Below are 71,486 nucleotides of genomic sequence, written 5' to 3'. Positions count from 1 at the left end.
TTGATTCTGGAATGGAAGCACCAGGATCTGAAGAGGAAAGGGAAAAGCAAGCAGCAGAATCCAGACAGGAACAGCCTCCTCCACTCCCATAGCCCCCAACAAGAGCCACCCTCTCCTCCCACAACCCCGGACTCACAGCCTGGTTCCTTTCCAGGGTAGGCAGGGTCTAATGGTCTCTCAGTTTCCTTTTTCTCTTTTCCTGTTTCACTTTTCCAGCTCCATGAGCCCTGGAAGAGGCCTGGCCTCTAGAGCTCTGAGGACATAAACTTCTGTTGTTTTAAATCACCAAGTGTGTGTTGCTTTGTTTTCAGAGCCCCAAAATGCTCACACATCAAGAGGGAATTAACAGTTCCTGACCCACACTCTACCTACCTTCCCAGCAAATAAGAGGAAAACTGGAATCCATGAAAGGAGGGACATTGAGGAGAAGGCAGTGCTTGGCCAAGGGGATGCTGTGCATTGGGGAGGGGAGGGATAGAGGGAAGAGGAGTCAGGGAAGACTTAGGAAGTTTCTGCAGGAAGTGTAACCTCCCTCACTAATTCAATCCCGATGAGCTACAGAAATGCAGCTTCCAATAGGAAAAAGAAGGCCCTGCTATTTGTTCTAAAGTAGCTCCCTGGTTGGTGGCTGTAACTCACACATGATCATGATTCTGTTAACCGCACAGGAATGTAATGCTGGGTGCCTCTCCTTCGTGGCTGTTTCAATCTCTCTCTAACCACAGCACAATTTCCTCTTTTCGACAGAAGCAGCGTCAGGATAAAGGCCTAGTTCACATGTTACGGCACCAAACACATAATACAAGTGAATGAATGATTAAGAAAGCCCATGGGATGATCACTGAGAGGAACAGTACTAGTTATGAAATCAAAGTTTATAAAACAATTTTATTTGCTCAAATTAAACAAAGGAGAATCTGTAAACAAGCACACTGGAGGTTCAAATGTTGATGAGTTGTGATTGTTCATGTCCATGGTGAGGCAACCTCAGATGCTGCAGAACCTCCGGATCCTGCCAAAGGCAGTTTCAAAATCCAAATATCCATGGCAGAATCTGGCTGTAGGACACTGGAAGGTTTTCACTTGAGACTATGTTTTCTATCCATCATAGCCCTTTTGTGATGACTATATAATATCTCTGTGAATGTCTTTATAATAAACTTCCATATTAATTTGAAGAAATCATATGATGTGGTGTTTGCCGATTATCACATAATTCTGTAATACAAATTAGACCAGCCTTCAATGTCTTTGAAACATAGTGTGTTAAAATGGTACGTACAGGTTAAAAGATACAGATTCAGAACACCAGCGTTTACAAGAATTATCACACAGACTTTGATAGAGGCCTGGACTAATTCAAAAGAGCAAGTTTCATATGAAGCTGTCTCATTCCCTTTGAAAGTGCCTTGATCTCCGCACAGTCATCTATTAATTATATTACAGATAAGGTAAATAAAAGTGTTGCAATATGGAGATCACAGCCTTCTTTTTTCTTGTGGAGACGAAAGGTATGGCTCCTGTGAAGTCTGTGGGCAATGAGGGATGATAAAGGTATACTAGAACCAAAAGGCTGTATTTATTTTGACACATGATGGAAAGATCTGAAGTTCAAGAGCTGAAAGGGAGCAGCACAGATGCGGCCTGAGGAAGGAGATCCAGGGAGGATCCAGATCTCAGACCACAGCACGAAGTTGGGGAAATCTTAGTTTTAGGGATGTTTTGATTGTTTCTGATGTTGTTTATATTTTAATAAATTTTATTTTTTTAGAGTAATTCTCATTTCACAGCAACATTGAATGGAAGTGTAGCAAGTTCCCATATGCCCTGCCTCACACATGCACAGCCTTCCCCTCCGTCCACATCCCACACCAGAGTGGTGTCTTATTACTATCAATGAACTTACATGGATGAGTCATTATCACCCAAATCCATAATTTACATCAGGTCTTTTTAAATTACTTTAATTATACAAATCATAGTATATGCCCTAAACAGTGATAGAGTATCCTCCACATCTGTGCCTGCACTAGGCAGACATGAGATATTCCCCAGGGGCCCCATCACTCACAACCACATGTTCAGTGGGTCAATGGGTGTGCTGCTGATGTTTTCCCATGGTTAAGAAGATTGGGAATATCTGTTCTAAAATTTTAAGGGGGAAAATACCTTCCCTGATGTATGAGTTAGAATTTTAGAATCTCCACAGTAACTGATCAATGTGATTAGTCAGATTTGTCTTTTGGGAAAACGGGGAGAGTCAAGGATGAGGCTTAGGTTTGGGCCCAAGTCCCTTGATCTTTACACCCTCAGCACCTGGCCCAGAGGCTGATACATAACAGTTTAAACACATATTTGTTGATTGAATGGGTCCTATGTCATGTTTCTTTTTATGCCCCTGATTTTGGATTCAGTCATCTCACCTATATTAAATCTTGGTGTTGGTGCATTTGCTTCTACTTCTGACATTCTTAATTTTATATGTATAATTTATCAACCTTTTGGTAGGTGTGTCTTTACTGTAAGCAACTGAGGCCATTTTTAGAGATAGATGGAGAACAGGAAATAAACAAGCAAATGTATGCTTCGGGTATCGACATTAGGCAGAACATACTGCATTTAAGTAGAAGCCAAGTTCACAACCTTGTGTTTAACTGTAAGTGATTATGGTTTTTGATTGCTTCAGCTTGATGTGCCTTACAGAGCTATTCAGAAACCCCACTCCTTTGGGCTCTAGGGGGCTCTGAATGAATTATCTCCTCACACAAGGTTTCCCGTGACTCATGCACTCATTCATTCTGCATGTGCATGTCAGGTGCCTGCACAGTCCAGATGCAAGAGGAAAACTCTAAACCAGAGAGCCCTGCCCCCAACCCAGAGGGTGGGTCCTCAGTCTCCCCGGAAACAGATAGTGAGTTAAAAGGATTGTGAAGCTGGGGGTTGTGAATCTGTGCAAATGAGTTAGTAGAGTCAGGATGAAAATGTTTTCAGAAAGTAAGTTTTTACCAAAAAAAAGCAACTCAGGGCCAATTTTGGACAATGTTAATGCATATTTCAGGTTTAAAAAAAAGAATTATTTAGAGGGTTGAGAAAGAAATGATTACTTCTAGACAAAGACTTTTCTACCACTGTCTTAGAAATCGTGAAAGTGAAGACAGTCATGGGAACAATGGAAGGGTAAGAAGTGGCTACAAAGCCAAACCCTGGTCTTTGGAGAATGAAGTCAAGTGATGAAGAATCTAAAGGAGGCTGGCTGACATCTGTGATGGCCACATCGAGTTTTGTGTTAAAATGTTGAGGAAATCTGGGGAGGGAGGGGGTGCCCACTCGAGGCTTCCCTCTTTCAGCCAACTGGCTCACATCTGTAAGGAAAACCTCTGGAGTTTGGAGATGTCCATCTCTACACAAAGAGAAGTGAGAGGAAAGTCATAGTCCATTGAATCTCCATCACCTTCCAAAAAAATCCCAAATAAGTGAAATAATGTTCTTTCCATGGAAACACAGCTTCAGGACCTGACTTCGGTGCTGCTTCTACCCATAATGCCACTGAGCTCCAGCCTGGACATTCCAGAACAATCTGAGACTGATCACCCCATTTACACTAATAAAAGAGAAACATGCAACTTAACCATCACTCTGCTACACCCACAAGCCACGCACACCAGCTAATCAGGAGAGAGTATGCAAATTAACCCAACCAAGATGGTGGTCCGCCATGGAGCTCGAGCAAGCAGGAGGCTTGGGTTGTCCCGGCAGCCAGCCCTGGCCTCTGCTAAAGGCTACAAAGTTTCAATTATAGAAGATAAATAAATCCCAACAAAAATGGCGGCAGCCACAGAGCTGGAGCTGAGCAGGAGGCTTGGGCTGCCCCTGGCGATGGAGGAAGCCAAGCTTCCTGCCCTCACTGGCCCTGGCCTCCGCTCAAGGCTACAAAGTTTCAGTTATAGAAGATAAATAAATCCTAGATACTTGCTTCCAACTGGCCCTGGCCTCTGCTCAAGGAGGCGCTGAAAATAAAAAGAAAGAAGAAAAAGAAAAAAAGGAGAGGCTGGGACCTTGGGTCACCGGGGAGTGGTCAGGCCAGGGGGATGATCAGGCCAGGGGCCGTTGGGGGTAAGCAGACCAGCAGGGGCCATTTGGGAGTGAGCGGGCCATCAGTGGGGGTCAGTTGGAGGTGATCAGGACAGCAGGGGGGGCAGTTTGGAGTGAGCAGGCCAGCAGGGGGGCAGTTGGGGGTGAGCAGGCCAGTGGGGAGGGAAGGTGGGGGTGAGCAGGCAGTAGGGGGGGCAGTTGGGAGTGAGCAGGCTGGCACGGGGGGCAGTTGGGGGTGATCTGGCTGGCGGGGGGGCATTTGGGGGCAAGCAGGCCAGTAGCAAGGGCCAGTTGGGGGCGAGCAGGCCAGCAGGCAGAGTGGTTAGGGGCAATCAGGCAGGCAGGCAGGCAGGTGAGCGGCTGGAGTGAGCAGTCCTGGATTGTGAGAGGGATGTCCGACTGCCAGTTTAGGCCCAATCCCTGTAAACCGGCAGTAGGACATCCTTTGAGGGATCCCAGATTGGAGAGGGTGCAGGCCGAGCTGAGGAACAACCCCCTCCCCATGCACAAATTTCGTGCACCAGGCCACTAGTTGCTTCATAAAAGTGGAAAGCCGGAGACACCAGGAAGATGTGGAAAAATCTTTGATCACCTCTGTATTACATACCATCACCATACAGGCGATGAGGTGCCTATTAACTCACTGATTAAATAGGTGTCTACTCACCATGCAAAACTGCTTTGTCGTTATGGCTTTTTGTTTTATTTATGTTTTGTTTATGCCAAGCCATAATGATAAACTGCAACAATTATCCATTTGTAGATACAGAGAACCCAATTTCATAAAGATTTGTTTAGCTAGCTAATTAATCTTGATCTTTTCATTAGAAGGGGAGAAAAAAGCTAAGTGAATTCCAGTTGACTGCAGTGGACACAGCCTAGGAAGCTTTATAATCTCACAGGCGTCTGTTATCAATGCAATGATGACATTTTGGATGAAAAAATCAATTTTTCCCTTCACTCCTTTTAACCTATTGAGCCATCTCCTTCCTTTCCCGGACTCAGATAACATAACTCACCATGAAAGCCAGACAGAAACGGCCTTGGGCATGTCCACAGGAAACTCAAATCCATGCCATCAGCACCAGGGCTATGTCCTCCTGCAAAGCCTGTGTTATCCCAGTGACCCAATCACACTTTTCAATTCTCCTCATTAATTCTTAAAACTCCCCAGGTAAAGAATCGAGTTGTTCCTGTTAATAATGCAATAAGGAATGAGTGTCAGGTGGGCAGTTCTGGGGAAAGGGGTTACGACTCTATTAAATGGATGCCCAGGCCTGCTTGGGCACAAACTGCTGAGGGCAATGTGACGTGTGTGATGCCCTCTCTGCTTGTCAACTGAGCATGTATCAGCCACAAGTGCTTTTCCAAGCTCCAGGCCCCCTCCCGCTCCCAACACTGACATAAAAGGAGCCTGTGCACTCAACGTAGGGATTACGTGAAGGCTCTGGAGCAAACAGCAGGGATGTGTGGTGGACATGGTGATGCCGTTCAGATGCCCTATGAGTACCAGAGGAACACTCCTGGTTATTGAGTCCTGCCCAGATAGCCTCAGCCTTTGGTTCTCCATGTGCCTGAGAGAGCACTTCATCCACAGTAAGCCCTCCTGTGACTCCATCATAGAATGTGTTGATAGGACAAAAACCAGGCCCTTGGCCCCATCCCTGTGAGCACCCTTCTGAGCCCCCCTGAGGCTGGCTGCCTGCCCCTGCTCAGATGTTCATCCACAGGGCACATCCATCTTCACCTCAGTATAAGCTGTCCTGCATGAGGTTCAAAGCATAATTCCACCATCTATAAACTGTGTCCCCTGGGCAAGTTGCTTAGCCTCTTCTCACTGCAGTTTCCTCATCTGTAGAGTTGGAATAACAATGGTGCCTACTTCTTAAGGTGGCCATGATGATGCATGACAGTGCTTGTTACTCCTCCCACCATCCAGGAATTGAACTGCTAAAAATATATTAGTTACCACTGCATACAAGATTGTGTGGGGGGCCTGAGCGGGTTATTGCTGTAAAGGGCAGTCTTTCCTCCCATTTCTGACATGGACACTTCATGCCCTTTCTTATAAAGCACAGTGAAAAGTGTGTGGTATGTTTGTGTGTGCGTGTTGTTGTTGATGTTGTTTTATTTTTGTCAAGTGACACCATTGGGAGCTCATAATGATAGGAATAGGGTAGTATGAGTTACATTTTTAAAAATCCCTCCCAGGCTACCAGTACCACTCAGTAGAGAGACCTGGGGCGTAGGGGGAGGTTTTCACAGTGATCTGAGTAAGAGATGGTGGATGGGACCAGGGCCAGGGCGGTAGATGGGGTGGGGAAAAGGTCAGAAGTGGTGGGATTTGGGGGTGATGTTGGATGTAGAGACAACAGGGCTTACTGACCTACAGGCTGTGGGGTGAAGGAAAGAGAAAGGTTGAAGATAGCCCCTAGGTTCCTGCACACCTGGGGGAGCAGCAGTCTGGTTTCTTTCACAGGGGACAGGTATGGGGCAGCTCTGAGGTGGAGGGGATCAAGGACTCTCTATGGACACTTTAGCTAGACACCCCACCTAGAGCCCTGCAGAGGACAGTGAGTGAGGCCCAGGCGACAAGGGCACATATCTGGGGTCATCTGCACATCGATGCTATTTAAAGTCATTAAGTGGATGAGGTCACCTAGGGAGAGTAGAACTAGAGACAGGAGATGAACCATGAAATGCCCCAGAATCAGTGGCCAGGAAGGCCTATAGAAATGCCTGGAAGGAGATGGCGAGTGTGTGGGAAAGAGTAGGGGAAGTAAGCCATTCTGGGAGCCAAGTTGGAAAGCGCTTTCCAGCTCCCAGGACTCGGGAGGTCAGCTCTGCCAAATGTGCAGAGAGGCAGAAGGAAACGGAAGCAAAGGGACAATGAACTATCCTGTTTGCACAATGGAGGTGTTGGTGAGCTCGGTGGGAGCTGGGTAGGTGCAAGATGATGAATACAGCCTCAGTGGAGGGAATTTGGATGGTGGCAAAGTAGACACCAAGTTAGAGAAGTTTTTGAATGTGTTTTGAATGAAGACACAGTTAAATGGGGACATGAAATCAAGACAGCAGGGCATTTGTTTATTCATTTTAGAAGGGAGATATTAGAGTATTATGTATGTATGCAGATGAAAATGACACAGGAGAGAGAAAAAATAAACATAATGTAGAAAAGAAAGGCTGTACATGGCAAAGCCAGTTGAGTCTTTAAAGGAAGGAAGGACACAGGGTCCCCAGCAGTTTGGGGATCTGGTCTCAGGCAGGGACACTTCCTCCCCTTCCCCCCATAACAGGAGAGGGTAGATCAGTAGTAACCAATGAAGAGGTCCCAGGCTCAGACAGGAAGTTCTTGTCTGATTAGGGGAGAGTGAGGGTTTGAGGCCTTAAGAGAAAGACGTGTGAAGTTGCTGCATTCATGAGAGAGCAAATCCATGAGGTATAAAGACTGGAAACTGTACTTCCATTTCAACAATGGCTCACCATGGCCAACCAAGGGCTTTAAAGGGTTCCCCATAGGAGCACTGTTCTTCAGTGTAACCTTTCTTGCCCCACACCCTTCAGTAGGTAGGATGGCTAGGAGGAAAAAGTGGATGGACACTATGAATAACACCTCAGCTCCTCTGCCCACCTGCTCCAGAGACACTTACTCCCTCCGAAAGACAGAGTTCTCTGGCCACCCCAGAACCTTAAAGAACAAGATGCTTGCCTTTGTGGTCTCCAAGACAAACTGCACATGGCATGGGTCAGTGTGACCCCAACATAGTAATTTCCCTGCATTCTCATGAGGGTTGTTATCTATCCTTGATGCACACCCACAATGGTTTGAGAGTGGATCTGAACGTGACCTCCTCATGCTTGCCCTGCACCTCCCACATGGGCTGGAACGTATACACACAGGAATTGTGTCTGGTGTTAAAGGACCTTCTGGGTATAAATCTCAATCTCAGAAAAATCCTGTGCAATTACGTTTGTAGCTTGAAGGGGAATTTATTCCAAAAACATTTGCAATATTATATTTTTTTTCTGATTACAGAACTCCTCTTTCTCATTAAAAAATGATGGCCCAGCCCTAGCTGGTTTAGCTCAATAGATAGAACATCAGCCTGCATTCTTTCTCATCATTGATGTTTCTCTTTCTCTCTCTCTCTCTCTCTCTCTCTCTCTCTCTCTCTCTCTCTCTCTCTCTTCCTCTCTGAAATCAATAAAAATATATTTTTTAAAAAATGATGACCCAGCCAGCATGGCTCAGTGGTTGAACATCAACCTATGGACCAAGAGGTAATGGTTCAATTCCTGGTCAGGGCACATGCCCTGGTTGTGGGTTTGACCCCCCAATGGGTGTTGTACAGGAGGCAGCCGGTCAATGATTCTCTCTCATCATTGATGTTTCTAACTCTCTCTCCCTCTCCCTTCCTCTCTGAAATCAATAAAAATATATATATATATAACTTTTTAAATGTCAGATGGGTGTTTAAATGTATTGCAGTAATCATATGGGGTAGGGACCAGAGAGACTTTCCAAAGACTTCCCAAGGAGGGAAAGGCAACTGGTCAGCCTCACGTCTTTGTGCCTCTTCATAGCCCCAGTGTGAAATGTAAGTTAGCCCTGGTTTCATTCACAGCCTTGACCTGGTATTTTCTTGCAACTGATTTAAAAGACATCAGCTCCTACAAGCTCCTTGGTGGGAAATTAGGCAAAACTTTGAGAAGAAAACAGGAGAGAAAGAATTATGCCAAGGAAAGCAGACCCCAAATGGCAGCTTTTTCCGCTTTCCTCCGCAAAATCAACAGCCCCTCTGGTTCTTTGCTCCTCGGTGCCTGGCCTGCCATCGAGCTTTACGTGGTGCCTGTGAGTTGACATCAGGACAGTGAGTGGCCGGTTTGTGGGAGGGCCCGGTTCACATACACCTCTGGTGAAAACTGTGCATCATAGGTGGTAGTGGCCGTTGCTTTCATGGCTCCTCCTGACCCAGGCCAACCCCGGTGCCCTCACCACGGGGGAATGGTTCCCATGGTTCACATTCCTACCCTGTTGATGCTCCTCAGCCTTCCAGAAAACAGACCATGGGTGGAGTCGTCCCTTCTCATCCTGGGCAGTGCTCAGACACACATGTGATTTATACATGAGCTGTTATCTCCTTTTGTTCTCTTCCTCAGAGACTGAGGAACAGGGTAAAACTCCATGGCATAGAATTACAGCGTGAGGCAGGCGCTGCTCTCTGAGGAGCCTGTCCCATATGGGTCGTAATGTTTCCAGAAGCTGCCTCCCACTTCAAAGTTCCTTTCAGTCCCCGTCCAAAAAACATGACGTCAAGACAGATTTATTTTGATTTGGTAACATTCCTGTTTGATGCACATGCCAGTTGTAAGGAAATTTGCATCGTCACCTCTTTGCAATGATTAATTACAACAATAATTGTAACTGGACACGGTAATTGGGAATCAAGTCGAATTTAGGGGCCTTTGACTCCCTGTGAGCTAAACACCCATTTATTGGAGATGATCCCAAGGGTAAAGTCTAAATACCACCTCACTCTTACCACTCTAGGCTGAAGCCAAGCACAAAGGACTGGCACAGGCTGGTGTGGAGAGGACTTGTTCCTTCTCTCTTTGCTGTACTTCAAAATGCCCTCCAGCCATTACCAAGTGGGTGGGTCCTCCGAGCAGAAAGGAGAGCAGCCTAAGAGACATGAGTTTGGATGAACACAGAGCATTAATTCTCCAACAGAGACATCTCAAAACTCTGTAGAGAGCTGGTGTCTGGAATATAGACAGTGATGAAGCAAGTAAGGTCATAAACTGAGAAGCCCCTGTGAGTGACCACCTGTGAACCCTCAAAGGCAGGCACAGATCAAGCTTGCCAAGTTAAAGGGCATAGGAAACACTAACTGGATGGACACAGAGATAACACAATGTATTCTCAGAGGGTCCTTTGGAGGAAATACATTTTACTTTTGGCTTAATGTTATTTACCACTGACGAAAGCCTATGCTGGAATCAGGGAGCCTCAACCACCTAAGCTTGGGTGTTTTGGGAATCCTCCCGTGACAGAAAGTTGGTTTCTGACATAATCCCCATTGTAATAGATCACATCTGTGTCTACAAAGTTATTCACCCTTTAACTCATCCTTAGGGTCAAAGACGCATTGCCACAATGGAACCATTGGCCTGCCCCCAAATAAGATTACACAAGCACCCTTATATGATTGACATAACATTTCCATCTATGAGAAAGATCAGCTGTTTATCTGAATTGGGAACTGGCTGGTCTTCCATTGGCTATGGTGCATTATTAAAAAATAGACTCGTAAAACTTTAATATTTATTTCATGTTCTGTTATTAGGACACACATCTTGGACACATCGCCAGAGACAAGAAAGAAATAAATTATTATACTTATTTTGTAGTGACCTGAATTTAGCATCAGATGTGAAAGTCATGACATGAAGTTCTGGTGGAGAGATAAAAGCTGGACCACATGTTGCACGATATCCGCGGCAGATGTAATCTTCAGAGGGGCGATGGCATTTCCTCCAAACGGGTGGATGTGCTCCTCCAACGTGGATGTTAACATGATTAGCAATGAAAGTATGCTTTGTTCCCTTGCCTTCACATGGTCTCAATATTGGCAGTTATCGCTTACTTGTATTTTTTAAATCAAACATGATCCCGTCCCATGGACAGATGCTGCCTCGGTGCCATTTAGAGCTCAACCATACAGACGGCGGTTCATAAATTTCCAGGTCCATGTGCTAAAAATAAGTGCAGTGGGGTCTCTACTTTTCCCTTTTACTTAATCCAACTATATACCTATGCATCCATGCATTCCTACACATACATTGAATAACTGACTTTCTCTGTTGGTTCCTATGGTTTTTGGTCCTAGGACGATTTTTCTTAGTGCCCACACCCCCTGCACATAGCTGTCTGCCCCCAGATACCCATTAACTGACTGCAAACACAACTTTATTGAGAAATGACTGCAAGTTTATTAAGCAACTGGATTTACAGGCAATAACATAATCAATATAACATTAATATAGCACATAATTAAGTAAGATTCTGACAAGGTCCTGCTTATATCCTGAAATATACAGAAGTTAATTGTTTTCACCAATGGCATTAACCAGAGGTATTTGAGACTAATCTTGGAAGAACAGAATCCCCAGTTGTTCTTATTTTTAAAATATTTCATGGATGCGAAGAGGAAGCCATCCCCACACCCACAGGAATGCTGTATCAGCAAGAGCCCCCGCAAACCTCTCTCTCCCAGGCCCTGGGGGACGGCAGTCACTTGGCTGACTGATGCTCTCATGATGGATGAAAGGGCAAAATGCAAGTAACAAATTACATGTAATGTGTTTCTCACCAGTAGAAAGTGGGCCGACCACCACAGGCTCTTGGACAGCTACCACAGAATGGGCCCCATCTGCTTCAACATGGAAGCACACAGGCTGCTGGAGTGAAATCAACGGTGTTGTCTCCAGTCATGTGTTCATGTTTAAAATCAGGGAAATCCCTCAGAATGCTCTGCAACGGGCCCAGAAAGCAAAATGCTAAGAGAAGCACGTGAAGTGAAGTGGAAAGGAGTATGGCGTTTGAAAGATAAACACTGTGGAAGGGAGTGTCCTAGGGAAGGAGGCCATTCACTTGCTGCCTCCACACACCTCTCACTTAGCTCCCCAGGGAGCTCCTTGCCTCTGTAATTTCAGTCACTTGGAACTCACTGTTCTCACATTCTGTTCCCCTCATTACCACCACTCCTGCCACCAAAATGAAGTGTTTACGCTAAAGCCAGCGTTGTTCTTGAATACAGGAGTGTACAAAACCATCTTAAAGCCACTTAGCACAAAGTACAACTAGACATGATGAGGAAACTGAAGTGGTGTCGTCACTCATACCCAGGATCCCTTCCATGGCACCGACTGGCTGCTCTGCAGGAAGGATCCACCTGAGAAGGTCTGGGTCTCAGAGGAAAAGCAAAGCCCTGGAGGTCTCGGAACACATTTAGATACCAAGCCTGGGACCGATCCAGAAACAAAGCAGTTGCTATGAGCTGGATGGACTTCAGAAGCTCGTGTGAAGTCTGTCTGAGAATGTCCTGGAGACTCAGGATTTCAGGAAAAGAAGCTGCTCACATGCAGTGGGCATAGAGATGGTGTTGTCTGGATCTGGACCACAGTGATGGTGAGTCAACATCGTAACAACAAAGTCAACCAGGTAGGAAGGCGCTGGGAGGCCAGGAGGTGGAGATGACACAGATGGCAGCCACTCCAGCCCAATTCTAACTGAAATGATGACTGCCTGATGGATCACGCCAGTCACGGGGGATGAAGGCTGATCCCAGGAAAGAGGTGTAAGTGGGTCTACTTGAGGCAGAAATTGAATCTGCAGTGTGTAGGCGAAACCCTGAGACCAAGAGGCAGCAGCTGACTCTGCTGCTACACCCACTTCACTCCACATCTCCCTGGCTTCCACCTCTCTGGTCAATGAAGGTATCTCCACCTCCTGAAGTCCTGTGGGATGTGCTGACACAGGGCCTCACGTGTCCTTGTACAAGGTTCACATGCTTACACTGATTGCACTTTCTTTCTTCTCAACATCCTCAGACAGCGTTTTGTGGGTCCTGAGAATGTTCACTTCACCTTGTGGGATTCATTCTCCTGCCTTTAAACTGAGGCTTTTGTACCAGGAGTCTATGAATATGAGATAGAAAGTTTGGGATATAAAAGTTTCTCCAGGTAAACACAGCTCCACTCTGATAAATATGGGGTGTTGGCTTAAACTATGGGGTTGGCAGCTACACTGATCACATTGGCAATGCTGTGCTGACCCTTCCCTCCTCTTCTGCACCTTCCCCAGGCCACCACGGGCGCGCGCGCACGCACACACACACGCACACACACACACACACACACACACACACACACACACACACTCACACATCCGCAAACATCACACACACAATTCATTTCAGTAAATTATAAGCACTTGAAATTGAGGTACTATTTAGAATTTCAGTAGATCTCTCACATCACAGCACACAACTTACAGTCCGGGGGTGGATAAGCTGTGCCTCCACCTCCTCCGAGCCCATGGTCTGCACTCACTAGCTCCCACGAAGCCTTGGAACCAGCCTGGACACATTCAGGGATGCTCTGCTGGTGTGACAGAAGCCACAGGAGGGTTGGGAGAGAGAGGCAAAGAGACAGGGAGGGGGCCTGGAGGAAAGCAGGATTGTTAGCCTTGGTGGAAAGGAGACCCGGGAACAGGGAAACTGGAAGGGATTGCACAGTTTTCAGAACCATGGACACCCTGCTGCAAATTGCTGTGTCTGTGAAAAACAAGTGACTTCTTCCCCACAGACAGAATGTGGGACATGACATGCCAGCTTGTCCTATTTAGGCATAAAAAGACATCAGTAACAAAATATCATTGCCTACTGATGCCAGAAAAATTACAACCAGATTTTGAAGACACTAGCTTTGGGATGGACCAGCTCCATCCCCAGGGATTAGTGAAGGGTCTGAGGGTAATGGAGGTTGATCGTGGAACAGGAAGCTCTTCCAGATGGAGGTACACATCACAGGACAGTTTCCAAAGTAAAAGAGCCCTAAAACCTGGGAAGTGGAGGGGATGCATTTAGGCAGCACAGAGGGTGGTGAGAAACCTGGGCTTTGAGGTGCTTCATCACCCTAGTCTCCTCACTCTTAGAATTTAGTAGATACTAACTCTAACCTCACTGCCTCATCAGGGGATTAAATCTTCTACTGCATGTAAACTATAAGTAGCACCTGGCACCCAGCAATTGCTTGTTAAATGTCAGGAATTCTGTTTATCTTCATAATAGTTTGTATTCATGAGTTCTGATACCCCAAGTTTACCGCTGTCTCCTCTGCTTGCCTGCTTGTTTGTGTATCTGGCTGACAGGCACACCCGAGAAGGCATTTGGAAGTCATCTCCTCAAGGCTGCACAATGGTAGCCTAGGTTTTAATTACCCATCATATGAATCGCTTCTACCATAGCACTTGGCCCCAGCACTGATCTCTGGCTTACCAAAACGGGAATTACATCAGCGAAATTCTATCCACCAGTGGAATTTCCAGAGAGTTTGTGTTCCACAGAGTTTGTGTCTATCTGAATGATGATGACCGTCACCCCCAAATCAGAGGTCAGCAGCCCTGGCAGTTCCTCACCTCTTCTTCCAAGATTAACATGTTTCTAGCATGAAAAAGGCATTTTTACCAGATTGATACTTCCTGAAATGGGTGAGTTAAAGACGTGCAATGTGGGATGTCAGGCTAAGGGTGCATGTGACACTTAGGAGACGCACCCTTCGGTTGCTGGCTGCTGGCTGCTGGCGGGAAGAGAGAGCAGAGAGATTTCTGAAGCCTCAGAGGCATTCCTGCACATCAAAAGCGATTCAAAATGAAGAGCTGACTCTGATAATTGTAAATAGATCAGAAACATGTGCATTGAGTCCATCCCCTTAAATTATGGCTGGGTGTGCCCAACTGCACAGTGTTTGAACACCTCAAACTTTCTAAAAATATTTGGGGTTCAAAGTAAGCCTTTTTAAGAAAATCAAAGCCACATGTTTCTGATTCATTTATACGTAGCTTATCAAAACGGTGTTTGTTTTTAACAGATATTTGATGTCTGAGATTTGGGATCTTTCTTAAAGTAAAAAAACAACAACTTCTTTCTTAGTAATGGGAAGAAGTATTTCCCCAGAGAGAATGAACCTCAGTCTCTAAAGATTAAGCTAGTTTCAAACTTGGCCAAGAAATTTTTCTCCATGTTTGTTTGTTTGTTTTTATTAATTCTCACCAGTGGATATATTTTCCATTGATTTTTTTTTTTAGAGAGAGTGGAAGAGAGGTAGCAGGGGGAATGAGAGAGAGAGAGAGATAGATTGGTTGCCTCATGCACGCACCTAGACCTGGGCAGTGATGGAACCTGCAACCCAGGTACATGCCCTTGACTGTGAATTGAACCCGAGACCCTTTGGAGTATGGAGCCAACACTCTAACCAGTTAGCCACACTGGTCAGTGCTCTTCATCTTTATTTTTAAATGAGGGTGAGGGGGCATTGAGGAGAGTGGGTGCAGGGATTTAATGAACTTTTCATCTTGGCTTCTCCTTGGGAGGGTCTCATCCTTCCATTAGGCCAGCTGTGATCAGCCCTCGGCCCGCCTCTTGCACTCAGATGACACTGCAACAGGAGGTTGTCACTCTGTAACCCCGGGTGCTCCTTACAACTGCTTTCCATCAAACATTCTCAGCTTGGTTGTGACCAAATAAGAAACTCACACACACACATCCTTTAGCTATGTCTGGGGCAACTGCCATCTACCTTTTGAATTGTCAACTGCATGAATAGTAAAAAGGGAAAATGTTATGCATAGATAAAGGTTAAGTATATGCGCAAATAATCAGCAACCCTCAAATTAAGGTGAGAGCCATGGAATGGACTGTCTAGAGACTCGAGGGCCCAGAGTGCTGCTGCTGTGTAAGGAATGTCGAAAACACAGATATTTACATTACGATTCATAACAGTAGCAAAATTAGTTAGGAAGTAGCAACGAAAATAATTTTATGGTTGGGGGTCACCACAACATGAGGAACTGTATTAAAGGGTCACGGCATTAGGAAGGTTGAGAACCACTGCCCCAGAGGAATGCCTCCCTCTGAGAGCATGGATAATTCTTATCATTAAAAATGGAATTGTTTGGTTCTGCAGTCCTTTAGAAAGGTCTGTTCTAGGCCAGGTCCAAGTGTTAATGAACCAGGAAAGGTGACACTAGAGAATTTTGCAGCTGATTCTTTAAGAGAAACTACACAGCTTAGGATCCATATGGTGTTTCTCCAAGTGAGGGCTCCACCCAGCAGGAGACACACAGTTCTAGGGTGCTTGCTTGCCCTCTCTCTCCCTCTCTCTCTCTCTCTCTCTCTCTCTCATACACACACACACACACACACACACACACATACCTCCAGGGCAGCATCCTGAGCTCACCAATCAGATCCCTGTAGGATGCCCTGGGGTTTTCTGTCTGGACCTGGGTAGGTGGTGCCAGTCAGGCCTCACCCTCTATGTTCTCAGGAAAACAAGCAAGGGATTCCTGGGCAGGTAAAGCTCGTGTGGTCCCATGTGTGTCCCACGTGTAACTAAGCCCAGTGGACAGATCGTTGTTGTATGGTCTCTGGGCTGCTCCGCAACTCAGATATAAATGAAGGTGACCTTCCTTCTCTCTGCCCTTTCATCAGACCACATGATTCCTAAATTCTGGGAGCCCAGGCCTACCTGGGCATGAGACCATTGTAACCTGGCGTGTCACGGCATTCCGAGAGAGCGCTAGCATCCTCCCATCCACAGGACTTTGCAAATGGAATGGGAATGGTTCTAGTATCTGTTCTCACTGCTGCAGAAACACCTGATGCTTCTGTGTGCACACAGAAAGTCAAGAGCAGGGTGTACTTTTGCATATGAAACAGTTATTTTCCTAAACAAAAATGTCTCACTATCATCATTACATTACTTTTTCCCATAAATAAGGTGTTGTCTGCAGAATTATCAGAGCTGAAAATTTATAAACCCCATCCCAAAGAGGAGCTGAACAAGAAAACCAGACTACTGAGCTCTAAGAGCCTCAAAAAGGATTCAGAGAGAGAAACTCATGAACCTCCTTTAGGAAAAAAACTAGGGGGCTGGGAGTAATATGAGACCTGAACCTACCACAATGACAGTGATCCATCCACTTGGAATAGCCAGCAATTAACTGCCCAGTGCCAAGAACAGAACATACAGTGACAAATTCTAACTCAGGGGCTGATTGGTCTAAAAATATCCTTAAACTGTTCTCAGTTGGAGGAGTCATTTGCAACCTCATCAGAATTTAGGGATCAAGAGGTCTGATGAAAGGGCAGAGAGAAGGAAGGGAGCCTTCTTCATTTATTTATATCTGAGCCGGGAGAGCATATGGCAAAGATCCGTCCACGCAGCTTAGTCACACGTCACACACACACACACACACACACACACACACACACACACACACCACGCAAACACAGAGTGCACACAAGCCCTGACCATCCAAGACCACCTGAGGCCCCTTCAGGTGGAGCCTGGATGAATAGGTGAGGCCCATCTTTCTCTTGGTGTCCCCACACGGTTATGAGAGCACCAAACCACCGACCTCAACCAGAGGCCTTGATATCAGGCATGGGGTGGGGGGATTCCCCTCGCAGTGGGCGTTTGTGACTCTAAGTAGATCTTTCCGTCAGAAACCAATTGCAATTCCAGCCACATGTCTGCAGGGAGGTGGTCCCACTGAGAAGCAATAAATAAATACATGCACATATAAACAAATAAATTCAGACTCTCTGACAGAGAACAGGAAGGAACAGGTCTCACCAGAAACGTGGACTTTCCCTGCCCAGCCTCCTCAGAAGCCCCGTGTTTTCAATTACACCAGACTGAATCTATACTGATGCTAATATGTTTGCATTGCTGGCTTTCGTTTTATTTTTTAACAACTCACTGCAGGAAAGCCAAGTCAAAAATATAACCATTCTGATCAACAGGACCCATCTGCAGTGGATCCACACAGAAGCAATTAATTTCCTGGTGGTGTTTTTATACTCGGGGCCTGGTGCGGGTCCCCATTATACAAACAAAAACTCCAGACAGCTCCTGCTGCCTGATAAAAAATAAATCAGATTGAGGAGGTCCGCTTGGCCTAGGACTGCTACAGGCTATGGCTTGTAATGAGGCATCCCAACACTAATTATGAGGCTTATTAAAGAGAATTGTCCAACTTGTAGTAAAGTGCATGCTGTAATCACTTTAAAGGAGGCAGGCCTCCGTAGCCAGCAGAGTGGACCTCGGGTGAGGATCGAATCACAGAAACAGTGTGATTGTGTTTGGCAAATTGGTCGGGATAAACCTGATTGAGGGGCAGGTGAGAATGACAACCACTTGGCTGTAATTCGCACATCAGAGCCTTCCCTCCTCTGGAACATCTGCCTGGGAGGGGCCGAGAGCAAACCTCCACCGCACAGCATTTTATTCACTATCACCCTGATTCTGAATTTTCTCTAAGGTGGTAAAAGCAATATTTCTGCATACTCTTTCCGGAGTGTGTGTGTGTGTGTGTGTGTGTGTGTGTGTGTGTGGAGGGGGGTGGGGAGATTAATAAAGATGTTAAGAGGCTGAACTGCTGGGAGATTTGTTTAATTATTCCCCACAGGACTGCCCCAGCAATCTGCTGACATTTAGTCCCGACCTTGCAAATCCTCAGTAAATATTAATATATCAACTCAAACAGGGCCCGTGGTTCTGTTGGTTCTCGGAGCTCAGAGCTTTGCCACCACAGTGAGGAATGCGTGGGGCTGAGGAAGCCAGGGCTTTGATTCACCTTCTGCTGCGCACATGAGCTGGGAGCCCCCGAAAAATGGCAATGGCGCGCCTCTGCCACAGCTGCCGAGTGACAGACACTTCAGATGCCTGCGTGTCCCTTTGTACAGCCTGCTGGAACCCTCCCAAAACCACAGTGGCAAGAGATTAGAAAGGAGAGAGAGAGAGAGAGAGAGAGAGAGAGAGAGAGAGAGAGAGAGAGAGGAGTCCAGTAGCTGGAATCCCACTTTATTACCTGGAAGAGTGGAAATTTTAATAATGCAGAAGGTCTGCCCTCTCATTTGACTCACTTTGCCAGAGTCAAATGAGAGGGCAGACCTTCTGCTGCCCTCCATGACCAGGTCCACACCATCCCACCTGCACGTCTGAGCATGGGAGTGGCCTGTTTCGATGGAGGGTTTGCTAAAAAGAAAAAAAGTCCATTGCTTTTTTAATGTTGCCCCATGTGTAGTGTTGGTGTTTTTGGAGGTTTTGTTTCCCTTGCCTCAAATTTAGCTATCTATTCCCGATTGTCCTCTCATAAATATCTGCAATTGCCCCTGGCTGGGTGTTTGCACTGGGCCAAGGCGCCTCCAGCTCGTGGGTGTAAGAAAGGGGCTGCCTTTCAGAGGTTCTGGCTGCAGAGTTAATGTGTGATTAATTTTATTCATAAAAATGTTAATCACTTCATTGTAGGATCTTTTTAACATTCCGCGCATGGAGCACCTTTTTAATTTCTCTTGCCCACCATCTCCTCGATGTATTTAATATTTTCAGACATTGTTGGAGCTAACCCAGAACGTGGCAATTAAGCATACGTTTAAAATTCAGTAACAAGCAAAGCTACAACAACGACTACAAACAAGCAAACAGGGAAGGACACTGAAGAAAGACGGAGCTGGGTTGTTGCTGGGTGTCCTGTGGGGGCGGGGGGAGGCAGGAGCGGCCCGGGCACCCCCCACTCCATCAACTCACCCCCAGGAGCACCTCGGCTCAAACTGCAAACGCGCAGCAGAGAAATCGAGTGCGCTCCTTCCTTAGTCCACAGGGCAGTTTGAAGTAGAAGGAATAAAGAATAAGGGCCCTTCCGTTTAGATGATTTACACTGTAAGCGTGATTTGTGCCACCAATCCCGGATCCTGCACCGGCAGGGACAGACTGCGGGGATGGGGGAGATGTGGTCGGAATCCGGAGGCGGGGCCTCGCTGGGTATCCACTTTCCCCCACCAGCCTCCGGTTGCAGCCCAGCCCATTGTGTCTCCACATTCAGTCCCAGCGCTCAGGACTCTGGATAAATGGATTAGGCCGGGGATCAGAGACCCCGCGCCATCCTCAAAAGCCAAACAGCAGCGCGCAGAAAGGGCTGCCCTTTGCGCCCCTCACGAGGTGAGTAGGGGGCTGCTTGGCCTCTGCTCCAACCCGGACCACTGCCCTTTGCCTGCCTGGGAGAACTGGCCTTTCCTTCCCAGGACGTCAGGTGGGGCAGGGAGCTGGGTAGGCGGCATCTACCCTGACTCCGGCCGCTGCCTGCTCGCCAGGGCGCAGCGGTTCAGGTCAATAGCTTGGGGGCTCTGGACACTTGGCCTGAGTGCCATGAGTCCCTGCCGACTGAATGTGAGATGGTGAGGTCCACTGGGGGACCAGGAGAGGGAGGGGGGCTGGGGAGCGCCTAAGGTTTAGGGGCCACCTCAATTCTTTGACTTCCCATTTAAAGCAATTTCAGGATTTTAGGCAGCTCCAGGGTCTCCTTGGCCTGGGCCACAAGGTGACTTTCCTGGGTGTTGGGCCTCTCCCTCCATTGAAAATAAATGTTAAAAAATAAATGTCACAACTGTATTGGTTGAAGATGAATAAATGGATATTATATATTAACACATTGTCTTCCACCTACAAGTTCCTGATTTCTTTTTATTTAAAAATAAATGAAAACACTGTCATGGGCCTCTAACTGTACTGTGGGTCCCACATCCATTGCTCCCTGTGCTGACAAGCCAGCTGCCCTCAGAGGGCCCATTCTCAGAGGTCCTCAGTGGGAGGGAAGCGGATCCATACCCAGCTTCAGAAGCAGGGGCACAAAAGGCCCCCAGCAGTGACCTTCGGTGGCCTTTCAGCTTGGGCTCTATAATTAGAGCCCCTGGCTGCACGAGACTCAGAAGACATGGGAAGTTCTCCCTCCCCAGCTGAGCAAGCACCCGATCACGGGGGACTTTTTACTTGGAGACCATTCATCCGATCCCTGGGGTGGGCAGCCATAGCCAAGGAAATGTTTGGGGGTGGGAGTTTACTCCCTCCACACAAGCTCAGGGACATCTCCAGGCAGCTGGGAGGGCCATCACTCCCAAAGCTAAGAGGCCCTACCTCCTAGCTGTCTCCTGGCCATCCACCCTGGATTGCAGACCTGAGCCACTCCCTCCCCTGCTTGCCCTCTATGCCTGGAGCCAGGTCCAGGCCAGCTAGATATGGCAAGAATATTCACCAGGACACCTCTGGGACCTGGCAAACTGCAGGGCTACAGGCTTGAGCTCAATGTCTGGTACCCCACAGATTCTCCTTTGGGGTTCTGGAAGCCCAGCTGACTTATCAGTGCTGGGTTCTGCGATGTGGCCATGCAGCACAAGCTATAAGCAGACGTATGGGGTCCATTAGGGCCTTCCAAGTCCCCAAGGCCCAGGCACCCCAAACCTTCAAGGAATCCCCCTACCCAGCAACCCTCCTGGGGCCGGCTTCCTTCCCTCCTGTCAAACCCCACCCCCCAACTTTTCAACCCCAGGGTCAAAACCATATTCCTGCTGGCAAACCGAACTCTGTCACTTTCTGAAGAGTATTGAGGACTCCAATCTCCCCAAATCAGTGTCCATAAACCCAACATCTCTACCTGGAAGGCCCAGCCTCACCCTGAACCTGCCTTAAGAGGAACCATCTGGAAGGGAAGGGAAGAGGGAGGCTGAGGAGGACTGAAATGGAAGTGCCCAGCTGGGGAGAAGAGTTCTGGCAAAGGGTCCAGGGTTCCCAGCCTCCCACATAAAGCCAAGGGTACCTGGGAACCACAGCCCACCCGGCCCTCCCTCTCTCTTTTCCCTTCCTTCTCCCTCCCCTTTCCTCCTTCCCTCCTTTCTCCCCCCCTTCTTGGCTTCTGAGCTCTGATAGAGTCCCATCTACAAGGACAACAGAAACTTTATAGGGCATGATTCATCTGGTGGCGCGCCCCTCGGAGCCAATGCAAGTATGACATTAATCAGTGTCAGACCACTAAAACCAAGATATGAATATGAATTCTCCATATTGCAGGCGAGATAAATGTGCTAGGGGATATAATTGATGGGAGGGGGGAGGAAAGAGCGGTGGGAGCAGAGACTCCCATAGGTCACGATTGGGGTGGGGCCAGGTCCCACTCCCCAAGTTCTCAGGCCAGGAATATAGAGGGGTTGTGCCTTAGATGATCCTGTCACCTGGGTACCAACCTGGGGTGAAGCAGAAAGAGGAAGTCTCCAGACAGGATTTCTTACCCTCCCCCACTAGTAGACTCAATGGAGACAGAAATCTGTCCTGGACACAGGGTAGTCTGTCACCTATGGAGGAGGGGGTACCAAGGTGCAAACATTAACCTCAAGTCTATCCCTTTTGGGGTTCAGGCTCCTCCTTGCAGGTCACAGAACTAAAGCCACCCTCTGAGTCTGTCCCTGGGCAGGGGTGGAATGGGACAGCACCTTTTTGGGTGCAGAAAGCTGCAGATGAATTTCTGCTTTGGCTTTAGGAAAAAAAGTGGGTGTCTATGTCTTTCCCCAGATATTTTAGGAGCTGAAATGTTATTTGCACAGGCATTCCCATGGGGCCTGCAAGCCCGCAGGCTGCACACGCCTAGGTAGCTGCGTCGTTGGGAAAGATGTAAACAAATGGCACAGAAAGAACAAAAATGCTCTTCAGTGTTCCATTAAAAATTCATTTCTAGCTTTTCCTTCGAGAAAAATAATTCTGAGGGTGGTGATCTGACTTCTTTGTACAGGAGGCTTCTCTAGTCCCCAGGAGTGAGCACAGGCCTTACTTACGGGCCACTGAGTTCTGAGGTCTGGAGTCCCGCTGGTGAGCACCTGCTGGCCCAGCCACCTAAGGGACAGCACTGGGGATCCCAAATGTATCGGATTAAAAAAGAAGAAAAAGAATGGATTTATAGAGTGGGCAAGCAGTAGATGCCTGCCTGGACCATCCTATTTCAGAGAGTGGAGGCCTGCCGGCAGAAGTCTCTGCTGACCACCTGAATCCCACCTGCTGCTTCCAGCAGTCACGCAGAAGGGGTCTCCGCACAGGGATGCCAAAGCAGCATGTCCTTGGGCCAAGGACTCCATTCCTCCTCAAAGGCTCAGGACATCTCTGGTGCACACTGTCTCCAAGAGCTCTGGAATGAGGAGAGCCCAGGGCTCTGACCTCCAAAGCCCTAGAGGAGGAACTCCTCTCTGAATCCAGATAACCCCACTTGAGACAATGAAAATGACCTGCTTGGATTCTGGGGCCCACTCCCCCCACCCCAATACCAGCAGCCTACTCAGCAGGCCAGGCACCGCATCCCAAAAATTCAAACAAGTGGGTGGCACCCAAGAACACAAAAAACCACAACACCGCAAATCTAAGCTTTTGTCCGCGGCATTCCCAAGGGCCAGGACCCCCAAATTCTGCACCACACCCCAGGTGCCCAGGAGATCAGCGCTGCCTTCAGGGCCTCATTCCTCTTTCGGCCCATAGAGGGCGCCGCGAACACGTCCATTCGGACTGGAAGCGGCTCCACCAGGGCCTAAACCGGCCTTCCGCTCGGCTCCGAAGCCCCTTTCCTCCCGCGGCTCCACCCTCCCCGCCTGCTGCGCACTCCCACCCGCCAACCATCCCGGCTGGCCCTCGCCACGTCCTACGCGGGGGTGGGGAATGGACCCTTCATCTAAACTGCTGGGCGCGAAGGGCCGCTGGAGAAAGAAGCGACCACCAGAGAGGGTAGCGACCCAACCTTTTCAGAGCAAATCACCCCCTTTCCCCAGCCACAGAGGAGCCGGAGCAGACAGCCCCACCCCTCGCCGCCACTAGCGGCCCGGGACCGAGGATCCTGAAGGGGCTCCAGGGCCAGTATCAGACCCCGGGTGAGGGTGTGGGCGAGGGCTCTGTAGGACGCGGGGACTTGGCCTCTCCCCCACTGGAAAGGTTCCCCCGAAGGCCACCTCCTTAGCTCACTGGCAGTTTTGGCAATGTTTGTTTTCACAAATTTAACCAAGTCATCTTTACCCTGAGAAGCAGGCTGCTGCGGCGGGTCTTTCTTGGAGCGAACCGCGGTCCCGAGCCTCCCAGCCATTGCCTTCCCGCGTGCAAGCGAGGCCGGAGCGGGCCAGCATTGTCTCTCGCCTGACTCCCAGCTGCCTGCAGGCCCCGCCTAGAACCTCTGGGGATTTATTTGGTCCTTGGCTCGCTCACTCGTTGCACCCACTCGAGGGCGCAGTAATTTAAAGGGGGCGTCCCTTGAAGACCAAAACCTCCCCTCTTTTTGTCCCCACCACCACTACCCAGTCCCCTAGCTCACCCGCCCAGAGAACACCCCTACACTGCATCCCCGCCCTCCATCAGGCAAGTTTTAAAAAGTCTTCCAATTTCTCCACGTTTGATTTAACCAAAAAACTAAAAATACATTCAAAGCAAAATTTCATACTTCATTATGTCCTCATTCTACCCATGAAAGACCAGTGCAACCATGCAGTTGAGACAACTAAGTATAAATTGATTTCAAATTTGAAGTTCCCCTTTGGGGACAAGATTGGAAATTTTTTTTCTCCACTGTTGCCCATTTTAAGAAATCGGTTTATAAATGGACTAAAATCGAACTCATTTCCGTCCTGAGAAAGGGGTGTCCCAAATATATGTGTAAGAGTTGTTAAGAATCAAACTGCCAACAAAAAACTGCCCTAATGACAATATCACAAATTCAACAACCAAGACTGAGAAACACCCACCTTCTGGGTGGGAGCTCTCTGAGGGGCCTCTCCTCCCCACGCCTCAGGCACTTGGGACTCAGGTACCCACAGCCACAAACAGCAGCAGGAGCAGTGGCTTCGTTTCATTTAGTTTATTAGACAAAAATATATGATTTAGACAAGTTCGCTGACGCGCTATTTACAATCTGAAATCACTCTATATACAGAAAGAAAGAAAAAAAAAAGACACAAGCACGTGGGGGCATTTACCCAACCGATAATCAACCAGAGCCTGGTGACAGCCACCAGAACCCCGTCGCAGGCGGAGGCCAGCTGTCTGGACTCCAGCGAGCTCGGCGGGGACGAACCCCTTTCTGCAGAAAGCGATGGACGGGAGTCGTTGACGTCGTTGCCATGTTTGTTCTTTACACCAGTCTGAAATATTTGTCTTAATTCCTCCCTCATCCCCTCCCTCCCAAACTCCTCCCCCCTCCCCCCGCAAAAACTAAAAGAAGACCCTGAATCAGGCAGACGGGAGGGCTGCTAGGATCCGAGGCGTTCCCTCCTGTGGGGCCAGCGAGCTGCAGGGAAAACACAGCAAAACAAAAAGGCAAAGGCACTGTCAGAGGATGGACGCTGGGACCCCGCATCGCTGGGTCAGCCAGCCAAGCGCCCGGGGGGCAGGGGAATGGGTCGCCTGACCCGCGGGGCTCCCGGCTCGGGAGAAACCCGAGTGAACCCAGCTGGCCGGGCCACCTAGGCTGGTGGGCAAGGTCCCTTCAACACTGACTGTGTGACTCCACCGCCAACCAGCCCTGCTCCCTCCCCAACCAGTGGTAAAGCAAAGGGCACTCACTTGTCGCGCACCGGCTGGAAGGGCGACTTTAACTGCTGTGGCGGCGAGTCCGGCCTGGGGACAATGTCTCTCTCTGCGAGGGAGAGGGAGAGGCATAATTAGGGCCGGGAGACAAGTGGGGGTGAGGGTGGGGGCAGAGGTGCGCAGGCCTCCTCCCCAACTCATTCCCTCCCGCCACTGGGGCAGGGTCTCCAAGGGAAACATCCCCCTTCTCCTCCCTGCAGGCCTGTGGTGGCAGCGCACAGCTCTCTCGGGAGTGCCCGAGGGCCCTGGCCAGGCTCCCCGAATTCAAAGGAAGGTTACTGCTCTGCCGGGCTCTGTGGCCACTGCCTCTCCCTCCCAGGCCGGTAGCTCCCCGTCCCCACGATCAGCCCAGGCTCAGGATTCCTGGCCCACGACAGGAAAATCACTCCCAGGGTCATACCTGGGAGCGCAGGGCTGCTGCGGGCGGAGGCCTTGTCTCCGTGGAGCATCCCCGAGGCTACGGCGACGGGCGGCGGTGGCGGCGCAGGCAGGTGCGGGCCGTGGGGTGCAGCGTGGGGCGTGCCGACACCCAGAAAGGAGCGCATGTTGAGCAGTGAGCCCTGAGCCAGGAAGGCCCCGTTGGTCCAGTTGGAGAATTTGCCGATGTGGCAGGTGTACAGTCCGTGGCTGGGCAGGAAGGCGGGGTGCTGCAGGGGCGCGCCCGCAGGGGGGCCGTGCGCGCTGGGATGGCCAGAGGGCGGCGGCGAGGCCTTGGGCGCGCCGTCGGGGCTGGTGGCTGTCTCGGCCAGCGACCAGATCTTGGGTTTGCTGTGAGGCGCGCCCTGTAGGCCGCCTGCCGCCGCGCCCGGACTCAGCAAGCGAGTGCTGCCGGGCTCCGGGACCTCTTTGGCCAGGCCCAGGGGCGAGCCTTGGGTGTTGAGCGCGTCCGCGGCTGCCAGCGGCGATCCCTGGTCCCGAGCGAGGGCGGTGGGCACTGTTGGCGCTCGAGGGGCCTCGGCCTTGTCCTCATCGTCCTCATTGCTCTGGTCACCATCGTGCTCGTCGATCTTGTCGATGTCGATGCTTTCCAGATCGATCTCCTCATCGTCCTCAGCCTTCTCGGGGTCGCCCTCCGTGTCACTTCCGAAAAGGGCGCCGTCCTCCTGGTCCTTGCTGCGTGCGCCCCACGTCACCTTGTTCTCTTTCTTGAGACGCCGGCGTGCGTTGGCGAACCAGGTGGAGACCTGCGTGAGGGTCATCTTGGTGATGATGGCCAGCATGATCTTCTCGCCCTTGGTGGGGTAGGGGTTCTTGCGATGCTCGTTGAGCCAGGCCTTAAGCGTGCTGGTGCTCTCGCGCGTGGCGTTCTTGGGCCGCCCGGGATCCCCGTACTGGAATTGGCCGTAGGGATAATAGGCCGGAGCCGTGTGGGCAGCAAAGGTGGCAGGGTGCACCCCGGGGTTGTCCTTGAGTTCATACTGTGAGCCCTGTGGCCAGGCGGCCGAGCGAGGGAGGAGAGAGAGAGTAGGGGTGGAGAAAGAGAGAAAGAGAAAGATGAGTTCCCAGAACTCAAGGGAAAGTCAGGGGCAGCTGCTCCTGTCCGCTCCGGAGCAAAAGGCCCCAATTCACACCCGCCGCCCCCCCCCCCCCCCCGCCGCCGCCCTGAGATGGAAAGGGGTGGGGTGGGGGGTTTAGACCGGGGTTGCCTCCAGGAACTGCCCTTCCATAGATAATGGAGAGTTATTCTCACCCAAGGAAAGTTCTAGAATCCTTGCCTCTAAGAAAGGCCACAGTCCGAGCAGCCCCCGGCCCCTTTCAATTTCTCCAGACCCTTCTCCTGCCCCAGCCCCCACCCCCACAACAACTCCAGAAGTCGGATTTCCAAATTTACCTCACACTGGCTGGAGGGGAAAACCTTTTAACTAGTCCTATAAAACAGATTCTCCAAACCTGAAGAAGCAACAGCCAATGCCCCCACCCTCCATCCCTGAGGGGGTCAAACAAAATAAACCGCTTGGATTTTCTCGGGGCTCAAATCACCTAGCAATTTAAAATGAAAGCACAGCTCCTTTTGGCTTCCATGTTAATCTGCATATAATGGCTCGCCCACAATTAAAGGTCTTATAGTGGTGACAAGTAATTTAAAATTTTAATCCTGGCCATCACGAACAACAATAACAAAAACACCATTTTTTTTCAAACACAAAAGAAGGGCTTATCGGTAAAATATTAACGCAAGGGCCACAGTGCCAGCTGAGAGCGCGGAACCGGTTTCCTGGGCCTCTTTCTCCTACTTTGTCTCTGAAGTTTGACTTTGATCTGCAGCGAGCAGCACAAACTGTGTGAAGGCATTTAAAGGCCCTGATTTATTTGCAATCAATATTCTTTTTATCATCAGTAGTAAAACACAGCTAGTCAAATTATCCCATCAGGTTTTTTGGTAAATAACATTTTATCTTTCTAACAACCTCATTAGGCCTCATTATTACCATAAATTGCCCAGACAGATATTCCACTCACAATTTTATCTTTCGACTTCCAAAGCCCTAGTCCTGACAGCTTGGAAGCCTAGGCCTAGCATCTGAGTTTGGGTTTATGCTTCCTTTCCAAGAACCCACAAGAGACCACAAACACACCTCTTGAGGGGGGATTTCTCTGCAGTACCCCTTAGCAAAAAAAACAAGCCTCTGCCTTCCCCATGGCACTACAAGACAAGCAGGTTCTCAACATAGAGCTCGAGTCCTCCCCCACCAACACAAGGGGGTCCTAAATAACACACATCAGCATTCAAAATTTCTGTAAAAAATTATAATCCTCCACATACAATCATCCAGCTGCTATTCGCAGAAGAGGGTTCCAGACTGAGAAAGTTGTAAAGAGCAGAAGATTTCTTTGAGCAGTTAGTTCGGTGGTTTATGCCACAGAAAAGGTTTCCTTGGTCAGATTTCGTTTCTGCCTCATCTTTACAAAATGTACTTTGCACGTTTCTAATGCTTTTGCGTGTGATTGTAAAGAAGACGTTGCGGCCTCTTCTCTGCTGGGAATTCTTTTTGAAAGGATACCTTGTAAATCTCTCATCGCTTGCTCAGTGTCCCGGCTGCCAGAACAAAATGGGAGCTGATCTTTTTCGATAGCCAGCGACCTGAAAGGCAGCTGGGGCCGCTTTCAGAGAAATAGGCTTTCTTTCCAAAACTACAAGAAAAAGTTACAGGAAAACCTACTGCAGCTTTGCTCGGGGATGGTTGGTGGGTATTTATTTCCGCTCTTCTTCAGCGAGTGGGGAGACCTTGTGGTGGGGGTGCCTAAAGAGCTGCCTTATCCCGCCAGCAGCAGCTCAAGAGGGGGCTTCCCGGGCCCCCGCGCCAGGCATGCAGATCACCAGCAGCCCAAGTTACATCCCGACCTTGCATCGGACCAAGGAAAACGGATCCAGTGGATCAATAGACTGGCCCGTGCTCTGCAGAGCCCCCGCCCCCACATCTGACACCCACTGGAGCCGAAGACTAAGAGAACACCATTTATTTTAAGCCCAGAGACACTGTTTTCTTTAATCCTCCATTATGTAACCAAGGGAAAAAGTGTTTTTCTTTTGGTGCAAATGAAATGAAAACTTTGGCAACTTACAAAAGTCAAAGCAAACACCATTTTAGACGCCAAAAAATATTTCAACTTATTTTTTTCCTAAATCTCAATTTTGCACACACACCATTAAGAGACCCCATGGGCCCCACGGCCCTCCCGTCCGATCGCCATTGTTCCGTTGATTTTGACAGCATCTAGCAGACTTTAAACTCGGTTACAACTGTGTGAGTTCTGCCAAAGAAGGAGAAACCACATCTCCCCCGCCCAGCCCAAAGCCGGGCTGGAGGGGACTCCTGGGAAAGCGGGCTGAGCTGCCAGAGCCTCGCCGCCTGCCTGGCCGCCTCCACCCCGGCCGGGGCAACTGGCGAGCTGGGCCTTGACCTCCAGCGTGGGCCGAGCGCCCGGGGCCTGCTCATGCGGCCTCCTGACTACCGCCGAGACCCCCTTCGTGGCCGGGCCTCCCGTCTGCCCTCCCGAGATGGCGGGGCATTGCCCGCCGGCCCCTTCGCGTGCCCAGGACCCCGCTGCCTCGAACCCACGGGCAGGGCCGCTCGCGCTTCCCGTCCCGGCCAGTTCCTCCCGCCCGCCGCTCTGCCTCCCTCGCGCGCTCCCCGCCGCCAAGCCTCCCTGCCCCGGGGGCCGGGGCCAGAGGGTAGAGGCCGCCTGGGTGAGAAAGGCGCGCAGCTGCCGGGCGCACTCACCATCTGCGAGAAGAGGCTGAGATCCGCGGCGTAGGGCAGAAAGGCGCTGTAGTTGGGCGCTCCCGCATAAGGTCCGGCCGCCGCGTACATGCCCAGCACCGAGGTGACCGCTGCTGCACCGGCGCCCGCGCCCAGGTCCCCCGCACCCGGCCTGCCCGACGAGGCGGCGGCGGCTGCCGCCGCGGCCGCCGCCAGCACGCCCGGGCGCTCTCCGCCATAGGCGCCAGGCCCTGCGGCGCTCAGGTATTGCGGATAGCCCAGCTGCGGGAAGGACATGTCCGCGGAGTCGTCGGCGGCGGCGGTGGGCAAGTATTAAAGGGGCGGGGGAGGGAGGCAAGGGGCTGGGGTGAGGCGCGGCGGGGGGGAGTGGGCGGCGGGCCGGGCGCGCTCAGACCGGCCCGGAGGCGGGGGCCGGTGGCTGCTCCTCGGCCCGATGCTCGGTGGCGCCCGGCTCCCGGCTGCGCCCGGTTCCGCGATCCCGCGCCGACTGTGGCTGCCGCCCTCCGCTCGGCGGCGGGGCTTTCAGACACAATTTGAAGTTGATGCTTTGATTGGCATCCCCTTGAGCGCTAGCCCCGCCCCCGGCTCCCCTCCCGCCCCCTCCCAACCTCCCGCCTGCCTGAGCAGGCCTCTCCCGCCCCTCCCGGCGAGCACGTGGTGCCCCGCGCCGGCCCGGCCACCTCCGTCTGCCTTGGGCGCGCAAGCCGCGGGGCAGCGGGTACGGGGCCTGGTGGCCGCGGGCTCTTTCCCGACCGGCCCCCGCGGCTGTCTGACAACCTGTCGACACCGGTTTACAGTTGTCGGACACTCGGGTTTGCTGTTTCGCAGCCGAGGTGTGTCTGCTGTTTCATAAAAACATCTCGGCTCCTGCTTTTCCACGGAAGGGGCTGGCCCGGGCGCGGTGACAGCCAGCCGACGGGGAGAGGCCTCTCTTCCGAAGTTGCAGCTGCCTTTGCTTTCCTGGACGTCTTTGGCAGAAGTGTACCCAGATGCCCTCGATGTGCCACTAACCCGGCGTGGCGTGCCATCCTATGCGCTCTGGCGTCCCAGGGGCCCCCACTAGGTATTAAGTCATATGGAAATGACTGACGTTGCTGTACTTGGAGAAGCAGGAAGGGGCCAAACTCTGCAACCTTTCTCTATTGTGGAAACTTATAGCTGAGAAGCCACTTGCTGGGGAAAGCAGATGCCGTCTATGGTAGCGGTTTCTTGGGGGCGAAAGAACTTTTCTTGACAGAGACTGCATCACATCAGCGCAAGGGAAACATTCCAGATACCCAACCTGGTAATGAGAGAAGTCCAAGTGGCCTGGGCGCCCCTCCTTTGCCCCCTAGGTGTGCAGGAAGTAAACTTAAGAGGAGCACGCCAGCCCTAGGCGGCTAGGTGACCAGGCCAGGGACAGGATGTTCCTCTCCACTCTCTGCCCTGAGGAAAGAGAGAGCCTATGAGGCAGGACCCAGCACTGCTGGTTGGCTCCCGGTGGCCAGGGGCTTGGCCGCTGTAGGGCTCAGATGCGGAGTGCAAGGTCCTCCTGGGCTCTCTATTCTCGGACAGGTTGGGCAGGCAGCCACCGAGCTTTACTCGATGGCTTGGTTCCCATGGCCCGGATGGGGAGCGTGTCCAGAGTACCGGTCGGGGCTACTGGGGCCACTTTGCACCGCATCTCCCATGCAGCAGCCAGAGCTCCCAGCCGCCGATGGAACCTGCAGGAATTTCATTCACTGGACTCTGGTGTTGTACTTCGTTTGTGCTGTTTGGAGCTGTGGGATTGAGGCTGACGTCTGGGCTTGGTCCCCAGCATGCTCTGTTGCAGGTGACCTGGGCCACCCATACCCTGGACACTAACTGCTGGGATCATGGAAGCCCAGGGACTCTGGCAGCATTGGGATGGCTCCCGTTTCTCCATTTTGGGGTCTGAGGACAGACACAGAGCCACTGCCCATAATAGTAACGTCATCACCAGCTCTGTACTGAGGATGTAATTTCTCTGCTCAGAGTCGGGCTTTATTCTTCTTCATGCTGCTGCCCCCATCTTCCCCCCAGGAGCCCCAACTCTCTCCAGAAATATCCTGCAACTACCTGGGCTCCTTTCCTGCTGTGACAGATTCTGGAGGCAGGGCGTAGGTGCTTGGCACTCCTGCTCTGGGAAGTCCCTAACCACAGCTCTCTCCTATTCCCCAGCACACCTCCCAGCACCCCAACCTCTTCCCCCCAGCATCCAAAACAAACCAAAGGGCCAGCTCCACCTCTGTTCCCTTTAGCAAACTCCAGTGTCACATTTCAGGGCAACAGGTAAACACGGGTGAGATAAGCCCTCTTGTGTGACCAGGAGAATGTGGTGGAATGTAAACCAGTGTCAGGATACAGCCACAAGGATTGATCATCTCCTTCCCACCTTACCCCCAAACGTCCACCTTGACATCTGGCACCCGGTGGCTATCAGAACCTGGTGGGGGAGGGGCTATCAGAGGAGGCTTTGTCCTGACCCTCACCAGCCCAGCAACGCCACCCCACCATGCTCTGCATGTATTACCTCCATTCAGGTCATGAAATGATTGTAGGTTCCTGGAGATACCTGGGAGGTGAGTGGGGGAAAAAAACCTGGAAAGCAGCCTGAGGATTAGCCAGTTATGGAGGAAATTAGAACTAGAAAGGACTGGACTTGCCCCAAGGGAGCCATGGAAAAGTGCCAGAGCAGCAAATGTGGCCATTCTCTGCCCAGGGCTATGGGCTGCGATGCTAGAAGACCCTGGTGACTTAGATCACCTCTTCCCTTCTTTCTCTTTGGCCCTTTATCAGAAAACTTCCATGAAGAGGACTAGGAAGTTATAAGAAAACTGCCTCCAAAGCATTCGATTGGAGACGGGGAGGGGCAGAGAAGGATTGAGAACTTGGTGGCTCAGCTTTGCCAAGGACAGTGTCCTCCCTCAAGTAAGCCCTCTACTCAGTTTTAATCATCACATGACTAAGTAGGGCTGAGGAAGGCCAGGATGCCTGAGCCAGGGGAGAGGCTCCTGCCAGGGACCTTGGCCTGACTTCACTATACTCCTCATGCAGGTCCAGTCCACCAGCTCTGCCCTTTCGGGTCCGGCCGTTCCTCTGCTAGCCTCAGTGCTGCGGGGCAAGTAGGAGGGAGGAGTTGGGTCCTGCTCACCCTCGGTCACTGGAGGGGGATGAGTAGTGGGGCTCCTGCATCCCATTGTCGAAAACCCATGGCCTCCAGCGTGTGGCTCTGGGTGACGGAACTGGAAGAGGCCGGCTTCTCAGACCCTCAGCCACTGTTGCCGCTAGTCACGGGATCCCTCCCGCCGGCCCAGCCACGGGTCTGGAGCGGTTCCCTCCTATTGTCACTGAGACAGAGGCAGGGCCGCCCAGCGGTGCAGATGAAACCTAGGGGTCGCTGCGCTATCTGATCGGAGCTCCGCCTGGCCAGTGTCCCGGCGGGTCTGGGAGCTCGGTGCTCCTCAAGGACCTCCACTCCTGGACCGTTGGCAGGTGGCTCCCGTCGCCGGCGCGGCCCCGCTGAGCTCAGCTCAACAGTAGCAGTTGACCGGGATCTTCTGGCTGGAAAGCCTGGATTCTTGGCGCGCTCCTGCTCCGACGTAAGCCTCTGAGGCACCCATGGGTGCACTGGGCTCCGTCTAGTGTGCGGACCTCAGCTAGGAGGAAGGGAGGGGGTGTGGTGGGGAGGGGAGGAAGCCCTGAGGCCTTGGCAAGTGGGGGTGGGGCTCAGAAAGAGTTGATGAACAAAGCGCATTTGAATCAAGTTGACTGTTAAATTGGTTTCAAAACCTGATGGAAAGTTGCTCCTTATGGGGCTGGGGCAGGAGTAGTTTTCTAAACAGGAGGGTGTTGCTATCAGAACTCTGAAAAAGAGCATCCGTTTCTGTCCCCAGCCTCTCAGTACAGTCTCCGCTCCCTTCCCACCACAACCCCTTGGTGTATTTACATAAGAATGAAATGAAACAAACCAAACAGCATCCTCATTTACAATTTTATTCATTATAAAATAATTATTCACTGTTTTGAAGCTCCAACGACCTAGGTCTGAAGAAGATGAGACAGCTCAAGGGGGGCCGCCCACTCCCTGGAGCCACCGCGGGGACCTGCCTTTAACACCGAGAACAGCAACGCAGACCATTCTGGGTGCAGCGGACAGCGCTGTGGCCTCGTCTGTCGCCTGCCTTTCAAGTGCCGTTCTTTGCTGTGCAGATGGCTGGCCGGGCGCCCTGACTGGCCTGGGCCTCCGGACCCCGCCAGGCCCTCCGCCCCAACGTGAGCGACCTGATTTATGACTCTTGTTAAATACTCATTAGGACTTTGCACCTTTCTCCAGCAGGACCCAGGAAGCCACCGGCTCAGCAACAGCGAGGCGAGTGCCGAACAGTCAGCAATGACCTGCGAGGAACATGCAGCTGTAACCCAGGTGCCCAGGGGGTCGGCTGGATGCAACGATCCGGTGGCCCTCTCATCCCAACCCCTGGGTGCCCAGACAGTGTTCTCCTGCCATGCCAAGCTGGGGGCGGAAGCAGGGGGGCAGAGCGTGTCCAAGACGCCTCTGGTGCATCCTGACCTAGAGTAGTGCCTTGAACTGGCAAGACTGCGGAGATCCCCGCTTCCAGAGGGGCCATGCCTCGGAGGGAAGAGTCAAGTGGGGCCGGCGGGAGGAGGCGCCTAGAGGCTCCAGGAAAACACCAAAAGGAAAAAGGCCCAGAAGCGAAGGACAGGGATGGTTCAGACTCTCAGAGCAGTGCTTCAATAGAGTGGGGGTTTGGCTCCCCCGAAGGCGGAAGGCAGGCGAGCGGGCGGGCAAAATGTGCCTGGGAGCCTGGAGATTTCCCAACTCACAGGAGTTTCCCACCGTTGCAAGGTAGAGAAAGGGACGCAGTGGCCCGGCCTGCAGTGCCCCGGTGAGTGTCGGAGGAAGTGAATTACATGCATGTGCACACGTAAATATTTTATAAACCTCCCCATAATTAACCAGATCATTTCCATTATGCCTCCAACATGATCAACTGCGACAATGTGAGGGTTTTCGGGGTTTATAATTTGATGTCACCAGACGGTTGCTCCAGGGCAGAGGTACCATCGCTGCACCAGCTGCACTCGTGTTTATTTGTTTTTCTACGGTGTTTCTGTAGGGCTCCATTATGCAGTGTTTAATTAGTTTGCATTTGTATTTCACCCTTCCCAAATCAATGCCATCCTGGAGCAAGGAGTTGTAAATGCTGGCAGTACAGGTGTACTGCCTCCTCCGCAACACTAGGAAACGCGTGTCTGACAAATGAAAGCGGGGCTCTCTGTCAGCTCTCTGCAGCTGGGACTCCAAGATCAAAGCCAGCGGGGACTTCTGCGCCCCCTGAGCACAGCCCTGGCTGTGGCTCCGGATGCCATTGGAGGGAGCCTGGCCACCTACCTGCATGGGAGACAAGTGACTTCATTTTGTTCAAGTCCCATGGTCTTTGGGCCAGCGCTGGCCTCCAGCGCTTTGAGCTTGGGGCCTTGTGGGCATGGGCTGAATATGTGCAGGGCTCCCACCTGGATGCCGGGTTGTGAGCAAGCATGCAGATAACCTAGCACGCAAGGAGGGCCCTTGTGAGTGACTTCCTGCCTGGTTCCAAAAGTCCTTTCAATGGAACCCAGAGCATACAGCTCAAACTTCTAGAATCTCCAGACAGGAGGACCCCCTCCCCCCACACTTCTCAGGGAGATATTAGCATCTATTTCTTCTAGAAATGACCTCTGTAGGGGGTGAGGGGGTGTATCTATCCTTCCAGCCACCAGGGAATTCTTTTAAAGCGTTCTTTTTTTTTGTCAGGAATAAGAGATTGTTCATCTTTAACTAGACCGCATAGAAATTATGATTCAACAGCAGTGTATATTTAATTAAAGTAATCTCACTTGAATTTAATTACCTAATGAACTATTTGTTTAAAAGGTAGAATGTCTTGTTTGCCAAGTACTGTGCAGACCTCTGATAAGAACTTGTGTTATAAGGACAGTACTTTTAAGTGTAGGCATGTACTAAGGTTTATATTTTAGCTCTTTGAGTATGTAATTGCTACTGTACAACTAAAAAAAAAACCAACCCAAAACTATGTTTGTTATGTGCACATGTTTCTTTTGGAAATTAATAACTTCTAACTTTTTGTCATGTAAGTCTAGTTTATTTTTAAACTTATTTCATTTTGCTTTCAGCAGCATATTTTTTCTAGTGCAAGATGACAGCTGTCTATTTGAAGACTTATTTCATGATTAGTGTTTGCACTGAAGTGGGGCACCTTCAGGAAAATTCTAACCCAGCTCATCTGGATCCCTGAGGCATCCACACTGGCAGCAGGAAGACATTCCTTGTTATCAAACTTATGAGATTGGCCCAGACTTGGACCTTAACCCTTAATTTCTAAACTGTGGAAGAATTTTTACTTCCTCTTGTTTTCAGTAAGCAAGAGCAAATAATCCCAAGCCATGCCATCCTTTCTGAGAAGCTCTGAAATTGAATGTCTGGGTAACCCTAACAATCGGTGCAGCTAATGCAAAGTTTATAACCAACTCGTTAAGTGGGGAGTGTGACCTGCTGGAAATCTAACAGGATTTCTGTATTTTCTGTGGTCCTGTTGCTGCAGAAGCAGACTGCTTCATATTTCCTCCTCTATCCCAGGTGATGGACACTCTTCTACCCCTGCATGATGGAATTTCAGCAGAGAAATGCATGATGGTGGCGGGGGGGGGGGGGCCGGGCAGAAAGGGTTTCACCCTTTCACTGAGTTGAGAATAGGAGATAAAACACCTCATATCCACTTGGTTGAATTCTACTATCATTTATATTTCATTAATAAAATCATTTACTTTAATTGGGAGGTTGGTCACCATTGTCCCATAAATATTAAATACTGTTCATGTGGTGTTCACCTAAGTAGGAATGGGATAAAATAAAAATGCAACACTGATAATTATTTTTTGTGTTTTTGTTAGAAACCCTGACTTTTATCATAGCTGTGCATTTTGAAATCGGTGCTCTAACAACCAGTAGTGATTAAAATTATAACACAAACTTAATCACATTAAATTACAGTTACAGTGGCATTCTTCTTCCAAAGAACCAGATCTACATTCATACATATTTTAAACATATAGATATTTACTTCACATAGTCTTCCAAATAACAAGTGACAGTAAGAAGCATAAAGGATGAGATAATAGCTTAAGAGCGATAACCCACTTCTCAGATCTGAGCCAATGCAAGGATGATTTGTTAGTAAAATCCTCAAAGGAAATTATATGTGTGGGATGGAAGAAGCTGAAAATACTAAATGGCATATTTTTGTTGGACTCTTCCAAAACTATTTGAAATTTAGACCAAACAGTGTTCTATCTCCCATGACTTCCTTTCAGCCCTCGATCAATTATATTATTAAAGATAAAAGCTACCTACTAGAAATACCTTTTAAAAACATCCATTGGCAAATAGTTGCCCACAAAACATCCTAGATAGAAAGTTTCATGTGTTCAGGGTTTCTAATAATGTGTGCACTGGAAGTCACTGGTCAGTAGGCAAAAATCTGATCATTAAAGGGACATCTACTCACCCAAAATGCCCAACAGACAACCTGCCCACAGAGACTTCAGGGGAAAGTTTCTCAAATGTTCTGAAAACCCTTTGGGTCTACCAGCATTCTCCAGAACCATCCTTATAGAAAAATACAATTTTGGGTATGTGGTGAGTCTAAGGGAGGAAATGTAACACATCCCTAGACCCAGGAGTCTTTAGGCTGCTTTTTATTAAATCTCACCTTTAACTTTACTGTTACCCAAGATTGTTTACAGAGCTGCTCCAGAGTTCAGGGCTCTTGGCTGCACTAGCTCCTTCACTCCTGGCCTCATGCAAGAAAAACTGCATAGAGAGGCCTAGGGCTCCTGGCCCCCAATTGTCTACCAGCTTTGAGAACATGACACACCATGACCAAAAAGGAGGCCAGGAAGCTCCCCATCCTCAGCCTCTATTCCTCTATGTACCCTTCCCTAACCCCCAGTTTCAGAGCCCCTCCCAATACCTCATGCTGCTCAAGGCTGCCAAGATGTTTCTTCCAGGCCACCTATTCCATGTTCTGGGGCTCTCCCTGTCCTCCAAAAGAACCCACATGGCCTCTGGTCCCCTCTGTTGGGTACAAGCTGACTGAAAGCAGCCTAATCCCAGCTCCTAATTGGACCTACAGTTAATCAACAGATATGTGTGAACTTAAACTCCTATACAGGGAATAGTCACATTTTAATAAGGGTCCCATCAGTGCATTGACCCAAAGCTTCTAGGAGAGCCCCCTACACACTCTGGATGGAGGATGGCTTTTGTCCCTTGAGTAGATGTACCATTGCGCTCCTGATATTACTCACCACAGGAAAATGTTAAAGGTTAAGCCCCTTTTCCTAGGTTTCACAAAAGAGGAATCTTATAGTAGTTGAGCACGTGCTTCCAGTCTACCTGGGCCCTAGGTCCAGGTGTAGTGTATGTACCTTAGGCTTTGGCCAAGAAAGAAGTGCCATAAAAATGAAGAATTTGAGCCCGACCCTGTCTTTTATCTGTGCCTGTGCCTCACTTCCAGCAAACGCATTATCACTGTGGTGGTGAGGTGGTGGAAAGCATCGGTGATCATTTTACAAGCTGAAGACTGTGTGACATTATCTCTAGGGTTGGGTTAAGTGGTTTGTCTAAGGTCACTTAGCCACAGGGTAATAAATCCAGGATTAGAACCTGGGCTCCCAGTTCCATAGTCTGCATCCTGGGCAGGGGCAGACAGACTTGTTGACCTAACCCTCCTTCTCACCCTCCTCCCAAACCCTCGGAGCCCTCTGCTCCCAAGCCCCCAAGTTCAGGGGACTGTGTTGCATCAGTAAGAGCTGGGAGGCAGCTGTCAGGAGCTCCTGATTTTCCACTGCCCCCCCCCCCACACACACACACACCTCTACCCTTTTCCTATTTTAAAAATGTATTTCCTTAACAAACATTTGTGGAGGACCACTGTAAGAAGTGGACAGCCTGAGATAAGTGTCTACGGTAAATCATGCAGTTCGGTGAAACACATGCAAACACCTGACTATTGTATAAGGCAGAAATAGTACAAAGAGGGATATGCCAGATATTTAGCTTTTGTCTTTCAGCTTTAACACCGCCCCCCTCTACCTTACACTGCATGAAGCAGGGTCCTACAAACCCGTTATCTGCATTGCCACTTTCTCTCCCTTAGACTCTGCCAAAGTGGGTGCCAGGAGGAGGCTTTAGAGAGGATGGAGGGAGGGGGCCTTGTCCTCCCTGTTCCTGATCACTTCTTGTGACTCTCAGCATTCGCACAGGGCATGTTTCCTCCCCCACCCTCCTTAAAGGGTCAGTTTTGGAGCAAAACAATATTACATCAATACAAATGACTTTGGAAAATGTAGTAACATCTGAATAACATATAGACATTGTGGGAAATATACCTTAATGCTAAAGCCCTGATGAAGTGAAGTATTTATTATTTTAATCTGTGTTACTTCGTGGTTGGCATATCATCTTCTTGATCTTATTTGAGGATTCATGGAATGTTCTGGAATTCTTTTCTCAGAATAGGTAGTTACTTAATATTTTCATTTTCTCGGTTCACTGAACGTCATCAATAAATAACAAAGCACAAAGGTGAAGTGGTTTTTGTGTAGAGTTCTTCCATTTGCTGTTAGTCAGGTGTTTGGAATAAGGTGAGATAGAGTAAGGGGGTCTCCCAGTCATGTCTAAAGGGGCAGCATCCCTCAACCTTTAATTCGGTGTATGAGGTGGCGGGAAACAAGTGGAGGATCTCCTGACCATGCAGGAAACCTATATTCAGCTGGTCATCAAAAAGAACAACCTGGGCTTTAGAAAACACTTAAATGGTGTGAAGAATAATTTTTAAATTACCTTTATGTGTGTTGAAAACTTAAAACCTCAATGATTTAGCACTTGGATTTTTGGCCCCAATTTTATGCTTAAGGTGCCAACGGTGCACATAGTTATTTTTTTTTTGTTTTTTTTTCTTGAGTAGGGTTACATAACATTAAAAGACTGTGGTTGCACAAATGTTTGTTGAGCGATGGTCTTGAGACAGGCATGAGCCTGGGCCATGGATTCAGCATTCAGGAGTGTCATAGGCAAGAGCGTGAGGTTGGAACAAGCTGCTTGCTGACATTGAGTCCCTTTAAATATTCAGAGCTGGGGTTTAGCGTGCCCAGTGCCTTACACACAGCTATTACCCAACCAGGGTTCTCAGAGACCTGACTGGTTCTGTGAGTGCAGGTGAGGCCTTGGCCTTTGTGAGCACTCCTGGGCAGCCTTGGTGTGGATGGTCAGTGCCTGGTCTCAGCTCTGCTTCTGCCCAGGAAGGTTGGGTGCCTGGAGCTGAAGGCCTGGCAGAAACCCCTGTCTTCCCCACACTCCGTTCTCACCACCAGAGGAGGAGAGACCCAGAAAACAACTCAACAGGTGTTTCTGCTCTGCTGAGCTCCTGGGTGGGGAGGGCCTCCTGTTGCCATCCTGGGGCTGCATAATAAAACACCACCAACTGTGTAGCATGAACCTAAAACAACAGACATTTATTTTCTCACAGCTCTGGAGACCAAAAGTCTGAAATCAAGGCATGCCTGTGTGTCTTCTGAAGGTCCAGAGAAGGATACTTCCTGTCTCTTTCAGGTCCTGGTGACTCCAGCATCCCTGGGATTGTGGCCACATCACTCCCATCTCTGCCTTTGTCTTTGTCTTCACATGGCCTTCTCTTCTATGTCTGTGTCTCTCTTCTTCTGATTTTTACAAGGACAACCATAATTGGATTTAAGGATGATCTGGATATTCCAGAATGATCTCTTCATATAGTTAATTACCTCTGAATAGACCTTTTTTCAAGAAGAGGTCATATTACAGGTTCTGGGGTTAGGATGTAGATGTATCTTTTGGCGGCCGCCATTCAACTTACTATAGGTTCTTGGTGGAAAGAGTCTGGGACACACTCACAGTGACGGGCCAACATGGACAGGAAGTGTTAACATGACCTGTAGAGACCACCACCTGAGGGCACCTTGAGCACGGGGTGGGGAGAGGACACTTGCAGCTCTTTGGTCTCTGGATGATGACAAGGAGTCAGTCTGAGAGAGGCTTTAGAAGAAATGACAATGGCTCCAGTCATTCCCTTGCAAGAGCAGTGGAACAGGCCTGCTGGCATCCTGAGCTCCAAGTGTCTGGGAGTCTGTCCCCTCTGTCACTTCCTGGTATGTTGTAATTTCACTGCCTGGACCATGACTTAGCACTTTCTCCATCTTCCCAAATATTCTAGTCATACTGAGGACCTGCAGGAAGTTCTTTTTTTTTAACTCTTTACAGACCTGTCATGATCTCATGGAGCTTAACAATATTTCCTCTTTTCCTTTCTAAACGCATTAGCAACATGTTTTTATCTTTGTATATTATTCTAGGCCCCAGCGCTCTTACTGCTGAGCTACAAAGATGGGTTTTGAGAACTGGTATCAATGTTGTCTGAATTACAATTGATCTGTTAAAGAGGATGAAACTGCCAGATTTTAATGTTGTTTAATTACAGCTACTCTCATTAAGGACAGGAGAGGAAGTGGAGCCCTTTCAAAGCTACTTCAATTGCTATTGCCAAGTATGGACTTCTCAACTTTTCCAGTTAATTATGCTCTGAGTTTCTAGAGCTGCTTTCATCCAGGAATTCTGCAGAGCCTCTGAGGTACTTAGAGTCCCCCGATAAGTCAGGTGCTATAGGCTGTTCTAGACCAAAGTGGGAGTCAGAGCCCATGGTGGGACAGAAATCTGAACTAAAGGGCGCACACAGTGCTAGATCTTAGCACATGGAACCAAGTCTGAACTTGAGGTACTCTGCCACCTTCTGCAGCACAAGCTCGGTTGGGCCCAGTGGTCATGCCGGTCACCTTTCTCCTCTGCTCTGCTTCCCCTTGTGTGATTCTGTTGTCAGGAACATGTGGCCCAAACACCCCAGATTTTCTGTGCTTTCATTCCATCAGTTTCCAACTAAAGAAGTGAGAGCATCTTCCAAAGTCTCTGCAGCAAACAAACTACCTTAGCCTGCTGCCTCTCCACCCCAAGGATCTAGCTCAGGCTGGCACAGAGTTAATCAATTATCTAATGAGAGGTGAAATGAAGTGGTGCTGTCCCCTTACCAGGATGCTGAGACAATCTCCTTATGCCAGACTCCTACCAGTTTGTCAGTGTCCTTTCTCAGCAAGAGAGTCTCTCCAACTGCTCCTGTAGAGTTAATTTCCCTTTATTATCCTTTCCCCTTCGCTGAATATTAGATCTCCTTTGCAATGTTGCTGAGAGTCTGCTTTGTAGCAAGTTATCTGCAGAAGTATGGTTGTATCAGGTTAGATTCATTCAACTACAAGACACAAAATGTCTCATTAGTCCTGGTTTCAGCAGAAAAGTCATCCTTTGTTCCACAGGAGAAGCCCGGAGGGGTGCAGTTAGGGTCTGGGGCCATGGCTCCATGGTATCACCAATGCCCAGGCCTTTATTTTTTCCTGCTACACCATCCACAGCTTGTTGGTGTTGCCTCATCACTTCAACACAGCTGCCATAGTCCAAGCATCATTCTAACACAAACACAGTCAAGGAAGACTGATCATTTTCAGGAGTCCTGGGCACAATTTTTCATATGTCCCAAGGCCAGACCTGGGCCAATGGCCACGCAGACACAGAGGAAGCTGAGGCCTTCAGCAGAGGGAATGAGTAGCTTGGAGTTCCCATCCTTGGCCCTGGGGCTGGGCACATTCTTACGCTAGTCCTTAGATCTGCTCACACTATCTGTCTGTTTTATGGGAGCATGGCGGGTGGTTCTTCCTCACTCACTAGAGGCTGGATGTGGCTGTGTGACTTCTGCAGCAGTGAACTGTCAACAGAGGAGCAAGTGCCACACCCCAGAGCTCCTTAAAGGGCTGGTGCACGATTCACAGGTGGAGATGAAGCCTCCTGCAGCTTTCACATGTAGAGATGAAGCCTCCCTCAGCTTGGGGACCATGATTAGAAGGGTGAGCAGAGGCCCATGTTCTCCTTGATATATACATATACCAAGGAGAAAGATGGCTTTGCCGTGTGAAAGCACTGTGAATCTGGGCTCTGGGTTACCAATTCTCCACCATCCTTGACCTGCTACACCAACATGCCTTTGACAGGGGGAGGGGCTCTTTCACGACATATCAATAGCTGCCCCTGACATTGTTTTGTGTTTAATTAAGATTCATTTTTTCTTTTACTTACCCATCACTCTATCTTAAGGGGATAAAGAATGAATATAAAAATAGAGACAAAAGAAAAGGAGAGAGAACCGGGCATGAGTGATGCAGCCTCTGCAACGATTTGGGCATGTGGGCATGTGTTGCGTTCTCCAAATAAGACCATGAGTTTTCTTTCTAACTCCTATCCTCACCCATCAATTCTGTCCACAGATGAGACCCTGTTATGGTTGTGCTTGTCTCTATGACTTAGAGGTTTCAATTTGAAAAGAGAATATGGTTGTGTGTGTGTGTGTGTGTGTGTGTGTGTGTGTGTGTGTAATGTAAATGAATTAATTTAAATACATTTGGGTGTTTAATATTTAAATCAATACAATAATGAATATGTTTGAAAAATAAATAATAATCTATAACTTCTCTTTAAAACATTAATACATTTGCTTAAAAGAGGTTGGTTGTACCTGTAGTCAGAATCGGTGCCAGTGACAGATACCAACAGTCCCCCAAAATACCTTCTTTCAAAATCTGGGCTGTTATCTGAGATCCCTTTGCCCACACAAATTATGTAAAAACATAAAAAGTCCATTCTCTGGTACCAGTTGCTTTGTCCCATTCTTTTCTTTTGGAATTATCCTCTTGATGTTAAGAAATGTATTTTTGAGATTAGAATGCAATAAAAACAAAGGAAATTTCCAAAGAAATATTCTTTAGGCCAACTTCACCACCTTCCACATTTGTGGGATTTTATGTTCTTTTTTCCTCCAGCTTAAGATACAGACTGTACAATGAAACCAAATAGGTGTTCTTGTAGAGCCTGAAATTTGGGGGTACGGCAAACTTGGATGTTTGGCTTTTCAAGCTGAACTTTGCAAAAATGCAGTTTTGTGAATTCTGATGAGAAATGTGTTTCCAAATATGGATGAGCCAGCTGAGCTTGCTGTACCAGTGTGGATGGGGTGACAGCAGAGACGTCCCCTGGGTTGGGGGAGCCAGGGGCTCATTTCTGACTGACAGCAAGAGACACCGTCCATCGGTAGAAGGTATGGGATGAATCATCATTCATTTATTTATTCTAAAAAGTGGCACCTTTCTTCAAGAGTCATTAAATAGAAAGAAAATGGAGTTTGTGATTTAAACCTTATTTTGCTAATAATTTAGACTTTGGTGGCTTTAACAGGTAAAGGCTGTGTCAAAACAGGAACCTCTATGTGAGAGTTGAGGGTCACTACTTCATCTTAAAGTTGTTTTTTTTATCAATTATTGATGGGGAGGGATGTTTACTTTCTATGGGAAGGAGAGGCTGATGGAGCAGGGAAGGAGAGTGCAGTGTGACAGCAGGAGAATGCTGGGAGTTTGACAGAGGACGGGGGCACCACCTCAGTGTGAAGTCACCTCCTTCTTGACACCTGTCTTGGGTGGTGAGGCTCTGGCAAGACAGGCTGATGCCTGGGGCGGGATGTCAGTTGGGCATCTCCTCCCCTTCAATTATGCAGCAGCTGATAAAAAATAAAATAAAGTTTACAGTTTGACATGGTTCACTGAGTTAGTTAGTCATCACAAGTTTGCATAAAATTCAATTTTGGAGCTAATGCCCAGCCTCCCAGAGGGAAGGGCCTGGATTGTGTGCTCCGGAAAGCACATGGAGTCTCCCAGCCGCCGGGCTCACTGCAAGCTGCGGGTGCCCTCAGACAAGAGGGGTGGAGGCCCCGGATTCACACGGAGAGAGCCTCTTTCTCCACTTGCCAGAGCTTCCAAATGTGTGCTGTGCTACAAAGCATGGGTAATTATTCTCAAAGTCCATCAACTCCTGTCCTCGGGTTGTTTTGAAACTACTATAATTTTAAATAAGTGTGTATGCTGCCGTGTCAGAATCTATGCCATTTCTCTCTTGGAACCAAAGAGTTTCCATGGGACACATTGCAGAGCTGAACACACCAGGGAAAGGAACGGAATATCCGCCAGGGATCTACACATTTAGCCAATAGTCAATTAATTTATTCAGCTAAGAATGCACCTAAATGGTACCCTAATGGCTTGAGCGAGTAAGAGCCCAGAGCTGTCTACTCGACTCCCTGGGTACCATTTACTATTCCAAATGCGCATCTTCTGAATGATGCATGGGTGGACTAAGTGAATAAATGCCATTGATTTTTTTCTTTTGGTAAAAATCATTTAGGCGTGTTTAAGAAAATATAGAGAATTGTAAAAGAGAAGTAATCTTTCCACTCAGACATGGCCATAGGCAATACTTTTGTTTATTTCCCTTCTGTCCTTTTGTATGTACATAGATATAAATAAACTAAAAATCATATATTATATAGTTTTGTTTCCAGAATTTTTTCAATTAAAAATATATTATATATATATATATATATATATATATATATATATATATATATGTTTCTCAATGTCATTTAATATTTTTAGAAATATGCTTATTGGATAAACTTAATTCATTTAATCATTTCTCTATTCTTGGGCATTGAGTTGGTTTTGGATTTTTAAAATAATTCTAAGTAACACTATAATTGCTAACTGTGTGCTATAATCTTTGTCTGAGACCTTAGTTAGCTCTTCAGGATATGTCCTAGAAATAAAATTCCTGAAACAAAGAATATATATCTTTTAAATGCTTTTGATAAATATTGCCAATTGCATCCCCCCTAACTTGTATCAATATATATTTTTATGAGGTTTCCATCTCTCTATATGCTCACTAGCACTGAGTATTTTAATGGGAAAAGAACCAAAATAAATACTGCAAATATATCTTAGGTGGGCTGAAAAGATCAGCATTTCTTTAACTACAAAGTGTCATTTTCTTACCTTTGCTCCAACTGCTTATTCAAAGTAGGAAACTGTGTTGTCCAATATGGCAGCCACTTGCCATACATGTTATTAAATCTTAAATGTTAAAAGTAGTCCCTCAATATCACAAGGCACATTTCAAGTGCTTACAAGTCACAAGAGACTAATGGCCAATTGGTAACACTGTTTAACTGGATTGTCAATGACTGAAATACTAAGTATTCATGGTGAGCTGTTCCCTTCCTCCGGGAGGATCTCAAACACTTCAATTCTTCCAGGTAAGAGCTGTGCAGCATCCGCAAGCTAGGGAAGCAGGCACCACTCAGTGGGCTCAACCACAGTTATAGGTTTGTCCCACATCTGGTTAACTTCAGGAAATGTTCTCTGTCCTCATCTCTATTTTAAGTTAGAATTTAGGCCATGCTCACATGACATATATTTGACAGAACATACTATTTTTGAAGGGTCCTGGCCCTCAGTTTCACTGAAAACAGTTTTGGTGATTCTGTTTCCTCTAGGTATTGAGCTATATATTATTATAATACAATTATTATTTCTGCTTTATTCTTTTTGAGATTTTTCTCCCTCTAATTAGCCCTGACCACACTGGGAGGGTCATAGCATGGTGCCAACTTAGCAGGTGAGGACAGTGATGTCCTTTCTGATCTGTGAAGTTTTTTACATACATGCAGTGGGTCAAATTGAAACTCATGTCCAGGCTACTTCTGTTTATCTGTTTTTATTTTTTATTACAAATTAGATTTGAGAATTTTGTTAAACTTTGATGTGAAGGATTTTTCCCAAGCATAAACGATCAGATTTGGCTTCCAATAAAAAAAAATGCTTCATTGAAGCTTTTGAGATCTGATGATTTCATATTTCAATCAATCATTATAAAAATATCAAGGTGATATTCATAATTTCACTTCTCAGTTTGCTGTGCATGTTCTCAGCCCTTGCTAAGGGCTCACTCCTGTGCAGCCCCCACTGACCTTTGCCATGAATGTTCCTCTCGGTCCTGAAGCCACTGGGTCAGGAAGGGTCAGCTCCCACGTTGTTCCTTATAGGAGCTGGAGGGCAGGTGCCCTCAGAGATGAGTGGCCATAAGACTCACAGACAGCAGCATAAAGGGTAATCATTGGTGTCCTGGGCCAGGGTGATAGCAGGGACTGGGCTGAATGTGGGGCAGCACTTTGTGTATCCTGACCTTGCACTGCAACAGGACAGAACCACCTTGCAGCAGGCTTATCTGCCTGGGCCCCTTTTCCTGCCAAATCAGGAGACTCAAATATGGCAGGAAAGGATACCTGTGGCAACAATGTTCTCCTCAGCAATGTAGGCCCACCCAACAGATTGGTTTCCCTTTTATTGCCAGTGGGAGAATTGCCTAATGCCTCTTCAGTGTAATTGAATACTGGAATTGGTGATGAAGTGGTCAACGAGAAGGCAAATAGTATTAATCTTATATAATAAAAGCCTAATATGCAAAGTGTCTAGTCATCTGGTCGTCTGGTCGTCTATTCAACCTATCAAAGCATAATATGCTAATGATATGCTAAGGCTGCTCAACCGCTAGCTATGATGTGCACTGACCACCAGAGGGCAGATGTTCTGACCAGTAGGTTAGCTTGCTGCTGGGGTCTGGCCTATCAGGACTGAGTGAGACAGGCCAGACATGCTCTGGAGCCCTCCCATGGTCTCTCACTGGCTGGCCAACCTCCTGCGTCCCTCTCCAGACCTGGTTGTGCACTGGTGGGGTCCCTCGGCCTGGCCTGTGTCCTCTCGCAATCTGGGACCCCTTGGGGGATATCGGAGAGCTTGTTTTGTCCTGATCCCGCAGGCCAGGCCGAGGGACCCCACTGGTGCATGAATTCGTGCACTGGGACTCTAGTTTATTTATAAATTTCTGTGTGGAACAGGCATGTATACATGGAGATCCTTTTCCTTGTTTGTAAGCTGATTGGCCCACCAGTGTCTAACAATGGACTAAACCGCAAGGTTGGCCTGCAAAAGATGTTGGGTCAAGGTTTGGGGATAACTGTTCTTAGGTGCAGGAGTTATGGTTTGAGCTGCACATGCACCCTTGGGTCCTTGCCATGCATGGTCACATGGATAACTGAACCCCAAGATATGTAAAGGTGAGCAGCTCAAGTGGTTTGCCAGATACTTTCCGGATTTTTGCACCAAATGCCTCAAGTCCCAAGAGAACCCTCCACCCAAAAATCGGGACTGTATCTTAGCAAGCATGATCTAAGTTCTCAAAATTTCCCTAAAAAAGTGTCTCCTTTTTGTCTGATTGGTTGCAAACTAATGTTCATGAGACTATTAGCCTCTTACCTCCCATTAATTAATATCACACAGAAGTCTAGCTTTCTGTTGGGGGCAGGGGCTCTGCCCCTGGAGGTTTTGCAGATCCCAGTGCAAACACTTGTCACAAGAAGAGCTGGGATTCGGAGTTCATTGCTGGGGAGGTAAGTGGGAGTGAGAAGAGGGGTCTCCGTGGGCCAAACCACTGGAAATACCTTAGTGTCTGCCTGGGCTCTCTGCCTGGCATGGGGGCGGCTGCAGGGTAAATCTCCAAGGGGAGGTTTAAGTGCAGATTCAGCAGCTGCCCGTGGGAGGACGGTAGGACAGGAGGCAGGTGAGAAGCCATGTGGTGTGCCCAGAGTGAAACTGGGTAATCCTGGCCCCAGGTATGAGTCATACGTGAGGGTGGAGAGCAGGCAGGGAGAAACCTCCTCAGAGTATTTACAAAGGGCCTGAGAACATTCTGTCTTCAAGGAAATACTCTCCAGATTCTTTACAGTTCATTAAAGAGTGGGGAGTGTTAAATAATTTCATCTGAAATCTGAAGTGCCCGATGAGTAGGATGAAGTTTTGGCTTTATTTTTGCGGTGTTGAGAGATGTCTTTGATTTCTAGTGCTTGCTAATCTCCTCATTTTCCTGAGTACAGGTATTCTATTATAAATTAACAAGGGAAAGTAAACGAACAGTGGGGTTTTAATTGCATATAATTACTTGGTATGCCAAAGTATTTTACAATTGAGATAATTTGCCTGAAAGTGTTGGTATTTAGTGAATAGAATTTCTGGTAATTCCTTGATTTTCCCCCAACTGCCTAGTAATCTTTATAACAAGGAAGTAGACGCACAATGAGAATTCTGAACTGAAACAAAGCTACACATAAAAGTGCTTAAAATGTATCTGTTTGCCTTTGTTTCAATAGGAATCCAAAACAAAGTTAATCTGATCAACAAGGATCAATAGAAAAGTGAGTGAAGATTCGCATTTCTTTGAAGCTGGTAGAGGCAAGGAAATAATCCTTGCAAACAATGGAGGCCTTTAATTCACAGGCTCCAGCGCTGAAAGCCATTGTGAAGTGGGATTTGCTGCGTTCCAGGTTTTAATGTGAACTGTACAAGCAGGTGGCTGAGGCAGAGCTGCGCTTACTGTTGCCTCTCCTGGCAAAGGAAATGCACCAGGAATCCGGCTCCTGCTCTGATCATGGCGATGCTGCTGAAGCTGTCCTCCTGGCCACGTGGTTTCCTCCTCAGGTACTTCTTTCCCTTTGGGATGTGGTGTCCTGAGGGGAGAACCAAACAAGTGGAGGCAAGTTCAACGTCAAATCTGGAGGACAAAACTGCCAGTAAAAAAATCAAAAAAATCTCATCTAACCATAAAATGATGTGGACAGGAGCATTTTAGGAGCAGCTGTGGTACAGAATGCCTGGTTCTAAAGCAAAGGGCGCCCCACTGCATAGCTAGCCACCACCCAGGGGACGCAAACTTTTGTGGCCGTGCCCCTGCCCACTGTGTCGGAAATACTGTCCCTTCTAGTTAGTCTCAGACACACAGCCCCTTCTCATTCCTGACCTCAGAATGACAGGTAACTAGGCGGGAACTCAGAGCCTGTATTAGTGCTGTGTGAATGGGTATTTCCTGACAGTGGTTTCATCAGGCAGGTGTGGTAAGGTATGGACACTCCACACTTTCAACTGTAGAAGGAAAAGAGAAAGAGAAATGGCTGTATGCAGGCTTCCAGAGCTCTGAGAATTATCCCTTCCATCCGTCACAATGAACATTCACTGCTGGGGATGCTGAAGGGGCAGGGGCTTGCTCTCTGAGTTCAGAGCACAGGACATAGCAAGGACCACCCATGATGAGGGGATGGAGAGGTGCCACTGCTATGGGCAACCCCAGCTCAGCTGACTCCCTCATCCAGGGTCAGCCATGCCAGTGACCATGAAAAATGTTCAGGATGGAAAGCCATGTGCAGAGGCTCAGAGGACCATAGAAGCAGAGGCAGTTTGAGTATCAACCAGGCATTCAGTCTGGCGGGGGTTGTGGGGGGGTGGGCACTGGGGGGAGGAAGGGCTGCTTAACCCAGTATTGTGGCTGTAAAGGATTCAGATGATGCTATTGAAGGCTACTGCCCTCCAGACTTCGCTCCTTTACTGGGGGATACTGAACACATAAGCACCCTGTAGTCTTGTTTGAATTTGCTTTTGCCCATGTAATTTTAAATTGTGGCCATTTACAACTAACACATCATAAATGACAAAGCAAGTGTTGGTTGCACTATTGCTTTTTATGAATTTTCTCATTATTTACACCAAGATTTTAGTGGGGTGTGCCAGCTCATCAATCTTGGAATGCCCTCTGGTTTCTGCACCTCTAATGAGCAGCTTCAACCGTTTTACATTTCCAGGCCCCAAAAGGCATCACTCGTGCTAAAAGGCCTTGATGCCAAACTTAGATGTAATACCTGGTATTAAATGTATGATAACAGCTTTCTCTTTCCCCAAAGAAAAGGGCGCCCAGGCCCAAGTATCATCCTATCTGGCCTTTGTTCATAGCTCCCATGCCCCACCCTTCTTCCTGTATAAAAACCGACCATTCTGTACCACCCTAGGGAGAGACCTTCTAGTTGCTAGATAGGGTGCTGCCCATATATGGATCACTTAATAGAGCCAATTAGATCTGCACATGTACTCAGGTGAATTTTATTTTATTTTTTTCATTGGGCGAGGTGTGATTGCGAGCGACCTTTTTTTTTAAATTTAATAAATCTTTATTGTTCAGATTATTACAAGTGTTCCTCTTTTTTTACCCCATAGCTCCCCTCCACCTGGTTCCCATCCCAACCTCTGCCTTTACCTCCCCCGCACTGTCCTCATCCATAGGTGTACGATTTTTGTCCAGTCTCTTTCCATACCCCCCACACCCCTTTTCCCCCTAGAATTGTCAGTCCACTCCCTGTCTATGCCCCTGATTCTATTACATTCACCAGTTTATTCTGTTCATCACATTTTTTATTCACTTGATTTTTAGATTCACTTGTTGATAGATATGTATTTGTTGTTCATAATTTTTATCTTTACTTTTTTCTTCTTCTTCCTCTTCTTAAAGAATACCTTTCAGCATTTCATATAATACTGGTTTGGTGGTGATGAACTCCTTTAGCTTTTTCTTGTATGTGAAGCTCTTTATCTGACCTTCAATTCTGAATGATAACTTTGCTGGGTAGAGTAATCTTGGTTGTAGGTTCTTGCTATTCATCACTTTGAATATTTCTTGCCACTCCCGTCTGGCCTGCATAGTTTCTGTTGAAAAATCAGCTGACAATCATATGGGTGCTTCCTTGTAGGTAACTAACTGTTTTTCTCTTGCTACTTTTAATATTATCTCTTTGTCTTTTGCTCTTCGCATTTTAATTATGATGTGTCTTGGTGTGGTCCTCTTTGGATTCCTTTTGTTTGGGGTTCTGTGCATTTCCTGGAGTTGTAAGTCTATTTCTTTCACCAGGTGGGGGAAGTTTTCAGTCATTATTTCTTCAAATAGGTTTTCAGTATCTTGCTCTCTCTCTTCTCTGGCACCCCCATAATTCAGACGTTGGTACACTTGAGGTTGTCCCAGAGGATCCTTACACTATCTTCAAATTTTTGGATTCTTTTTGCTTTTCCAGTTGAGTGTTTTTTGCTTCTTTGTATTTCAAATCTTTGACTTGATTCTTGTGGTCCTCTAGTCTGCTGTTGGGTTTCTGTATAATATTTTTTATTTCAGTCAGTGTATGTTTAATTTCTAGTTGGTCCTTTTTCATATCCTCAAGGGTCTCGCTAAATTTATCTGCCTTTTCTAGGAAATTCTTGAAAAACCTTATAACTGTGGTTTTGAACTCTATATCCAGTCATTTGCTTTCCTCCATTTCTTTCGTTTGTGATATGTTTCTTTGTCTCCGCATTTTCACTGCTTCCCTGAGTTGGTAGAGTAGCTTTGTGTGGTAGGTGACCTATAGGGCACAGTGCCTCAGCCTTCCCAGTTACCTGAGGTGGACACTCTTGGTGCACCCCTTTGTGGACTGTGTGTTCAGCCTTGTTGTAATTAAGTCTTGATTGTTGTTGGTATCACTGGGAGGAATTGACCTCCAGGTCAATTGGCTGTGAGGATCAGCTGTGTCTACGCTGGGAGAACTTCTGTGCTGGAGACACTCTTATGAGGCAAGACTTGCAAAATTGCAAAAGCCTCTGTGCTCAGTTTGGATGGGATGGATTTTCAGGGAGGAGCAGACAGCCTTGGTTTCCCGTCAGCCCTGCCCTATGAGGCCCCTGGGTCTCAGTGTTCCTCGGTAATTGCTGCAAGCACCTCTGAGAGAAAGCCACCCTGGAGTTTCGCCCACTGCCAGACAGTCCAGATTCCCTCCAAATGAGTCTGGTTTCCCAGCGTCTCGCCCAGGACTGGAGTTCAGTGCAGTCAGGAGCTTCCGTCTCCCTACTGCTTTAGAAAGCCAGCAGCGCACTCAGCCTCCTGTGCACACAGCTGCCCTACCTCTCCGCGTGCGAGTCTTCGTACCTCAGCCTTTTGCAGCTCCTCTGAGTCCCAATGTGCTCTCCTCCCTTCCTCTAGCTGTAAAATTTCCACTCAGCTAGCCCCCCCATGGTTCTGGATGATGTCCGTTCTGTCCTTTAGTTGTAGTTTTGATATTGTTGTGCGAGACAGCAGTTTAGGTGTTTACCTATGCCGCCATCTTGGTTTCTCTGAATTTTATTTTTTTAACAGAGGTCACACATGTTGAGAACTGAAGTAGGTGCTACTTCACTTCCTCTACACCTTCAGAATGTCACACCTGTTCCGGCTCACCTGGCCACCCTTCAGTCTGAAGAATGACCCTAAACAACTGTTCCTTTGAGGCTCTTATCCTTGTTGTGGTCACACGGAACTCTTTTCCTCTCAAGTGAGTGACCATTCATTTTATCAGGGTCCTTGCCATTGTTTACCTGGTCCTGCCTCTCATGAATGCCTTTCATGGCCGTGCCTCCTTGGGTTATTTAAAGGACCTTGGACTCAAAAGCCATGCTTCTTGTTTCACATGGAGCTTTTGTAATTTTTCTTCAACTGTTTCATCTCCCTCTTTACAATTGTCTCGGCCGCTTTGCATTCTCATCTGAGGCTGATGAGACACCGTTTGTGCTGTGATCTCCCTGTAAATAGGAGCTGCTTTGTGGGGCCCAGCCACTGCCTGTCCTGCTCACACAGGCAGCCTTTCTTCCTGCCCTTTAGGTTTGCATTTTAACCTCTCTGGGTGTCTCATGCGATGTTCCAGTGCCTCTATAGAGCTTCCAAGCCAACTCTATATTTTCTTATGTGTGTTTTTTTTTTAACTTTTACTCCGTCTGCTATTAAACATCATCTTCCTAGTTTTAAATCTGTCTGTTTGAAATTCATTGTTTCCATATTGCACCCAGGGTATCCCCAAGTGCGTAAAATATCTTTGCATTGGCCACAGATCCTAGTGGGATGCCAACGTCCTCTCAAGCCATTTCCTGGATCCAGGGTCTGAATAGCATTTGAATAGCAAGTGACGCATTAGATTCTACTACAAGTCAGAATAATGGGTTGTTTTCTTAGTAGTCTTGTGAACACAGTGGTGGATTCTTTCCAGATTGGCTGATGATCAACCAGGGAAATGCATGAAAAGGCTGCAGTGTGCCCTTTGCTTTCTCTCCAGATGCGCATTCCCCAGCTAACCAGGCCCGGAGGCTGGCAGGAGAGCTGGGCTCTGTGGGGCCCTGGGCATGGCTACAATCCTCTGAGCTCACGCCTGTGAGGAAGCCAGCCTGAATAGCTTGGGGGTGTTCAACCCTACAGGCAGCTTTGATCTGTGATGCAGGTCCCATCCCCACAACAAGGGGCTGTGTGAGGGCCAGAGGTTGGAGGTTCTATCTCAGTCCCACCCTGGCTTCTGACCCTCATATCTGGGCTGTGGGAGTGGCCATAAAGAGGGGGCACCTGTGTTGGTTCTGAAACCCAGGTATGTGCCCTGACTGGGAATCGAACCATGGCTTCCTGGTTCATAGGTTGACACTCAACCACTGAGTCACTCCAGCTGGGCATATTCCAGACTTTCTGTCTAGTATGAATGACTTTCATCATTTCCCCCAAAACACTCCACTTTTGCACATAAATTCTGAACCCTTTCGAGAACACAGCACAGCAGAGAATCGAAATGGCTAAGAAATCTGTGGTGTTTTCTTAGAGCTGCCTGAGCCGATTGGGACACCAGAGAGAACCAGGCAGGAGTGACTCTCAGAGGCCAGGGATGTTTCCAGGAAAATAAGGGTGGAAGGCGCTGGGTCCTAAGAAGCAAAGCGCAGTGCCTGAGAGGGAGAACTGAGGGCTGAGCCTGCAGAGGGGAGAGGCAGAAAAGTCCTGCAGGAAGACACCAATCCTGTTCCCACCCTGGCTTTGAAGCTCAGCTCCTCCCCAGATCCTGCAAATCCAAACATGTCTGGGAGTAGGAGGGTGGGCATTAGAGAAGGGATGTCAGGGGTGGTCAGAGAGGAAAGGGGAGCTGCAGGAGGGTTGGCTGTGATGAAGGAGGCCAACCCTAGCATGGCTGCCTGCCCCGCCATACTTCCTCCCTGGACATATCTGCCACGCTGGGAAGGATCTGCTTTCTACTGACAAATAACCAAGGAGCCCAGAGGAGCTGAAGACTTTGCCAAACATCCCAGAATTAGTCAGCACACCACTCAAGGTGGGAACCAGTATGTCCCGACCTTGACCTCTCCCTGGCACCTAAGGAGAGTGCACTGCCCAGTGGTGAGTGTGTGGTCTCCAGAGGCAGGGAGCACCTGGCTCAACACCTGGCTCTGCTCCCTGTTACCTGTTATCTCTGCCAGGCTCTCAGCCTCCCTCTGCCTCAGCTGCCTCACCTGTGAAATGGACCCACGCTTAGTTGGGTTGATGTGAGAAGTAACTGAGCTAACACTGCAAACAACTCAGAACAATGCCTGCCCCATGGCCTTGAGGGCTCCAGAAGGCTGTTGGCTTTTTGTTATTACTACCAGTGGATACGGGCTGTTCCCAGGCCTGGTGGCAGGGGTGGTCTCTGTAAGTGTTGGCATAGATGAAAGAGAAAGACTTTCTCTAGAAAAGATTAAATCAGACTATTTAAATCAGATTTGTAAGCAGAAGGGCTCCTTTGGAAATGTAACTGACAGGAGGAAATGCAAATTCAACAAAACTATCAAGATGAAAACTTTCAGATAAATGGAAGGACCACAGGCATTAGAAGCTAGGAGCCCTCAGCATGGGCATTGCCCACCTCCTGTGGCTTAGTGGGGCCAAGATGGCCTTGCTCTGGGCCTGGACTTCTATTCTGTAGGTTTTCTACCCAAGCCACACATGCTCTGATCCTTTGCTCATTGAAGACTTGGGGCAGATAAGACAATGAGTCCCTAATAGGGCATTTTTCTAACACCTCCTGTGCTGGGTCCTGTTGTTTGTTTTCAGAAATACAACGCTAATGTGATAACCAGATTAAGTAGAAATGAAGGGGTTTTATAGGCAAATTTTGTACAGTTCACTCATTCATTTTTGGCTGTGCAAGTTTAATAAGCTGTCATCTGACTGTGCTCTTCAGAACCTCTATGATATCCTCAAAGCGTAGTAAATTGTTTCTATATCCTGCGTGTTGCTCTTTTCACTCAAGTGTGACCAACTCTTGGTTTTCGGGCTTGGATCGCCAATACCTAAGTAAATGAGAAGGGATGTGTTATCTAGGACTTCAGATCGTTCCACTGGGGAAAAAGGAGGGACTGAGGGCTGCTTTGAGATGGGGATTTCAGGGGCTCCCGGGGTAGGAATATTTTGTGTATTGCCCCTGCTTGCTGAGAGCAGGAGACGCTGCACTTGCCTAATTCCTGAAGACAGACTCCCGGCTGTCCGTCTGCCCTGCAGGCCCGGAGTCCCCAGCTGGGTTCTCTGGGAGACAGTCTATCAGCAGCCAGACGGGAGGAAAGAGATAATAATGACATGGCAAAATAAAAAATGTTATTTATCATGACTCCAGTGTCACCAACCTGTTATTTTTATTGTTCTTTAGAATAATGGGATTTATTAAGGCCATTTGTCCTCCAGTCACATGGAAATGCTACGTGTGAATGATGGAGCACATGCCTGAATATCCAAAAAGCACAAGCACTGAAAATGAGTTGCAGAACTCCTTTTCAAGTAGAGCTGTCTTTCAAAACTTTAAAATGCTGCCCTCTTAAAAGGCCCAGACCGTTCCTGTGATGTAGCAGTAACAGAGAAGTAGAAAATAAAACGGCTCAATTTGGGAAAATGTGAAAATTACATGACATTGGTGAAATCACAGACACAACATAAAATGAAAACAGCTGTGGACACAAAACCCTGTGTAGACAGTGGAAGGCCATTTATCTTGGAAAGTCAAGGACAGAATTACCTGCCACGCTGACCGGCCTGTACTGGGACAGCAGGTAAGAACGCAGGCACCAGGCCCCAGTCCTGAGTCGCTGGTCACTTGAAATGCCATGGATGACTGAAGTGTGAGGTTGTGCCGATCCCAAAAACTTTGGGGAATCTGCAGAGAGGCTTTGTGGCAGTATAAGAAACAGGGGTGCAAATAGCATGTGATGTAACTATATGGTGTGGACTTATACCGGCGGTGCTCAAGAGATGGGACCAGCCCCAATGGCTGGCAGCTCAGGTAACTCAGAAGGTCTGAAATGTTAAGGTAGGCTGATAAATGTATCAGTGCCAGTCCCTTCTGCCTCTCAACCCCACGGAGGTCAGGCAGAGATATCAAAACCTAAATCTCAACAGCGTTACCAAACAGCAAGAGCCCCTCATGTGGGCAGGCACTTCTCTCTCATCCCACCCTGGTTGGGGTTCACCAGTGGACAAGCGACCAGAAATCAGTGGGGATGGGAGATGCCAGATGGCCAGTGATATGATCCTGGGGGGTGAGGAGGGGCTTTGCAAAACTTTGCCCAAGTAGCTGCCTGCTATCTGGAGCTACAGCATTGGGGCTGTTGGAGAAAGTCCTGAGATGAACCTCAAGCTGAAAATTATCTCCATGGGGGATAGAAATGGATTTAGAGGAGCCCCTGGGGATGAACCCTGGGCAGGCCTACATCTGCTCCCGAGAGAGCCAGGGCATGTGAGATTGCCTGGAGAGGCCACTCTCTGTAGCCCAAAGTACCTTGGCTGGGGGATGCCCTCAAGTCCCAATTAGAAGAAAAATACTGCCGGAGAGAAAATGCAAGGTAAATATGACTGCTCTTACTTTAATAAAGTTTGCTAGGAAGTTATTCTACATCCAGGAAACTAGAGCCAATTTTCCCTTTATGGCTCGAAGACCAAAGGCAGGTCTAAGACTACAGGAGAACACAATCCCCTAAATTTGGCCCCTGGGTTAGTGGAACTGCTCCTTTAGGCAATTCACACAGAAGCCAATCCGCCAGGGCTCCTAAGTGCTCAGGCTCTGAAGTGTCTTCCTACCAGGCTCCTTACCAGGAGATGCTCAAGGAAATGATCCCAGTTCTCCAGGACCACTGACCAGGGTGTGGAGGAGAGATCTGGGTTCAGGTATCACCCTGCCTCCTCCATCTGTCACCTATTAGCTAGAATGGTGGTCCCAGAGGAGGCTGCAGTGGGACTGTGGGCAGAGAAGGGAGTGAGAGGGATGGTCTTGAAGGTGGCAAGTTGATAACAGCTACTGTTACAGAAGACAACAGCTTTAGAGCAATGATTTATTTCCTTATATTAATAAATTATATATAACATATTTCTGCTTAGGGTTAGAGGGAATGGTCATTGTTGCCTAAAGTATCAGTGAACATTAAAGGTTTTCCACAGAAAACTTACACAGTTGCACAGTAACCAACTCTGGAGGGTGCCACAAGGTCCTGATTCCACGTGGTGGAGGGAGACACTTGTGCCATGTGACAGAGCAACCATTAAACGTGGACCAGGCTTGCTGGGGTCCACTCTGTGAGCATCCTCGTCTACCAGCACCCATTTCATCTCCCATCCCTGGAATAGGGTCCTCTCCTAAGGAGAAGAGAGATCATCTAGATTCTAGGCAATGGGATGCCGCTGGGGCAAGGCAAGGCCGAAGGGGAGCACATGAGTGTAGTTGGCACGAGACTGGATTTGTTAGGAGCTGCCTCAGGGAGGAGGAGGAGCAAGCAGAGTGGGTTGAGGTCCTTGCCTCCTTTCACATGTTTGGAACCCACCTTGGATGGTCCTCCCCCAACGCTTCTCCACTGCCTCCAACCACCCTTTTTGCAAGTGTTCCAATTTTCTGCCTTGCTGACACTGGATCCCACCAGAGCTCACCCTGTGGTGTGGCTCTGGCACCCCATGACCATGCTCCCCTCCTTCCGTCCTCCTCAACCTCATCACACTCTAGGCTACTTTCTAGAACCGGGTGTTCCTGCCCGAGTGGGAAGCAATAATGGTGGGCTGAGGGTTCCTGGCCATGTTTCTGTATGGATGTTCTCTGTGGTTGTCTGATTCATATGCACAGGGATGCACACATGATGAGACATACTGATCACACATACATATGGATATCAATGTAGGTATAGCCTATATAATAAAAGGCTAATATGCAAATAGACCCAACAGTGGAACAACCGAAAAACTGGTTGCTGTGATGGGCACTGACCAGCAGGGGGTGTGTGGGGAATATGGTGGGCTTCCGCAGCAGGGGGCAGAGCCGAACATAGCGGGTGTTAGCTGCGACAGAATGGTGGAGCAGGTGAGCAGGGGCGCCAGACCAAGGTGGGGTGCCAGTCATTGTCATTGGGACGAGCATCTGGTGGTTACTGAAAATTCTTTGCTCCTGCGCGCTGCAGTCCCGCCCGGCACTCATACCGGCTGTTGGCTCTGGATCCGCTGCTCGCACCTGCTGCCAGCGCCCAATGCTGGCCTTGATTGCTCGGTGTGTGAGTGGTGGCTGCCAGCCCTGATTGCCCCTGAGGGCTTCTCCACCCCACCCTGTTCCTGAGGGTGATCGGGCCGGCAGCCGTCTCTCGCACCTGTTGCTGGCACCAGCACCACTTGCACCCACAGCCAGCTCCAGGGCTGCCACTTGCACCCACTGCCAGTGTAGGCCCCACTCACACCTGCTGCTAGCACTGGCCCCAATCAATCCACGCCATCAGGGGGTGTGAGAGGGGCTGGTGCCATCAGCACATGGGAGCTACAGCAGCAGGAGTGGGGCTGCCAGTAGACACGAGACAGGGAGCCACAGTGGGAGGGGCATGGATAATGGGCCTAGACCCGCCCCTGTGCCCACCCCAGCCTTGCGGCCCACAGATTCTTTCAAGGTGTACCAATTCGTTCACTGGTCCCCTAGTAAATGTATAAAGTTGAAGAACTTTCTCCTAACCCACTAAGGCTATTTAAAAAAAGATTTCAGAATTCAAGAATGAATGTAAAATCTTATCATTGTTTTCATGTGGTTTTCATCCTTCCCTCTAGTCCACACACTTTTTGCATTTCTTCAATGAACCTAAACTGGTCACAATATATCATTCTTAGAACACTGCTGGATTAGGTTGCTAATATTCTCTGTAAGTATGTATTGTGTTCATAAGAAAGAGTGATCTGGAAGTGTGTGTGTGTGATATGCATATCAGGTTTTATTTTGTGCATGCTTGTGTCCTAGAAGAAATCAGAGGCTACTTCCACCTAAAATGGTTTTCCCCCCTATTTGATGCAATGGCTAGGGTGAGAGGGTCAAGTCTTGAACCTACCAACCTGGGGCTTTGACATTTAGTCCAGGGCATCCTTAGAAATAGATTGACCTGAATCTATGCAGGACTTTTCTGGAATGAAGGTCAGAATAGCACCTGATCCATGATTCCTGAAGGAGCCATGCACAGAGAAGTAAACCCAATTCACAGGTGGCTTTTGCCAACAGTGCCACCTGCTTGACAAGCCTTCCTACAGATTTTCTCAAGGTGTCCATGATGAGGCTCCTATTGGTTTTAGTAGAAATGACATGAAATGTCTGCAAAGGAGAAGAGGCCCATGCTTTAACCCATCTCTCTAGGAGATTACTCCCCACATTTGTGGGTGCCAGGTGGGCTCCATGTGGGCATGGAAGCAAAGACTTTCCTCCTCATCACCCTGCAGTGTGACCACGCTTAACTAATCTTCCTCTAGGCTGAGGGTTGGTGATTCCCCTGAGTGTTTCTTGTTCTTGTAACTCCAGGAGGTTAGTCCCTGTCTAACCAATGCCTTGGCCTTGACTGCTGTTGACTTCTCAGCCTTCTATCTGTGCCCATCATACTGGGCTTTCTCTGAACACACTCTATGATGCACCCGCATTTCCTTTCACTGAGCTGTGAGCAAGCTGATCTCACTCTATAGGACTCTGTCCCCTCTGAGACAGATGGGTCTGGAGTGGTTTAATATTTCTAACCCCTAGCACAGTGCTCAGACTGGGGAAGTACAGTACTGGATGCACATTTAATGAATGAACAAGAGAAGGCCCACAGCTCTGCCCAAGGCAGACCTGGGAATTCAGGGAAGAGAGTCATGTGGAGGGTGATGCCACTTGCTTGGTTCCCAGTGGTGTGGGCACAACCAAATTATAACCCCTCACTTGGCTATCCAAAACATTTATGAGCTTGGAAGTATACCCGATTCCCCATACTGCTCTGAGTATTATTTTTATTAACTATGAAATGGTTATATAAACTCATTTACATGAGCAATTTATAAACTCCAAAGGTACAGCAATGCTTTAGGGATGTCAGAAAAATGTTATTTACAAGTCATACTCCACTATAATTTATAGAGAACTACCCCCTGGGTTACTGGAATTGAATTGGAAAGTAAGGAGAGTGTTTCTAGATTCATCATTTGCATACTTATTGGCATTTATCAGCAGACATGGTGCCACATCTTTCCTGTGTCACCTCCCTGCCTGTGTTCCTTGCCACACTCTACAGTTGTGTGACAGACAGTCTGCAAGCCCCCCACTGTGTGCCAGGCACTGGCTTGGCCTAGATTCACAGCTGAGAGGATCCTACAACTGCCTTCCAGGCTTCTGAATTCTAGAGCAGGTAGTGGGCACGGAAGCACCAGCCACCTATGGTGAGTGCCTGTGGTTCCTTCACCTGTGTGAGTACACCTTCTGCCTCCATCCTCATACTTGCCCCAGGGGAACATCAAAAACCAACAGCTAACAGGCTGCCTTCAGGGATGGGCAGAGCAATGGACTCAGCAGGCGCCTGGACAGGCAGGATTTCCCCAGGCACCCTAATAGCACCTGAAGCTTTGGTGACTGGCCATCTCCCTGCTGACACCCCTTTATGCCCACTCTGTAGGTCAGATGCCCAGGGAACAGCTGGCAGTCTTTGCTCCTGCCTGTGTCCTCAGCCCTGGACTGGATCTCCTCCCTCCAAAGAAATCAGTTTTCTCTTGAAGCCTGGCCAGGTTTGGGACACCTCTGTGGTCTTGTTGGTTAATGGGTCCAGGAAGCTTGAGCATGACTTGCTTGTTCAGGGCCATGAGCCACTCAGTCTGATTTCTGAGTGGAGCTCACAGGCGGCTCCTAGTATGGGAGAGGATGTCAGCAGTGTGGTATCAGGTGTGTGTACGATGATAAGGAGATGGGTCAGGCCCAGCCACCAGCCCCTGTGCCTTCCTGCTTCTGGGTTCCATGGCTGGTGCTGTGGTCTGGTTGACTTGTCACACACATGGTAAGGTGGGTACTGGGCAAAGCTCCTTTTAGACTCTTCAGGATCCATCCTTGGAGACAATACTGCATTTACTGCATTGCTAAAGTGGCTGCATGGCACCTATAGTAAAGGGATGGTACCCAGAATAAAAAGCACAGGTGCTTAAAGTCAGAGGGCCTCCTGGTAAAACACTGTGATGAAGAAACTTAGCCTTGAGAGCCAGCTCCAGTGCAAGCTCTGAACCAAGTCAGAGGCTGGGCGCCCTCCACTGTGGCTGTGGGATGGATGCAGGACACAGGGAGGCTGTGCCTCAGAGTGTACCTTCATGGTTTATTATATAGCTAAGGGCATTCATAGAGACTGTGAGGGATTTACACACATAGGCCAAAATATATGCAGTGGGCTGAAGGGGAATCGTCTCGTCCCTTAAACCTTCTAATCTCTTAATAGTGGTATATGATAAGAAAGATTATGTAATTAGCCAGATTCCTATGAAATACTCCCTCCATTCCTCAAATGCCCCTTGAAGCATGCATGAGTTTCTTCTGCATCTGGTGTCTGTCAAGTTAAATGTGAGATTTTATTGGGAGTTCTGCCCCAACATTAATAGCCAAGCACTTTGATACATTAGAGAGATCGAGGGGCATTGGCTGCCCTCCCCCAGGACAGGCTTCAAATGTACAGGGGAGAAAACCCACAGAACCATAGATAAGCAAGGCCCTCTGGGTGCTGAGCCCCAGGATCAGCCTCCATTTTTTTCTACAAAGTTGGGAAGGCCACTTGAAATGTCTGAGCCTCACTTTACTCACTGGGGAAAAGAGAGGTTGGGGTTGCATTAACATGGATGTCAGAGTTCCATTAAGTTGATCCTACATTATGGGGATCTTAGAAATACACTCTGTCTGGGTTACTAGGCAGCTCTGAGTCATCACTGGGTCTGAGGTCACTGGGGTAGTGTCGGGAGAGGGGTTTACATGAGAAACATGGGCCATGCTGGTGGGGCAACCATTCCCGGGAGGGATTCTGAAATGGAAAGACCTGGAAGCCAAGGAGAAAGATGGGATGGACTCAATGAGTTGGGGGTTTTTCTTTGAACATCACAATGCTACACACAGTCAAATATAATAAGGGATTAAACTTTTAAAATATATTCATTTTATCTCTGATTTAGGTCTGTCCTTTGCTTAAAGAAGCAGAAGAAAGTACTGTCACCTCACAAGCAGCTGGTTTGCTGAGGAGGCCCGGGCAGACCTCCACTCCACCTGCGCCCTGGACACATCCCTCTCCTGCCCAGATGTTACTTATCCTCCATATTTACCTTTTCTAAAACTCCCAGTATGAACAGAGCAAGTATTAGGGTTTTGCAAGGGAAGGATAAAGCCAGGAGGGAAGAAAGTAATTTATTCTGACTTAGGGACCTCCTTGCCTTAGATAACATTTTGTTTGGAGAATACTTTCAAATCACTAATTATCAAATCCCTAATTTTGTTATTTTACCTTTTTCCTGCTATATCAACAATGCATTTCTTGCTCAATAGTCAAACCCAGCCACGGGAAAGTATAAATTGTAGCATATTTTTTGTACCCCAGGTAGAGTTTTCCATTGATCTTTCAACCAGAACCAACAACTAAGTACATTTGCTTGAACTTTCCTTAATCAACATGAGCATGTTGACCTCTCATGGCAAGTTCTTGGTGAAGATGTGAGCAATGGAAGTGGAGGAGAATAGGGACACCTCAGTGAGGGCGCTGGCTGCACCATCACCAGCAATGCAATATAGTTGAGCTCTTGCAGGGCTGGGGCAGTGAGAATGGAGGTGTCAGCAGCCACAGTGACTCAGGAGAACAGTGTGCGAGCTCTCAGTTGTGCACAGTCAGGCTGCTCCTCCAAGGAAGCCTCCTTCCCTGCCTATCCTAGAACTCCTGGAGCAGGGATCCTGTGCTGCTGACTGTTTCCTCTGGACCTCAGGACCAGAGTCCGAGTCTGTGTTCACCTTGCTGTCAATCTGTCTTCTCGTGCTGGAGACGGTCTGGTGTCCCTGTGGTCAGCCACTGGGATGGGCAGCTCCAGCCTCCTTTTCTGAACTCCTCATGCTGTCTAGTGAATTAGTGACATGTATTAAGTAGAAAGTGGTGAAATTATGAAGGTAATGGGCTTGTGATAGGAACTCAGTGAGGCAAGTTGAATGTGTGAGCAGAGGTCCAGTATACCAGTCAGCCCGCAGAACACTTGCTAGTTAGAGAATGCTTCTCTCTGGAGCCCACACCTGAGAATCAGACAGGCAGAAGGAAGCCTGAGGAGTAAGTGCTGGGTTAGGCAGGCCCTGGGTTAGGCAGGCCCTCCAGTGTGGGCTTCTCACCGGGAACCTTGACCCTGCTCAAGCCCCCTGTGGAGACGCCTTGTGAGTTGGGTGGGATCTTTTAACAGTAAGCTCAGACATAGTGAGATCTCTGCATATGGATCAGAAGGGATATATACAAATGTTTATTGCATATTTTAAAAATCTCATTATATTCTCTACCTTAGTACTGTGGGCAAGGCCTGTTACAAAATGCACTCAATATGTGAATAAGCGTTTTTATAGAAAGATCCAATTCAGAGATCTTCTTCCCTGTCACTCCCAGTTCAGAGCTGGTCTGCCCATCACTTCCTTACTCGATCTGTGCGAATGGGAACTTTGGGTGCCCAGACCTGACGTGTCTGTTTTCCCAGGACCCTATTATAACAAGAGAGGACTGTGCTTCAGGTCTTCTCATCCAGATTCCTTCCCAGCTCAGGAATGTCCTTGAACCTTCTGAGAAGCCACTGGGAAAGGTGCTGGTCAGATGACACAGACATCACGATGTTCGTGGAAGCGTGCACGGTTCTTCACTAAGTGGCCGTGCCCTCCTGACTAGCAGGATGGGCTGTAGGTGCCAAGCTCCAGCCCGGAGCCAAGCCCTGTCATCACACAGTCACAAGGAAGATAAGCTTCAATACAAGGGCTCAATTTCACATAATCTTTGTGGCATTGGGAAACCTGTGTTTTGAAAAACTTTGCCACTGTTTTCTTTTTGACGGAACTTCCTTTCGTTAATTTCTATCACATGCCGAATTTGACTCAGAAGGGCTAGAGCCAGCACAGTTCAGTTTTCTTTGGAACTGAGCTCAGCCACTCCGTGTTATAAAACTTTGATCAGGCTGGAGATAACGCAGACCCACGGGGGAGGGGCTGTCACTGGTTTCAAACTCTGGAGTACCCGCCTCACAACTGAAAAACACTGGTGAGAAGAACTGAGACGAAAGACATTAACCAGTTTTCATGGAAAAGTTGGACTAGTCTAATGAGATGAGATGAAGGTTTATCCAATGCCCAGCCTCCCACCAGTTTTATGAAGTGTTTTTGGCTACATTTGGAGAAATTGGTCAGAATTTTGTCTTACTGATCATGGAAATAAATAAAAGTCTCTCTAAGGCATTCATATTGCATCAGATATGAGGCAAATATTGTCAAATAAAATACAGATTTTCTGTAGAATACATAGAATTCTAGTCCTGATGTAAGAGGGTTGTTATATCCGTTCCTGCTAAAAACAGCACAGAAGGCCTGAGGGAGGAACAGAGTGAGGATTGGAATATTGATTCTTCTCCTTCGTGTAGTGGTCACCATATCTGTGATCTAGAAACTCAAGTTCATCTCTCTGGGGCTCAGCCTTCTCATTTGTAAAGTGAGGAAGTTGGGGTAGATGATTTAAGGTCCATTCAGCTTCTAAAAACGTTGACACATTTTGGTTTCAGGGTTAATTAGCGACCACCCTCCTCAAGCACAACCTTCTCTGGAGTTGAGGATTCCAACATGCACATTGTAAAGTCAACCCATGGAGGAGCCCTGCTGAGGAGGTGATGCACCTGAGCAAGTGATGGAGCCAGGAGCTTCTTGAAGTGACCAACCACATCGGAAGACTTGGGTTAGACTTGGTGGAGCATGTGTAGATGAGAACAGACCTCCAGGACAGGTTTCATGGGGCAGGAAATTAACCCAAGCCTGGGTAAGACACAAAGGCTCAGGGAGTGGATGATGCTGGTATGACAGAGCACCTCCTATGGAACCTCCTGGAGGCCCTGCCCTTCCAGGTCAGAAGCTTTAGGATTTTAGTTGGTAGACAAGGGTTTCTCAGCTTCAGCACTATCAATGTTCTAGACTTTGTAATTCTTTTTGTGTGGGGCCTGTTCTATGCACTGTAGAATGTTCAACAACAGCCTGGATTCAACTCAGTAGATGTCAGTAGCAACCCTTCAGTTGTGACAACCAAAATATCCCCAGACATTTGGCCTGGGGGCTCAAGTGACCTTGGATTGAAAACAGCTGTGGTAGATTAATGGTGTCTCCAAATTTCTTAATTATTCACGCCATGAGTGAAAAAAAAAATTGAGCCAATATACAGGGTGTCGCAAAAATTGTATAAACGTTTTTTCTAATAGCTCAATTGATGTTTCTTTTCAGATTTAACCCCATTAGAATTGCTAATTAGTCAAAGTGTGTATATATATATATATATATATATATATATGTATATATATATATATATACACACACACACACACACACACACATATATATATATATATATATATATATATATATATATATAATGGGACATCTTTATATAATATATCTATTATTGTCAATATAATATGTATATTGACATTGCTGTCAATATAATAATATTAAGGAAGCTCAATTATTTTTGCTCTTATTTCTCTTATCCTGTACCTCTGTTGGTCATCTTGCTCATATCCTCAATTTTGGAGATGACTCTTAGGGGTTCAGTAAAAGTTTTGGAAATAATCCAACACATCCCTTTGTTTACACACGCTCTTTCAACAAGCATTTGTTTGGCACATCCTGGGTGCCTGGAACTGAACTGAGAATAGCAGGAAGGAAGCACGGGGACATGTACTGGGTGTGCTGCTTGTTTCCCAAGGAGCTCCAAACCAGATCATATGTCTCAATCACATCACAGCCTGCTTGCCGGCCCACCTCTCCTCCTTCCTCACTGACATCTATAAGAAAGAGAGTTCCGTAAGGAGATGCTGTGGCAAAGCCAGGGCCCTCAGCCTTTCCTGGCAGTGTCCCTGTGAATGCAGACCTGAGGATTCCTGGCTGTAGCTGCTGGGCAGGCAGACAGCAGGGTGAGGAGGAGCAGAGGGAGTCTAACCACGGTGCTGGGCTCTCTCATGTACCTGCAGGCTTCTGGGTGGAACCTCTGGATATTTTTCATTCCTGTGCCCCTGACCATTCAGGCTTGTCCCCAGAAAAACAGGTACAATTGAAGTCTCTTGGAAAAAGACACCAAAGAAATAAAACATTAATTAAGTGCACTGGTTAGTTGTTAACTTCTATTTCAGCTGCTACTCTATGAAGAAAATCCTGAGGAAACCCAGGCCTTTAGTATTGACCTTCTGGGGTCAGTGGTTGCTCCCTTATTGAATAACCTGCATGTAGCAAATGTGAACTTGGCACTGGACACTAGCCAGGGACAGGGGTGGTAGGTGGGGACAAGAGGACTGACTAAACCTCTTGGACACGAGATGGTGGAATATCTCATTCTCCAGAGAAGCCACCGGAGAGCAGTTTTGGTATCACGGCCACAAAGTAAAATGATTTAAAAGGCCTTTGCCAACCCAACAAAATGACAAAGTGTGGCCTTTAGTCAGTGTGCTGGACCTGAGGCTTAGAAGAAGGAGGAAAAGGCAGAGGAGGAGGAGAAAGAATGGCAAAGAAGAAAAAGGAGGAAAAGGAGAAGGAGAAGGAGAAGGAAAAATGGAAAGGGAAGGAGAAGGAAAAGAAAAAAGAAGAAAAAAATAACTGGAATTTCTGTCTTGCTGGCTCTCCTAAAATCCCACCTGTCTGTGCTTTGGTGGGTTCAGGCTGCCACCTCCTCTGGGATTCTGCCCTGAGCCAAGATGCCCTGGGAACTGATCTCCTTTGCCTACTGAAGTAAAAAGCAAGCTTTCCCTAGTTCACTGGCTGCCTGCATATCCTCTGTCTTTTTTATTTCTTGCCCATTGGAATATTTTTGTAAGTGAACGGCAGCTGCAGACAACTGTCTTTCTATAAAACGGAGTGAGGTTATTCAGTACAAATGGAATGAACCTGCTTTTTTTCTGATCAAAACAAAACTCTTTTGAAGTTTAGCTATTTGATAGAAAGTGCTTTTATAACAAGCTGATATATGAGTTAATGGGACATAAAGATATTTTATTAAACTGCAAACCATTATTAATATTGCAGTTCTGACTTGAAAGAAATATGTGGAATGACACCGGAAATTAATTAGATTATTTCATCATTCTTCTACATTACAAACTTTGATACACTTGCATAGATATATAGGTACATTGATGAACAGACACAAAGACAAACAGAATTTTAATGAGTAGGGAGCTTTTATCTACTAACACTTTGTGACTTAATTTTTTCTGTTTATTCTGCCTATTGATTCCAGTTGAAACCTGCTGTTTTAATGTTGTTATTGATATTCTCTCTGGGTTTTCTTCTAATTCTGGCATTGATATTACCTTGATCGGATTTAGTTTATTTGAATTGCCTGTAGGTTTTGGTCTCTGGAGTTTTTCCCTGCTTATAGACATGCAAAGATAAAACCTCTCTTTTTATCTAAAAATCCTTGAGAGACTCTGAAAGATAGAGTCGTTTTCTGAGAACATTAAAAAGCAAGAGACAACAATCAAAAGGAATGTACTTCTCATCCAGTTTACTTGAGACTTCATTTTTCTACTCCCTACATCTCCTGACACCCACTGACTTCTAACCTCTGCACTTCCATTGCCTTTGCAAACTCTGTATGGAAAATGGCTTTGTCACAACCTCATAAGTGGCTCAGACTCAGTCACAAACTGGCTTGGAAGTGGCTAATTTTTGCAAAAGAAGATCATGCCTAAGGGATGCACGGTCTTTGAAATGGATGTTTATTTTATTATGGAAGAAGGCAAATTAATACAAATATTATTAATTTGAGCCATAGGAAACTGCCCTGTTTTAGGGCCAAATATAGGCTGTTTCATGTAGTCCAACCTAATGTTCATAATTGCCTTTCCAAATGGGATATGAGTGAGCGTTCCATTACTTAAAAATGGGAGGCAGCAGGTATTCATTGATTACAAAGGGAAGTAAGGAGTGTTCAGGAGGGTGGGGGTTAAATGTAGGTGGTACAATTGAAGCGTTTCTTAATGTAATTATTTTTTATACAAAATATGTAATAGATCCCTGAGGTGGGGGGCGGGGAATGGTGCAGTTAACAGTGACTTTCCAGGCGCCATTGAACTAACTGATGGCTCCTTGATCCTAGTGTCTGCCGCCCCTGTGGGTCTTCATGGACTTTCCTCACAGCTCTGCATGTCTGCTTTGTCATTTCAGAGGACTGTGTTTTTCTGTTTCCTCCTACATCTACCTTACTTTTGTTGTTATAGTTTTGCCTTAGATAGTATTGAAAGCTGGAACACTAATTAAAACTCTCAATGCTGTGAACAACACAGTTACGCTGACATAGTGGGGGTCGTTAATGATCTTCCTACATTTCCAATATCATCAATCAATTGGTTCCTCTTTTCTGCAACTATCAGGGCTTTGAAATCCAGCGCTCTGCCTGCCTAGAATGTGCTGAAGGGGAGGTGGATGGTGGGGGCCTGCTTTGCCTACGGGAAAGGAGTCTGGTCCAGTCACCAGAGAGAAAAGGATGGACAGCGGGGAGCAGATTATCGACGTCCTCCTCTTGCCTGCACAGGTTTGTTTTCTGAGTCACCCTGGGGGCTCATCTAGTCTATTGCTACCAACTCAACTTGATAAGCCATCCTATAAACCAGTAGCTCTCATTCTGGGAAGAGTCTTACCTGGTGAGCTCTCACTCAGTCAGGAGAGGAGGAGTCCACAGGTATTGCATTTTCTGGATAAATCATACCTTTACCTAAGTGTCAAAGCATGAACAAAAATGACCCCATTGAATGAAAAATTCTTCCCACATTTATTAAATACTTTATTGTTTTCTTAAAAATAGTAAACTCAACATAATTAAGAATTTCTTCTCTGAGTCATTCGATGTCACTAGTCACTATTACTGTATCCTGCTGTGGCTGGGTGAGACTCCAAGAGTCACCGAGACATGTAATCTTCTAGGACCCTGGTAACAAATAGCTCATACAATGATGCACAGAATGTCAGATTCTGTTGTCTCTCTGTTCTCTGACTTGTGGCCTCCAGCAAAAGAACATCTAACATCAAAACCATTTCCAATTGTGCTATTATCAGCAGAGGACCCTAACATGGGTACCTTATGTGAAATATACTAAGAACACGAAGGCTCTCACTCGGCCCCTGACATACTCAGATAATTGGATGATTATTGAATAAATGAATACGTATATGGTCATGTAATTGTGATCCCCATTTAAGTTTCCCTTTATATATCCTAGCTATCCTTTGCATGATGACTTTCCTTGTGTTCTTATTGTGTCTCCTGAACTCAGCACACTTGTAACATGGGTTTGAATATGGAAAAGCATACACATAACATTTAGGCCCTTGTTTACATGCTCTAACTTGGCACTGGTCTTCACATCTTGAACCTGGTATCACTACACAGCTGCCAGAGCCATAGCACGATACTGACTCTTTCTGCAGAAAGGACATTATTGATGCAATAGCAGTAGGTGATCACTTAGCTGTAGAAGTTCAGAAATTTTGATGCCTGAAAATGAAGTCAAATGCTGACAGTTGGATGGAGAGGAGGTGGAGACCTGGAGGGTTAGTTGGAGTAACAATGAAGGTGGTGTAGCTGACAGCCATCTGAGTGGCTTCACTTCCCCTCATTCCAGCCACCTGGCCCAAACAAGGTGGGCCTGTCCCTCAGTGCTCCACCATGGGTTCCAGCTCTGGTGAAAACCCACTGGCCTGCATTTGTAGAGAGAGAATGCAGTACAGGACCTGGGTGATTTGGGATGTTTTGAGAAAAATCCTCTAGTCCGTCCACACTCAATACGAGGAGTTGGCCTCAGATGAGTTGAAAGCCACTCCCTTGAGGTAGGCTTCTTCAGTTGCAGAACCGCTGCTACACCTTGCTCTGGATAGCGATAAACTGCGGAAGGGGTATAAATTATCTTTTTAAGTCATTAGGGGTCCTTTCTTGAACCAAGCAGACTATAAGTAGGCATGTGAACTAATTATTCAGTAACAATGAAATGTGATCTCCTTTACCTAGCTTGGAGCTGGCTATGGGGTTTTAAACAGACCGGGTCCGTGAAATGGGACTTCTCGTCTGAAGTGCTGAGCATGTACTAGTACAAGCTTTTTGACTTGTCTTTTGGATGGTGAGCCAGGTTCATGGGTGAGGATTCCATTTATGGGAAACTGGATTTCCCATTTCCCCCTATTATATAGCAAATATTTTATCATCATGTAAAGTATATCTTAAAAGGCTATCTGCTTCTAATAACATAATTTTATTATGTACTCTATGTTTAAATCAACATCATATGTTCAAAATGCAACAAAATCAATTATACTTATAGACTTATGTTCTTCATTACAAATTACTGGTCAAATACTGTTTGCTGTTTAATATAACCATTATGAAAGCATCATTCAAAAACAGCCTTATATAACTGTGCATTATATATGCAATATTTAGAAAGACAGGATAACTATGAGAGCCCCCTAATTAATGCCCCAGTGTCATGAATTCATGGTTACATCAGATTCTAAGGGGCTGAACACTGGCCCATCACTTCACATATTTTACATTTCTGTATCACCTACCATTTTCTAGAATTTGGATGTACCATCCTAGGTAGTAAGGGTCCTG

At 47.8% G+C, this 71,486-nt stretch overlaps 1 protein-coding gene and 1 long non-coding RNA gene across 2 annotated transcripts; one reads left to right on the top strand and one right to left on the bottom strand.

Annotated features, from left to right (window-relative positions):
* Window positions 1-24,582: 24,582 nt before the first annotated feature.
* IRX1 (iroquois homeobox 1) lies at window positions 24,583-30,055 on the bottom strand. Its single transcript, XM_080682740.1, has 4 exons — window positions 29,547-30,055; window positions 25,724-26,750; window positions 25,300-25,372; window positions 24,583-25,024 (listed from the first exon to the last, which is right to left on the bottom strand). The coding sequence occupies exons 1-4, from the start codon at window positions 29,820-29,822 to the stop codon at window positions 24,967-24,969; spliced, it is 1,434 nt and encodes a 477-aa protein (XP_080538866.1). The 5' UTR covers window positions 29,823-30,055; the 3' UTR covers window positions 24,583-24,966.
* A 2,046-nt stretch (window positions 30,056-32,101) lies between these two features.
* Window positions 32,102-36,146, top strand: LOC308253863. Its single transcript, XR_013961169.1, has 3 exons — window positions 32,102-33,148; window positions 33,578-34,456; window positions 35,745-36,146. It is a non-coding gene; the product is annotated as an uncharacterized lncRNA (long non-coding RNA).
* The last annotated feature ends 35,340 nt before the right edge of the window (window positions 36,147-71,486 follow it).

This window comes from Plecotus auritus (assembly GCF_963455305.1).
Source record: "Plecotus auritus genome assembly, chromosome: 7".
Lineage (NCBI taxonomy): Eukaryota > Metazoa > Chordata > Mammalia > Chiroptera > Vespertilionidae > Plecotus > Plecotus auritus.
The sequence above is the reverse complement of the archived record's forward strand: the minus strand, read 5'-3'. Positions and strand labels throughout refer to the sequence as shown.

What these genes read in the sequence shown, in the direction of transcription:
- IRX1 (XM_080682740.1), bottom strand. Translation starts at nt 29,822, where the DNA reads ATGTCCTTCCCGCAGCTGGGCTATCCGCAATACCTGAGCGCCGCAGGG. An exon ending in CAGCAGCCCTGCGCTCCCAG is followed by an intron (nt 25,373 to 25,723) that starts GTATGACCCTGG and finishes TCTCCCTCGCAG; the next exon opens with AGAGAGACATTGTCCCCAGG. An exon ending in TTCCAGCCGGTGCGCGACAA is followed by an intron (nt 25,025 to 25,299) that starts GTGAGTGCCCTT and finishes TTTTCCCTGCAG; the next exon opens with CTCGCTGGCCCCACAGGAGG.